Here is a 72,089-nt window from a genome sequence, read left to right as displayed (position 1 = left end):
GAATGTGGGCGCCCCCTTGGAGTACAGGAGGCTTTGAGGGAGTTACAATACAACCCCAAACATAGCTCCATGGCCCCACACAGGGGCTTCCTGTGGCTGCTCAGGGGACAGACTGTATGAAGATGACAGGCCCCCACCACTTCCCTTCCTCTGCCGCGCTGACAGCAGCAGCTCTTCCTGCTTTCCTTTCTGGAAGCTTGCAGCCAGGAAGCAGTGAAGGTCCAGTTTGGGGCACAGAATTCTGTGCTCTTGGAAGTGCTCTTGAGACCTCTCCTCTGAAGATTTCCAGGGTCTGTTTCCACCTGTACAAGAGGTACTTGAGGTCCCTGATTATGAACCCAAGAGTGAGACCTAGAGGGGCAGATAGCACAGCAGACCTCTCCTGTCTCCCTGCTGCTCCCCTCAGCAGTGTATTTCAGTGGATCCGCCTGTTCTGCTCCCTGCTCTGTCTCTGGTGAATCCTCTCACCCTTCCCCACGTCTGGCCTACACCCCAGTTCTTCCATGCCAAAAAAATTTTTTTTTTTAAATATAGAGGGGTGGAGAGGGAAACATTGTCCTGGAGAATATGTTGTTAAAGGAACATAAAATAAGAATGTGTCTGTGGAAATGGGTTTCAGCCCTAACCCCACCCTGCCCAGAACACCTAGGAGTGCCCAGGTCATAAGAACAAGGTTAGGAAAGTGGAGCAGCCACTTAGGACCCAGAATAATGCCCTAGCATCAAGCAAGAAGAGGGAAAGCAGAGTGGCAAGGCCCTCTGTTAAAGCCGGCATCAGGAGCAAGGGTCTATGGGAGAAGTGGAGACAACCACAAGCAGAGGACAGGAGGTGAAGGGATGCAGAGGAAAGAAGAACAGGATAGAAGGAAGGAGCCAACACTAGTTTATGAAAGGTAGAGAGAGGTGGAGACATCAAAGGAAGAACATAGCCAACAGCATCTAACTTAACCCTTTGTTGTACCACACACCTAGATACAATCCATTTCATTCCAAGAAGTAAGTGAGGTGGCCCTTATTCCAGGACACATTTGCTGGGCTCCCAGAATAAACGATGAACCAGCTCTGGGGTAACAGCTAGGTGGGAGGAGTCGGGGGTTAGCTAGAATAATGGCTGCTATCCGCAGGAAGACAGCTACTTATTTCTAACAGACTAAAGGAAAGACAAAGTTGGAATACAAATGAGTGAAAGAAGCAACTGAAATTACTTGATGCCACATGGGAGGAGGGTATGGGCATCACCAGAGGAGTGGCAGGCACTCTCTTCAGGGCTCCAGAGGTGCTATCCAGATGTCAGTGGGGTGGAACAACTGTCTTTCCATTTCAGACAGAGAGAAGTCAAGGAATTAGGCCCATTACCACTCCTTCATGCCCCTTTGGAAACATCATATTTGTGCTCTCAGGGGACCATGCTTGTTTGGGGCTAGAACTCAGAGAGAGGTATTAAAAATGTGCCCTCTCAGGGGGTATGACTGTTACTCCTGGCATGCCAATGCATAGCTGGGAGCAGGCCAGCCCTGAGACAGTCTCTGCCTTGTCGCAGTTGCTTCCTGTGAGTTCTGGCCATGCCTCCCTGTTCAGGACGGCAGCTGTGACCCTCATACTGATGTTCCTCACTTGCTCCTGTGGGCAAACTGGATAGTCTCCTTGCTTTCTGTGCATAGAAGAGGGGTGTTGTAGTTTGGGGACCCCCTTCACTCATGCACACAAGCTCTCTGGCTTGACCCATTTTCTTTTTACCTGGTATCTTTCACCTGCCACCTCCTCAGGCCCAGCAGCGTGTGGACAGCAGTATCGAGAGAAATAAAAGGAAGGCTGGGCGGCTGAATCAGAGGCTAAAGGAAAAGACCTGCTGCTTTCACTGTGGATAGCTTCATCATTTCTCAAAAATGTTTACTGTGCTTTAGTAAGAGATGCATGTTAGACAAGAGCTGGCAGCTAGTGGCCTTTTTCCCTTCAAATACCATTCCTGATGTTAGCAGAGGAACAGTTACACTGACCTTCCAGTTATCTGTTCAAATCCTTTCAAATATAGCAATGGGTCCTCCTTGTGTTTTTTAGAGACTGAAGGACCTGAATGCTTTCGAAAATCTATGAGAACAAGTGACACAAGTATAAGCCACTAGGCAACAGAACCCCAAAATTCTCTGCACACACAAAAGCATCCTTCTTTGTCTTACTAAAAAGAGAAGAACAAAATTTTTTTGGTGGTAGAACCTATATCCAGATCCTTGATTATTGGGGTAAGAATTGGGATATTAGGAGAAATAGAGATTATTCAACCTTTTAAAATTTCAACCATTTTATGTGAGGCCTTTTGATTGCGAGGCAGAATACTGTGGTAAAAAGAACATGGGCTTTGAAGCACAGCCAATCAATCCTGGCTCAGATATTACTCCTCTGAACCTCAGTTCCCTCATCTGTAAAATGTGGATAACAACAGCTATCCTGTAGAGTAGTTATAAGAGTTAAAAATTATGCAACTAGAAAGTGTCTGGCCACATTAAGTAGGTTTGATAAATGGAGTAACAATTATGTGTGCATGAGCTTATATACAGTATTAAGATCAAATATTGACAACAGCAGAGAGAAACCAATAGCCATTATAAAGAAGAAAATATAGGGGTCAGAAGAACAGAGTCCTTTAAAAATGTCAACAGGGATAACAGAATAGACTTGACTGGCCAAATCCTTAATACAAAGTATGTGTGTGTGTGTGTGAGTGTGTGTATCTACACTTTCACTCACTGAGTTATTGTAAACATTGTGATAACATGCTAAATCTTTTGAGGAATCAAACAAAGATGGATGTATGGTTTGAGTGAAGTGTCACAAAAATGGAAAAAGCCGAGCCTCCCTGGTGGCACAGCGGTTGAGCACTGGATTGTGAAGCTACCCGCAGTCTCTGCAGCACTGGTTCGATCCCCAGCTGCCAGCGAGGGTCCCACATGGCGCGCAGACCTCTCCTGCCATGCCCGTTGCTCCCCTCAGCAGTGTATTTCATTGGTCTGCCTGTTCTGCTCCCCGCTCTGGCTCTGGTGGATTCTTTAACCCTCCCGCGCTTCTGACTGTATCCAGTGCTTGTATAAATAAATAAGTAAATCTTTTTTTAAAAAATGGAAAAAGCCATTATCATCTCAAATATGACAGATGCTAAAATCTCATTAAGAGATGCTATTAAATTTCTTTCAGACCACCCAGTCAAAAGACAGACAAGCACGGAGACCATGTATCCAAAAAGATTAACCACAGACAGTGTTGTAGAAGGGCTTGGCAAAGGTAGTTCCAACCTTAAAATAACAGGTCAAAGGTAGGCGTTTCAGTCCACCCCAGACAGCAGTGGGGTTCGTGACAATCTGAGGCATGGGCTTAGGAAACCACTCTCAGCCAAACAAGGGGCAGCTGTGCTTTTAAGTAGTCAACCAGTGGTAATGACATATCTATGAGGACAGCCTAAAAGCTTGCAACACTCAGGAAAGGGGAAACAGATTGGGGAAGTGGTTAAATTATCAAAGTCTTCCAAAGTCACTTTGTTTTGAGGAAAACTAAAAGAAATTAAATGGAATGATAAAAGCGCTGAACCTCAGGCAGCCTAGTCACACGAGATACTACTGACCATTTTTGGTTTCTCTGGCATCTGAAAGTAACCATTCATTTACTGACTTAAAGGACATCTGTTGAGTGCCAACTCGGTGCCCCACACCATGCTTTGTGCTAAGGATGCATTGATGAATAAGACAGGCACAGTGCCTAATCTCAAAGACTTAACATTTGAATGGGACAGAGGAGTTAGAGCTAGGATCCTGCCTTGAAGAACTCTGATAGAAAAGATCAACTTAATTAAGAAATAGGGGATGAGGTGTGTTCATACGGTAATGGTGGCACTGGGACAGGCTTCAAAGGCTTCATGGCAGGCAGCAGAAGAGGGTTTGAGGTATATAGGGTGTGTGCCAAGCAGAGAAGAGGAGATGGGTAGAACTAGTGAGTGCATGTGTGCTAGTGAGTGCAAAACAAGGTGAAAGAAACATGGTTTATTTAAGAAATGGAGCAATTCTGAGCAATGGAAGAGAAAGGAGAACGAGGAGCTACAGAAGATAGGACTGTTTTACTTATGATCAGATAGTCAAACACTTCAAAGAGCTGGAATTTTATCCTTTAGACAATTAGGTGCTTTATCAAGGATTTTTTTTTTTTTTTCTGTTAACATTGGTTTACAACAGTGTTGTTTCAGAAGCTAGGGATCACACCTCCTCAGATGCATGTCCTCACATGACTACCAAGGGCACCCCTAGTCCTCCACCATAGTTCTGTTGTGCCCTCTTCCCCATTGTTTCTCTCCCCCACTTTAGAGCCTCAATTCCACCATCAGCTTTCAAGGGTTTGTTATTGGATTCATCTTGTCTGACCCTTTGTTTTGTTTCTCTGTATTCTGGTATGTCTTTTCCTACTAACTTATTTCTCTTGGCATTATCCCCTCCAGTTCTACCCATATTGTTACAAATGGAAAGAATTCCATTGTGTGTAGATGCCCCATCTTCCTAATCTTCTCCTCTGTCCTCGAGCACTTAGGTTTTTCCATAACTTGACTATATGACAAGAACGTGTTTTTTTTTTTTAAACGGAATATCCTCTTTTTTTTTTTTTTTTAAAAAAAGATTGATTTATTTATTTATGCAAGCACTGGGTACAGTCAGAAGCGCAAGAGGGTGAGAGAATTCACCAGAGCCAGAGCGGGGAGCAGAGCAGGCAGAAGGACCAAAGTAAACTGCTGAGGGGAGCAGCGGGAGGCAGGAGAGGTCTGTGCACCATGTGGGACCCTCCTCCGGTGGCCGGGGAGCAGCCGGGGATTGAACTGGCGCTGCAGAGGCTGCGGGCAGCTTCGCAACCCAGCGCTCAACTGCTGTGCCACCAGGGAGGCCCGCCAAGAACGTTTTTAAGGAGCATCAAGGGGTTAAGCACTGCACTATGAAGCAATCCACAGCCTTTGCAGCACGAGTTCGATCCCCGGCCGGCCAGGGAGAAACCCACATGGTGAGGCAGACCTCTCCTGTCTCACTCGCTGCTCCCCTCAGCAGTGTGTTTCAGTCTACCTGTTCTGTTGCCCACTCTGTCTCTGGTGGATCCTCTCAATGCCCCCGCACCCCACATCTCTGGCATGTATCCCAGCTCTGGTGTGCATAAATAAATAAATCTTAAAAAAAAACTAAATACATAATTCTCATATGACCCTACTATTTGCACTGTTGAGCATATATTTCTTTCTATACAAAACCACCATACAAATGTCCACAGCAGCCTTTTCTGTACTAGCAAAAAAAAAAAAATAAAATAAAAATGGAAACAACCAGAATGGCTCTCAGTGGGTGAAAAGTACACAAATTGTGGTCCATCCATGCTATTGAATTTTACTTGGTAATAAAAATGAACAAGTGAATGCTATATATCTCTTGGATGGATCCCAATGGCATTATGCGGAATGAAAAAACAATCTTGAAGGGTCACATGCTGTGTGGTTCCATTTATATAGCACTCCTTGACATTCAGTGACAAAATCCTAGAGACAGAAAACACATTAGCGGGACCAGTGGCTAGCGATGGTGGCATGGGGAGGAGGTACCGGGGTATCTCTCTAGGGACAACATGGGGATCTCTTTGTGGTGGTGGGATAGTTCTGCATCTTGATGATAGTAGTGTTTCTATCCATCAACACCTGTAGGGACACAGAACTAGACACACCTCTGGGACCAATGCCAACTTTCTGATTTTAATAGCAGATTCAGTAAAAACTGTAACCATTGTGGGTAACTGGGTGAAGGGTACACAGGACCGAGCTGAACTATTTTTGCCATTTCCTGGGAATATATAGTTACTTTATTGCAAGTTTTGTAAAAAGTGAAACCAAACTTTTCATCAACTTTTAAGCTCCTTCTAGTCATTTTCAGTTTACTCATTTTAGAGAGGATGGTAAGAATTTACCTCTTAAATATAAATCTCTCCTTGTGAGAATATGGAGCAGCAAGGTCAGCTGACCTTGTTAATTCAAGTTAACATCTAATTCACCCTCATTTGTACAGATTTCAATACTGCTCCTTAGGCCCCAAGATGTCCTAATTCTGTTCTTTATCTAACACCTTCATCTGGACCACTGGATGAGTAGGAGATAACACCCCTCCCCATTCCTCAGACAGTTTTAAGTTTATAGAGGAGTGCAGGTATGCCTGAATCACACAGTAATGGTGGTGAAAAGATGAGATATCAGCTGTCCCTAAGGGCCACTCCATGTGAGGAGTCAGATTTCCTCTCAGCGCTGGGATGACAGGCACAAAATGCCTCCCATTTTGTGTAGCTTCTCCCTCATGTCCCCAACTGGGAACACATTTTTATCACAACAGCATGAAGCAAGAGCAATGAAACAGGGAGAACAGGTTGGGCGAAGTGGAAAAAAAAAAGTAGAAATTGGGTTTAAAAATCAGATGTGTGAGACTTCCAAGAGCTACCATGTTTTTCACAGACAAGGACTGGAAGGTCTTAAAGGCCGAAGTTTCACCAGTAAGATTAAAAGTGTGAATTTGCAAACCAGCACCACAAAACAAAGATTCAAAATGTTCCTGCTCACCCCAAATGTCTTTGACAGCAAAGGCAGCCCCTACATCTGGAAAAACTCTCTTATATTTCCTTTGACTCAGCTAAACCTTCACTCCAGAATTTCTCTACAAAATTCTTCAGTACTGGCGTCAGATCCCTGGAGCATAGTACACTGCTGATATCCCTTCTAAAATACATAAATGATTATACTATGGTTGATCTTATCTACAATTCTGCAAATTTTAAGTAGCTCTGGAAAAGACCAGCTTTGCCTCTGATTGAACTACCAATTCAGCTTTCCTTTATCTATATAAATATCAGTATTTTTTCTCTTACTTTTTCTTAGAATCGGTCATAACATCTGCTTAAAGAGTAAAAGTCTTTAACATATATCCATCTGAATATCTGTGTGAGGTTGTTATTTTACCTTTCTCTGACAATTACCTTTCATAAATAGTTATCGTGTATGGAAGAAAATATATGTGCGACACAGAGTTACAAGTAGTACTCTATGTTTCGGCAGGAGTAATTGCTTGTGACTCAAGAAATCGTGTTTTCAAAGAGCAGGTGGTAGTAGTACTTTGCCTGCAGGGTTACTAGAATTTTAAGACTGAAAATTGAAAGGACATTTCATCAATCAAAAGATCTATTTATCCTAAGGGATTTTCAAACCAACTGATCCAAATATCACTAGCCACGACCCAGCACTCTGGGGTCACAGGAGAAGCCAGACTCAATCCCGTGAAATTCATGTGCAAACAATACCCAATTTGAAACCAGTCTCCCTATATCTTATCCTGGCAAGCCTTACAACCCTGACTACTCAGTTGAGGACAGACTCCTGGCAAGCACAGAGCATGAGGTATGATAATAACTGGGATAACTGGCTCAACAATTCAAAGCAATGTGTCATATAGCAGAATGTCATATGGCAGAACTGTAGCCCAGCCTGAACAATTCCCTACTCCCCCCCCCTCAGTAGGCCAAGGACATGGTATACATAGATCTAATTGCATCTTACTTTGGGGTCAAGCTAATCTTCATTAACATTTCTTTATCTATACATTCCCAGTTTTCCAGTGTTTAAATGGAAGGGTAATATAAAAGGCTCAGAAAATGTAATAGAAAAATACAAATTTATATAAAAAAAAGAAACCAAATAATCTGTTAGCATCCTTTGATAATTACCTCTTTATGTGTATATAATAAAAATGGAATCAAGCAGTTTTTAAAAAAAAAAAAAAAGAAAAAGGTATTTAGCAGAGCAATCACCAAGTCTCCAAATAGCATTACTTGTTCGAAGTGACATTCCTTGATGTATGGATTTTCTAGCCTGAGCTATTATAAGTGAGTCTACCACTATTACTTTCTATAGACACTACAATGGAAGCCACTAAATATTAATCAACTAGAATACAAAAATAGCTCTAGTTTTTGAAGACTCATGTCTCAGTAAATGATGATTCCTATTGTGTTCACTCAAGCTCCAATGCTGCTCTACTTCAAATTCTCTTGCCCTTCATCTTCCATTGTCAATTTTAGTCTCAGTCCTGCCCCTTGCCTGTATCTGTGTAGTCTCTCTCCTAGTCTCAGTTCTGTTTCTGGTCCCCCACAACACCCCCTAACCCTCACCCCACAGCTGCCCCTCATCTATTATCTCAAATCAAGTTACTTGTGAGATAAGAACTCTAGAAGCCAGAGCTGTAGGCAGTCAAGGCTTATGTGTGGGATATAAAGTCCTAATGAGATAGAAAAAGATATGTTGGTCAGCTGGCTGACAACTGCTGTGAACTCCTTAAAGAAAACACAGTGCCCACCTGGGAAAACAGGGTAGGGCATAGCACTCCTCTGGCAGAGCCATAACACAGTCTTGGCAATGTGATACGGTAGGTAGATCCTGTTGTATGAAAGTATCTACAGTTTTAAACCAGGAAGGATTTATTTATTCAATTTTATTTTTTATTGACATAACATTGCATTATAACATTGTATGTTTCAGGTGTGCATCATTAAAAAACAATAAATTACCACTAAAAGTCCAGGAAGGATTTAAATGTAGGTAGCATCTCACCCTTTGGTTGAGCAATAAAAAGGTGTGCAAATTTGCCATTTAAATGACACGCCCATTCATTTGGCAGAGAGGCAAACTCTTTCCTTGATTCTCCACCTTCACAAAGCCTTGTTTATGTGGGAAATAGGTTCAGTGTAGGATGGAGCCATGAATAAAATCAAATAACCAAATGCAAATCAAATGTAAATGTCATCATAATCTAGGGAAGAGAAAATGTCATCATAGCTCAGAGAAAACTTTTTTCCTTAGGCATTAATGCAAAAGGCAAACTTGAATGTTCATAATCATACCTATCTAGCCCACTCGCAGCTAAAATCTCTGAAACATCAAGGATTCTGTGTCGAGTCAATGTAAGAGAAGGAGGTGTTGCCTCTTACTGCATTATGCTAACCACAGCAAATCTACTATCTCATTGAATTTTCACAACTCTGAAGTGCTACTATTATTCCCATTTTGCAGCAGATGATACTGAGGCACAGAAGTTAAATTATGTATTTAAGGTCGCACAGCTGTTAAGTGGCAGAATTGGGATTTGAAATGTGACTATGAGCCTAACCACTGTCTCACAGCAAACTCTCCCACAGCAATAGGCCTTTTGAAGACAGAAAGAACTTTGACAACAAAGAGCAATTTTTCAGTCTCTAGAAGATTCTATTCAGAGAGAAGACAGAAATAGATGACTCTTCCCATCTGTAATTTGAACCATGAAATGTTCTTACTCTCATCTCACCTTAAGATTTCAAAGCTCCTTTTACTTAATTACCATTTTCTCTTTTTGTCATTTCAGGGTTTTTCATCCCTGATCTCAAGTTTCATACGCCCCGCTAACTCACCAGATATACTTTATAAAGACAGGTGACTAGGTGTAGGTCAGGTTAATGAGTGTGAGCTATGTTAGGGGGCGTCTCTAGAGATCTGGCTTGATGGAACAAACCTAACTTTTATTTAATCAGTCTCCCTTATAGAAAGGCCACAAAATATTGCAGGCTTGAGTCCTTAAGTACCGCTTGATAGTAACGACCATGTCAGAAGTCCCACAGCTAAGAGATACTACTTTCCTACCCAAGCCTCCTATTATTTGGGACAAGGGAAGAAGTGGGGATAGTCATAATGTTAACAAAACCTAAATATTTTTAAGTCAATTGTTTTTAAGAACATTCAAATATGCACAAAAATAGAGCAAAAAGTATAATGACACCTAGATTCACTGTTATCCAACTTTTGCCACACCTACATCCTCTTGTCTCATTTTGTGGAATTATTTTAAAGTAAATCTAAAATGTACTTATATTACATCCCTATATACTTCAGCACCTATAGGTGCATAGGTATTTTCTGATATTACTATAATGTCATCATCTTATCTAACAAAATGAGTAACTTAGTTTCTATTCCTATTTCCCTGATTGTTTCACTGCCACCTTTTTCAGACTATTTTTCCACATCAGTATCCTTACATTATATTTGGTGGTTGTCACCTCTATAGGTAAGTCTTAATCTAGAAATACCTCCTCATTTTTTAAATTCAAGCCAATTAACTTAAAGAAATTGAGTCCATTTTCCTGTAGAACTGACTGAACTTCCACTCTCTCATGGCATAATTTGTTTCCCTCATGTCTTTTCTTTTTACATAAACTTATCAACTACGCCAGAAAACACAGAAAATGATTTTAGAGATTGTTTCCTCATTTCCTCCAAGGATGGTACAGAACAAGTACCATTCTAGGTGAGTAAATTTATTCCATACAATAGATGGCCTAGGGTAGAGGACATAATTTTCTCCCAGAATCCAGATAAAAAAGGTTTCAAGTCTTGAGTATAGTCCGTTTCAACCTTTTTTTTTTTTTTTTTTTTTTTAACAAAAATACTTCAGAGAAGGCATATAGGTCTCCTCTGCATCACCCCGGAGGCACAATGACTGCTGCTCCCAATTGAGTGAGGTGAAGCTGGAGTAGTGGGCTCAGAAGATGACCATGTCTAATAGTTCCATCCATTCATGGTTTCTGGAAATGTCTGGACTTAAGGGGAGCACTAAAGGCAAGAACCAAGTAATGGTGTCTACCAAGGATGATCTCATCAAGGAGCCTGCACAGGATAATGACTCACAGTGGACAACACCACACTGTCTTAATCAAAAGGAATCAGTTGGCTTGTTCTTGGCATACCTCTCCTCTACCAGTGGTCACTACACAGAGAGCAAGATGGAGCATTCATTTCTACCTTGAGAAAACTTCAAAAATCAAAGTTGATTTATTCAAAATCTTCTGCCCAGCAGAACAGGCCTAGCAGGCCTGTAGAACATTTCACCCTCCTCTATCACACTCCTAAACTCACAAATCTTTTTTTTCAGAGAAGCATGCCCACTCCAAGGTGGGCTACAAAGCTAATTATGCTCACTACACTTGGAAATTAAAGGAAATATTTTGCTTCTAAAACTGGAATCCAAGTCAGTACACAGAAACCTGCTGCTACCTCTTTTATCACAATTTAAATGGTTAGAAGAAATGAAAGCAGCTGTTTATTTTAGCCTCTGCACCCAGTGGGTGGTCAATCAATTGAAGGTGGGTAGTTGTTGAGATTCTTATTCTTGCCCATCATAAAAGGATTAATTAGGTAAGGGTGAGGCCTGGACAATTAAGTAATACACTAGAACAATTCTTAAAAATCAAAGCAATCAGAGCAAGCTGTTCTGCCTAGGAAGATGTGCAGTACGCCAGGTTTTTGACTGTTGCAACTGCAGGGAACTAGTAATGTGGATCTTTAGCTACTGCCATAATCCTGGACTTGCCTCTATTAATGCATGTTCTGTCTCTTGGCATGGATTCTGTAAGTTGATCAAGTTCCCTCCGGGAAACAGCAAGCTGAGCTTTCCTGGGGCTGTGCTGCTCTGGCTGGACATACACCCATACTTCCCTACACCTCTGTTGTGCCCTCGTTTTTCCACTGTGACCTATGGAACTTGCATCTGCTCTGACAAGATCAGTGGTAGCCAGAGCAGAGGAGGATCAACTATTCCACCCTGTCTCACTGTCCACAGTGAAACCCATCACTAGTCCACAGTTTAGCATGAAAAGCAAGTGAAAGCTTGAGAGTGATGTTATAAGTTTGAAACACAATTAATAAATTCATAAAATAAGTTCCAGGGAAGATGGATGGTCGCTCGCTATAAACCCTCTTACTTTACAAAGGAGAAAACTGTACCCAGAGGATTGAAATTATTATTTGTCCCAAATCACACTTGGAATAAGGGAATGCAAAACAAAGTAAAATGAATTCTAAGGACCTTTTTGAGATCTAAAACATTAGGAAAAAGTACTAACCATGTAAAAGTATTTAGAATTTTTTTTAATTTTTTAAAAGATTATTTATTTATACAAGAACTGGGGTACAGGTCAGAAGCACGGGAGGGTGAGAGAATTCACCAGAGCCAGAGCGGGGAGCAGAACAAGCAGATGGAGCGAAGACACTGCTGAGGGGAGCAGCGGGCGAGGCAGGAAAGGTTTGCTGCGCCATGTGGGGTTCTCCCTGGCCGGCGAGGAATCGAACCGGCACTGCAGAGGCTGCGGACAGCTTTGCAGGGCGCTCAACCGCTGCACGAAGGGGGAGGCCCAAAAGTATTTAGAATTTTAAAAAGCAGGTCTGGGGCCTCCCTGGTGGTGCAGCGGTTGAGCGCTGGGTTGCGAAGCTGCCCGCAGCCTCTGCAGAGCCAGTTCAATCCCCGGCCACTGGCGAGGGTCCCACATGGTGCGCAGACCTCTCCTGCCGCCCGCTGCTCCCCTCAGCAGTGTACTTCGGTCCTTCTGCCTGCTCTGCTCCCTGCTGTGGCTCTGGTGAATTCTCTCACCCCCCCGCGCTTCTGACTGTACCCAGTGCTTGTATAAATAAATAAATCTTAAAAAAAAAAAAAAGCAGGTCTGTTCATTAATTTAACCAATATTTACTGGGAGTCTATTGTGTGTCAAGTCTTAAGCACTGGGGATAGAATTTGAACAAAAACAACAAAATCCCTATCCTCCCTGTACATCTAGTAGAGAGAGGAAAAAATAAACATTTAGTAAAACATATAGTGCATCATACAGCTATGAATAGCATGAAGAAAGGCAGAGTAGGAAAAGGCACTCCTTTGGGAGTGGGTAGGAAATTTGTATTTTAAAAAAGGATGGTCAGAGAAGACACGTTAATAAGAGATGCTTGGATAAAAACTTAAAGGAAGTGGGCCTCCCTGGTGGACTAAGGGCTTAAGTATAAGCATTATCAAGCTATCGCCAGCCGCTGCAGCATGAGTTCGATATTAACCCACATGGCGTGGCAAACCTCTCTGGTCTCCCCCGCTGCTGCCCTCAGCAGTGTATTTCAGTAGATCGCCTGTTCTTCTCCCTACTCTGTCTCTGGTGAATCCTTTCACCACCACCACCCCCCCACCACAGCTCTGGCCTACACCCCAGTTCTTGTATGCATAAATACATATTAAAAAAAAAATAAGACCTAAAGGAATTAAAGAAGTGAGCCAGACATTATCTGAAGGAGGTGTATCTCCAGGCAGAGCAAATAGCACATGAAAAGACCCTGAAGCAAGTGTCCCTGGAATGCCCAAGGTTAATGAGGCTGAGCAAGGCAGAATGAGCAAGAAGGAAAGTAGCAGGAGATAAGGCCTCAGAAGTAATTGGAACCAGAATTTATGGTGTTGTACTATGACATTGTAAGGAATCCAGCTTTTCCAAAATGAATAGCTGAAGGAGACTCTGAACAAGAGTACTTTAAGGGAAAAGTGCTCTCACTGCTGTGAAGAATGGGCTATAGGGGTTAAGTATAGAAACAAGAAAACCAACTCAGATATGATGCCCTGACTTAAGACAGGGTTGCAGTGGGGCAGGTATATTGCAAAATTGTATTTTGAATATACTTTCAGGGTAGAAACAACAGGGATTAAATGTGAGTTGTATAAGGAAGAGAGAAGGTTGACTACTTGGGTTTTAACCAGAACAACTTGAAAGATAAGTTACTTACTGAGCTGAGAAGACTGTAGAAGGAAGAATTTTTTGTTTGATGTGTGGTGTGTGTGTATATGCAGGTATGTGTAGGGTGGAGATGAGAAGGTTGGCTTTTGAATGTGTTAAGTTTGGCTGCCGCATTGAGAAAGGACACAATTACTGAGGAAGTGATTACAGCACTGTATGAGAGAGGATGTGCCTGGCAGTAGAAGTAATATGAACTGGAGATAAGAGTTTGAAGGTTGAGCTGACACAATTTGCTGATGATGTAATGAAGGATTAAAGAGAGAAAAAGAGGGAAATGAACGATTTCTCCCAGGTTCTTCTCTCAATAACAAAACCAGTGGAACTAACTGATACAGGAAGACTGGGAAGAACAAATTTGAGGGAAACCAATGATGTAGAAATGCTAAGTAAGGGGCCTCCCTAGTGGCGCAGGCGGTTGAGCATAGAGCTGTGAAGCTGTCCACAGCCTCTGCAGCGCGGGTTCGATCCCAGCTGGCTGGGGAGATGCCCACATGGCGCGGCAGACCTCTCCTGTCTCACCCGCTGTTCCCCTCAGTAGTTTATTTCAGTCAGTCTGCCTGTTCTGTTCCCTGCTGTCTCTGGTGAATCCTCTCACCCTCCTGTACATCTGGCCTGTACCCCTTTTCTTGTATGCATGAATAAATAAATCTTTAAAAAAAGAAATGTCAAGTAAAACAGGGTTATGTGAGTTTGGAGTTTCAGTGAACGGCCTAGACCAGATATATACAGTTAGGGGTTATCAGCATGTAGGCAATATTTAAAGCCATGAGACATTTTAAAAGAAGTCACCAAAAGGGTCAGTGTAGATAGCAAAGAATTCCATGAACTAAACCCTAGGAAACTCTAATATTAGAAGATTAGAGATAGGGAAAAATGCAGCAAAGAAAAATAACAAAGTTCAATTGAAGTTGGAAAAAAAACACTTTTGTTATGAACAGTTTTGTTATTTGTTATGACAAGTCACTTCAAAAAAATGCAGCGATCAATTGTTTAATTCTGTTGACAGGTCAAGTAAGATGAAGTCAGAGAATGACCACTGGATTTAGCAATGTGGAAAGTCACCAGTGACTTTGAAAAAGACCAGGTTCATTGCAGAGATAAAGGCAGATAGTCTTAGCAGAATGCATTCAAGAGAGAAGGCGAGAAGGGGCGCATCACACACAGACAGCTCAAGGAGTTTGTTATAAAGGAAAGCAGAGAATGTTGTTGGTGGCTGAAGGAGGATGCAGGGCATATAGCTTTATCTTTTTCATTTGTTTTTTTAATTGTTTTTTAAGATGCAGGAAATTACAGCAAGTTTATATACTGAAAGGAGTAGTCTGGTGGTTAGGGGAATATGAAGATACAGGGAAGAAATGCCAAGGCAATGTGTTTGAGTAGGTAGGAGGGAATAAGACTCAAGTCACAAGTCAGAGTAGGCCTAAAAGGGGAGAACAAATAGTTCATCCATATTAAGAGGGAATTAGCATGTACAGTTAGACAGATATGATGGTAAGGGTTTGGGAGAGTCCCTTTTTTCCCCCCATTTTAAAATTATTTTTTAAATTTTATATATTTTTTACATCATTTTTCATTTTTGCACAATGTATGCATTTTCATTTTGGTTATAGTCCCCATACAATTCCCATCCCCCCTTGTTTTGATCCTACTCCCTCCTCCCCTCCCCCCCATAGTGTGTCTGGTTTATAGTTGCTTGTTGATTTTTATTTTATTATAATTAGTCTTTTTCCTGGTCCCTTATTTAGTTTTCTAGATTCCTGCTATGAGTGAGACCATCTGGTATTTTTCTTTTTCTTTCTGGCTTATTTCGCTGAGCATGATCCCTTCCAGCTCCATCCACGTTGCTGCAAATTGCATGAATTTATCTTTTCCGATTGCCGAGTAATATTCCATGGTATATATGTACCACATCTTCTTGATCCAGTCATCTATTTTTGGGCATTTGGGTTGTTTCCATAGCTTAGCTATTGTAAATAGTGCTGCTATAAACATAGGGGTGCAGGTGCCCTTTTGAATTAATGTTTCTGTGTCCTTTGGGTAAATACCTAGGAGTGGAATTGCTGGATCATATGGAAGCTCCATCTTTAGCAGGTTAAGGAATCTCCACACAGCTCTCCATAGTGGTTGGGCCAGTTTGCACTCCCACCAGCAGTACAGTAAAGTTCCTTTTCCTCTGCATCCTCTCCAACATTTGTCCTTGCTAGTTTTTTTCATATGTGCCATTCTGGGAGGGTCCCTTTTGACTGCCTTTTTCAGTGATATAGGGAGCATCACCACCAAGAGTGAGTGAAAGGAAAAACCTACAGGAAGGTTGAGGAGAGTCAAGAAATGAAAGTTATCTGGAAAAGTGTTCATTCTTACTCAACTGTTTTTTTCTTGAAATGTCTGCCATCTAAATAGTGGGCACAAATCTAATCTTATCACCCTCTCTCTACCCAGAAATCAAAGTTTATCTCACTTAGGCTTGGTTCTTATCTCTAGACCTCTTCTTCCTTATAGTTTAGAAAATTTAGAAAATTTACAGAATTTTCCCAACCTTGATTTTAGACACTTGTAAATTCAGCAAACTCTTAGACTCCTGGCTTCTTTTCAGAGTACGTTCATTCAGTTCAAACAGGATTGAATTCAGTTCAAACACTACCATCATAAAAGGTCATGAGACTCAGGTTTCTTCCTTGTAGCTACTAGCGGTACCAGCATTCTCCTCCCCCTTCACCCTTCCACCCCCAAGTAAATTATTAGATACTGTCCACATATGACCAATTACAAGGCAAAAACATACTCATTCACAGGTGAGATTTATATTCATTGACAGAACCTGAAGGAAGAGGACTTGGAAGTTCCCTAATCCTATGCAAGATCTATCTAGTCCTCTCATCAGACAAGTCAATGTACCTACTTCAGAAAACCAAGCTAGGGCCTCCCTGGTGGTGCAAGGTGTTAAGTGTCAGCACTAAGAGACTATCCACAGCTACTGCAGCACGAGTTCAATCCCTGGCCAGGGAGCTAACCCACATGGCGCAGCAGACCTCTCCTGTCTCGCCTGTTGCTCCCCTCAGCAGTATATTTTAGTCAATCTGCCTGTTCTGTTTCCCACTCTGTGTCTGATGAATCCTCTCACCCCCCACACCTCTAGTCTTATACCCCAGTTCTTGTATGTATAAATAAATCTTAAAAAAAAAAGAAAACCAACCCCCCCCAAAAAAAAAGAAAAAAAAAAACAGAACAAAACAAAAAACTTGATTTATGAGACCAGAAAAATGAATAAAAACCAATACAACTTATCCTAGGAATGAAAGGTTGGTTTAACACATGACAATCAATTCATCTAATGCATCTTTTTTTTTATAATTTTTTTAATAGAGGCATGTTTTATTTATTTGTTTGTTTGTTTGTTTGTTTTGTTTATACATGCACTGGGTACAGTCAGAAGCGTGGGAGGGTGAGAGAATTCACCAGAGCCAGAGCGGGGAGCAGAGCAGGCAGAAGGACCGAAGTACACTGCTGAGGGGAGCAGCGGGCGGCAGGAGAGGTCTGCGCGCCATGTGGGACCCTCCTCCAGTGGCCGGGGAGCAGCTGGGGATCGAACCGGCGCCGCAGAGGCCGCGGGGAGCTTCGCAACCCAGCGCTCAACCGCTGCGCCACCGGGGAGGCCCTAATGCATCTTATTAATAGAAAAAAGGCCAAAAAACATGGTAATCTTAATAGATGCAGTAAAAGAACTTGTAAAATCCAGTATCCTTTCATGATAAAAGTACTCAATAATAGTAATAGAAGGGAATTTACTCAAACTGATAAAGGCCATCCAAGAAAAACTGAGTCAACATCATACCTAAGGGTGAAAGACTAAATGCTTTCCCCTCAATACCAGGTACAAGACAGAGATGTCTACTTCATCATTCCTATTCAGCATTGCACTAGATGTTCTACCCAGGACACTTAGGCAAGAAAAAGAAATGAAAGGCATCCATATTGGAAAGGAAGAAGTAAAACTATGTCTACTTGCAAATAATAAGGTCTTATATAGAAAAAAAAACCCTAAGGAATCCCCTAAAAAACTATGAGAAGTAAAAAATGAGTTCAGCAAGGTTGCAGGATACATGATCAATATACAAAAATTAATTGTATTTCTATACACCTCTGAGGAAAGCGATGAAAAAAATTCCATTTAAAATAGCACACAAAAAAAACCCAAAATATTTTGGAATAAATTTAACAAAAGGAGTACAAATTTTATGCTTAGAAAACTACAAAACATTGTTGGAAGAAATGAAAGACTGAAGTGAATGAAAAGACATTACTGTGAAGTAAATCAGAAAGAGAAAGACAATATTCTAGTTTCCTCACGTGAATGCAATCGTTTATTATTTCTTTCTGTGATTGGCTTATGTCACTTAACAATGTCTTTATCAGTCATCCATGTTACAGAGTGTGACAGGTAATCGTTCTCATTAAGGCTGAAATTATTCAGTATTCCATTGTATATAGACCATATTTTGTTTATCTGTTCATCTGATGGACATTGGTGTTGCTTCTGCCTCTTGGCTATTATGAATAATGCTGCAATGAACATTGCAATGAACATTGCAATGCTGCAATGTACCAACCTTCCTTCCTTCCTTCCTTCCTTCCTTCCTTCCTTCCTTCCTTCCTTCCTTCCTTCCTTCCTCCTTCCTTCCTTCCTTCCTTCCTTCCTTCCTTCCTTCCTTCCTTCCTTCCTTCCTTCCTTCCTTCCTTCCTTCCTTCCTTCCTTCCTTCCTTCCTTCCTTCCTTCCTTCCTTCCTTCCTTCCTTCCTTCCTTCCTTTTTTCCCTCCCTCCCTCCCTCCCTCCCTCCCTCCCTTCCTTCCTTCCTTCCTTCTTTGAGGTTCTTCTTTCAATTCTTTTGGGTATATATCCAGATAGGATTGCTGGGTGATGGGTACTTCTCTTTATATTAACAAAGTGTTCCATTTGATAGTGGTGCTGGCTGCATAATCCTAGAATATACTAAAAACCACTGAATTATATATTTTAAATGGATGAATTGTATGCAATAAGCTGTATCTCAATAAAGCTGTTATAAAAACACAACTCTTAAAGACTGAATCAAGGCTACAGTTACCTTAAGGATTTTGAATGCACAGGATAATTAAACTTGTTAAATGACCAGACAATTTTGTCATTCAGGTCATTTTGACTCTTATTTTCAATGAACTGGCTAGATGTTTAGGCATTCCTTGAGAAAACCTAAGGGTTTCTTCAACATTGAACATTAGAGGAAGTAGGAAAAAAAAACTTTCTATACCTGTCTTTAATTCATAACACTAACTTCATATTTTGTGTCAGGAAATACTAAGAAATAGCAAGTTCATACTAATTATAGCAAATTTTATTTCATCTATTCTTTAGATGTACCATTCACCAGGTTTTTATTTTTTAAAAAGATTTAATTATTTATTTATACAAGAACTGGGGGACAGGCCAGATGTGCGGAGGGTGAGAGGATTCACCAGAGACAGAGTGGAGAACAGAACAGGCAGACTGATGATACACACTGCTGAGGGGAGCAGTGGGCACGACAGGAGGTCTGCTGTGACATGTGGGACCCTCACTGGCCGGCCAGGATTGAACCAGTGCTGCAGGCTGCAGATAGCTTCACAGCGCGGCGCTCAACCGCCTGCACCACCAGGGGAGGCCCTCACCAGGTTTTTAAAAGAGAAAAAAGGTAGGTGTTTATTTAGAATTCAGATTCACTTTTGAAATGTCACGATTATTTCACATAGAAGATGCTCAAAAGACGAAAATTTACCCTTATTTGCAATAAAAAGTCACAAAATTAAAAAGTTCTATGTCCAATGTCACTGACCATGGAAAGGGCAATAAATATGCATCAAATTCAGATTCTTCTCCTCTCTCATTGTTACAAACAACTAGAAAACACAATAGAGACGACACCGACAGTTGGAAATTCATTTTGCTTCACCATTTTCTTTTCAGCTTCATCCAGACATTTTCAATATTGTCAAGACTCAAAGATACAGCTTTAGAAAGATGAGATAATCTAAAAGATTTCTCATGATCTTTTTTTTATCAGAGCAGGGTTAAGTAAGACAAAATTTACTGAACTGATCATTTTTAAAACAACAGGTTGCATATCATTTACAGCAAAGAGATAAGCTTGTAAATCCGCTTTCCATGCTGGTCCCATGGCGTGGCTGCAACAGTGGTTACCATCTCATTACAGATAAAGTTTTTATATGGGACCGACGTTTCCAGATTACATTTTAAACACTTCAACAGCTTTCCTGAATAGTCTCTCAGGGTTGATTTTAAGGAAAGGCTGAAATACTAGCAATTGATTTCAGATACTTATTACAGATTTTCCAAAGTCCGTCTGCGTGCTGAAGCAAAATTATGAATGGCTACTCGAAGAGCTGAGCTCCCCTCAGGAAAATCACAGGAATTGATGACTGAATGTAGAGCCCGAGTATACGCTGCAAATAAAGGTTTGCACAGTGATGAAGTCAGATTCTAAACAACTCTCCTACTCTCTTTCCTATCAGTACTGCTTTTCAATTAATCACACATTGTATAAATATTTATTGAGTACTTTACTACCTGCTGAGTACTCTGTGAGAACAAAAAAGATAATGGAAAGAATGGACACAAAAATGACTAAATTGCAGTGTAATACTTCCAGACTAGATGCATATACAAAATGTCATCAAAGAATGAAGTTCAGAATGAATGTAAAGGGAAAGGTTACAAAGATTTCCAGAAGTGGTAACATTTCAGATGGTCATGAAGGATAAAGTAAGGAAAAAGTAGATATTCTAGGCAGAGAAATTAGTGTGTAAGGTGTAAAATGTATTTTAAAAATGGTGATGTATACTGGGAATAGCAAGTTTGATAAGGCTGAGCATCACCCACAGGAAAAACATGCCAATTATGTCATGCCTTTGGTACTGTAATGGGGAGGTCTGAGGTTTCAGAATAGGATGGTCACATGGTCAAATTTGTGTTTTTAAAATTTGTAACTCACAGTACTTATAAGAAATTCATATTCCACAAAGGGGGCACTAGGAATACAAATATTGGTAGCATTTTCGGTGTGTATATGAAGCCTACATTATCCTTACCCTACATAAATCAATATATTTAAGGACACAGAAACATTAGTGTCAAGGAAAGACCTCTGTTTTCTCAGGTAGTCACTCCTGATAAAGATAGGTTTATGCTGGACCTCGTTTTCCTCATTGTCCCCTGGTAAAACTGGCAGTCTAATGTGGACATAGAGGGGAGCAATTAAAGTATTAGGATAACAGGGAATTCAACTGAACAGAGGCCTAACTGAGGTGACCATAAAAGACAAGCTCTCATATATATTTATCATGTATATATAATTATCATTTATGCTCTTCCATCATGCCTCAGAGTTGTTTGGTAAAGGGGTCATAACAGTCTTTGACATATAGTAAGCATTCAATAAGTGCTAAACTACCAATATCACTTTTTTTTTTAATTGCCACAAACATTCCTCTATGACACTTACCTCTGTGGTTTTTATAGAACATACAATTGTTGGCACAGGTGTCAGGATGAGCATCCCAAAATTCAGGACCACAGCAGCACAGTGGAGGTAAAGTAATATTATACAGTTGCATTTTCTCCTGTACCTGGGCCCTTAAAGCTTCTACATACCTAAAAAAATATAGCATTGATCCTGATCAGAAAAGTACACCAGGTAAAGTGAACCAGGAAGAGAATGAGCTGTAACTGTTAAAACTATTTCATATCTCTGCGCCCCGACTCTTCTTTGTACTGGGGGAAATGGAGTACTATTCCTGAGAGGTATCAGGCAATCAAGCAAGTTGGTGAAATTCTGCACTCCCAAGTAAGGAAAGGTATGAGAAGGCACAGTCAACTCTCTTAAGGAAAATGAGAACACCGACTTCCTATCAAGTCTCCTTGCAGAACTGCATGCAGAACTTTTCAAAGTACCTTAGGTATTCCTTTTCTTTCTGCTGTTTCTCTCTGGCTTCTTTCATTTCCTCAAGTTGTAGCTGGGCTAATATCTCACTCATCTTCTCCCCTGACTGTGGTTCTTCTTGAGAGTTCATCTGTAGTATCCTTTGCTCTTCAGCATAACGTTGCTGCTCTTTCTTTTTCTTAATTCTGAGAATAAAATTATAACATGTTAAGAATTTCATAAATTACTTATACCTTGTTTCAGATCAACTAATTCAAGAAATTCCCAGAAATAAGGAAATCAGTTTAATATGCCTTAAAATAGCCTCAAAAATTTCTGATGACTGATTTTTTTTTTTATCCCACACCTCATGCACATACATAGAATATCATATGGAAACTACCAATGGATACTATTAAGAGTTTTTCTGTAAGGATCCTAATACAAACGCTTTCTCTAGCTAAAACTACAAATAGATAGGACTTATATGCTTTTGAATAAAACAAAGTAACAGAGACCAGATTTGCCCTCCTACTTTAAACAACCAAATAAGTAAATAAATCAACCATACAAAATATAAAAACACTGGTTTTCAAGACACTGAACATCAGGCAACAAAAGACAGCGAGTGATCCTTGACAGATGGTAAACAAATGACACGAAGCCTGTAACTGCCCAAGCCGTGGAGCTGAGGTGGAGGCCCGCGGACTCCCTGAGAAAGCGTTAATAGCAGCTTAGCACTTATTGAGTACTTATTATATGTCAAAGACATATGTTATATATTATAACCCCTTTACCAAATAATTCTCAGGCATGGTGGGAAGAACATAAATGATAACTATATATACATGATAAATATATAATAAATATCAGAGTTTGCCTTTTATAATCGTCTCACTTAGGCCTCCATTGATTTGAATGGAGCTGTTCAGTTTACCAAAGTCCAGGAAACAAGGGCAACTAGAGTTCATAGATCAGAATAGCAGAGGAGAGCGCAGTGAGAGAGAGGGAGAACCCTATAGATTTACAGAGGGTTTCCTTCTAATACCCAGCAGAGTGCTGTGCCTGTATGTGAGGAAATGACCGAAGGCTAGGGTCAGAACCATGCTAAAGGGTAACAGTGAACAGCGCCCTGTGCTCACACAGAGGTGAGAACAGTATCTGTTCCCACTAGCCAGACTTTAAAAACTTGTAATTCACAGGGCATGGGTAATTTTCAGGGAGGTCTTATCTCAGTAGTAGAGAATAATAATTAATTCCAGAAAGAGCACTGCTCCAGATACACCTAACAAACAATAAAAGTAAGCTCCCCAGTAACAAAAAAATCTAAAAACAAAGCTCAGGAAAATATATAGGGATATAAAGATATTCAGCAACTAACAAGGTAAAATTCACAAAGTTGAACATCTAATCAAAGATTATTAGGCATGCAAAGAGGCAGGAAAATACAATTCATAATGAAGAGAATATCTAGGTCACAATGAACCTAGAATTGATAGTCAATAGAAGAACACAGAAGGCCATTGAAAGTTATTACAACTATACTCTATATATTCAAAAAGTTAAGATATAAAAGACTGAAGAAAGGCAGGGCCCAAGATGATAGAATAGAGAATACTTATACTCAATCTCCTCGCATGATGACTACAAATCTACACCTAAAAATGGACTAATCTACACAGAAACAGATCTGAAACCCAAATGAACAGAGCTGCCAGAACAAAGGATTAAAAGGCTGTACCCAGAAAGGAAGACACAGAGACACTCTTGCCAAGGAAGAAATCCCATTACAAAGAGGCATAAACAGGAAGATATCACTAAGGTGCAAAACTTTTGTAAGTGGTGGTTTAAGTGATTTAAGGTAGGAATACAAATCTGTCTCCAATCAAGCCACATCTCTGCAGCCAAACAGGGCCCCCTGAAACACAGATGACTAGGGAGCAGACATGGTTACTGGCCATGCTCTCTGACAGCCCAAGGCCTGCAACACCCCACTCCTTATGGGCCCCACCCCCTACTGCAACATACACTAGCCAGGGTGGTGCCAGCATCACCACAACCCCCATGTGCTGCAGCAGAGGCACACCAGAAGCCCCAAGCCCATGCACCTAATACTATGGGGGTGGCAGTCAGTTGCCCTCTACATCTCAGCACTGTCAGCAGTTCGGCAGCATCCCCTGGCTGGGATGCAAACTAGGCCTGCCGTGCTACAAAGTCCACTGTGCCAGCAAGACCAATTATGCCTGTAAGGTCTGCAGTGAGGCTTCAGTTAAGTACTCTCAGTCACATTCCCAATATTATCTACAACCACAAGGCTCATCTTTCTACCAGAGACACGCCCACAAGGCCCCTACCACCAGGTCCCATACAGCTACCGCCTCTTGAGACTACAGACTGCTGCTGACCTAGTGAACACCAACATGGTAGGCAGCCTTGACAAACCAGTTCACGCCCAGAAACATCTCTGGGCAGCCACACGTTAAGGTTGGACCCAGAGCATTACCCAATGAGAACATATTAATTCCAAAGTTGAGGACAAACCCAAAGTACCACTGCCTGGCAAGACTGACAGCCCTAGACTGCCCAGGCACAGCAGGTAGGTGGATCATAAACTAGGAGAAAATATTTGCAGAAAGTATACCTGATAAAGGAATGGTATCTAAAATACACAAAAAACTTTTAAGCAACAATAAGAAAATAAACCTGATTCTTAAATGGATCATACACCCAAATAGACACCTTAGCAAAGAAGATATATACATATAGCAAGTAAGTATATGTAAAGATCATAATGTCATCAGGGAAATGCAAATTAACATAATAACTAGATACTACTATACTCCTAGAGGGGCCAAAATCTAGAATGCTGACATTATCAAATGCTGACAAGAATGTGGAGCAACAGGAACTCTCATTCACTGCTAGTAGAAATGCAAAATGTTACATTGACTTTACTGAACATATTCTAACTATATGATCCAGAAATCACACTATTTGGTAGTTAATCAAAGTTGAAAACTATGCCCACACAAACCCAATCCAAGGAGTAGATTTATTCATAACTGGCAACTCCTGGGAACAACCAAGATGTCCTTTAGTAGGTAAATTGGCTATGGTATATCCAGACAATGGAATTATCATTCAGTGCGTAAAAGAAATGAATTATTAAGTTATGAAAAGACACCGACAAAACTTAAATGCATGTCATTAAGTGAAAGTCAATATGAAAAGACTATATACTATATAATTCCTACTATATGATATTCTGGGAATAGCAAAACAGTCAAGACAATACAAAGATCAGGCATTGCCAGGAGTTGGAGGGGAAAAGATGATTAGGCAGAACACAGAGGATTTTTAGGGCAGTGAAACTATTCTGTACTATACCATAGTGATGGATACATGTCATTTATACTGGCTATAGCCAGTGTAATCAGACAAGAAAGAGAAAAGACATCCAGATTTAAAGAAATAAAACTGTCTTTGTTTGATGATGTCATAATCACTACCTAAAAATATCCAACAGAATTCTGAATAAAGTTACAGGGTACAAGATCCATGTCCAAAAATTAACTGTGCATTTCCATATACTGGTTACATAAACATCAGAAATTGAAATTTTAAAAAACGCCATTTACAATAGCATCAAATACATGAAATACATATAGGTGATGAAAGATTAGAAAGACTTATACACTGAAAACTATAACTGATAAAAATTAAAGACAATTTAAATAAATGGAGAGATTATAACTTTTTCATGGGTCGGGGCTCAGTATCAGTAAGATGTCTATTCTCCCCCAAATTATCTACAGATTCAACACAATCCCAATCAACATCCAAGAAGACTTTTTTGTAGAAATTGACAAGCTAATTTTATATGACCTAAAACAGCCAAGACAACTCTGGTGGGGGGTGGGAAGGGTAATTGGACAGCTAACCTATCTGATTGTAAGCATTATTATAAAACTACACTAATCAGAATCTCATGGTATTAACATAAAGATACATAAATAGGACAGAAGAGAAAGTCAAGAAATAAATCCACACACGTGGACAACTCATTTTTAATAATATTTTTATGTATAATTTGTATACCATAAAATTCACCATCATCACAATACAATTTGAGAACATTTTAACACCTCCAAAAGAAACCTGTACTTACTAATATTCACTCTCCACTACCTCTCCCCCAGTCCTTGACAAACACTAATCTATCTATAGATGCACATTTGCCTGTTCTAGACTTTTCATAGATATGGGATCATACAGTATGTGGCCCTTTGGGACTTTCATTTAGTATAATGTTTTTAAAGTCTACTCATGTTGTAGCATGTATCAGTATTTCATTCCCTTTTATTACCAATATTCCACTGTATAATATAATTCCATATAAAAATTTGTATGTGAATATTCACAATAGCTATTTTGGTAATAGCTGAAAACTGGAAACAACCCAAATGTCTATCAACATACAAATGGATAAACAGACTGTTGTACAGTCATGCACAGCTTAACAACAGGGATACATTTTGAGAATGTGTGGTTAGATGATTCTGTTGGTGTGGGAATGTAACATAAATAAATGGAGAGATATAACACTAACCTAGGTGGTAGGGCCTACTACACACCTAGGCTATGTGGTAATAGCCTGTTTTTATTGGGACCGCCATTGTATGTGGTCCATCACTGACCTAGCCATTGGCTGAAATGTTGTTAGGCAACACATGACTGTATATCCATAACTGTAATAGTACTCAATAACAAAAAAGATGAACTATTAATACATACAACATCAGAGGTGAATCTTAAAATAATTATACTGAGTTAAACGAGAAGAGCACAAAAGTACATGTTGCATGATTCCAGAAAATGTAATATATAGTGACATAAAGCAGATGAATAGTAGCCTAGAATGGGGGGTTAGGAGGGACAGCAAGGGGTAGGAAAGAGGGGCTACTAAGGACATGAGGAAGCAATAAGTTCACTAGATTGACTACAGTAATGGTTTCATACATATATGTCAAAATATCTGTCTGTACTTTAAATGTGTGCAGTGTATTGAACATTAATTATACTTTTTATATTATATTTTTATATTTTATACTTTTTAAATTATATTTTTTAAAAACCCATCTAAAAGTAGAGAAAATAAGCAGCTTATTGGGAAAATCATCAGAAAACCTAAGAAGCTCTTGTTAAGAAATATGACTGATTCAAGCCTAGAACTTGTAAATATATGCTGATAACATCAGTTGCTAAAAATTACTTTGAAACAAATGAGCAATTGTTTTCTGAGTAAGTGGTATGAGGCCAACTCATACGCACACCTCTTCAATACAGTATGACTGCTGAAAACCCTGGGTTTCTATTCATTTGTGGCAGGCTATTGACTCCAGGGAATTACAGCCTTCCTTTTAGTTTAACACAGGTATATGTTAAAAACCAGGAAGTCATCCTACAAAGGCTGAAAGATCAAGCACTGGAAAAGTACAAGGGACACAGTAGTTGTATTATAAGCAGAACTGAGGCCATGCAGATTCTGACAGCTAATCACAGGCCACTTCTAGCAGAGTGACAAGGCTACTTTAAACAAGGGTTTTCTTACAACTATTCTCCCACACTTGGTGTTCTTTCCTGAACTATAACTGTAAGTCCAAATTGAGTATTCCTCAAAGAATATACAACATAAACATAGCTTTTATGGTGTGATTCAAACTCAATGCAATATAAAGTTGTAATAAGGTAGAGGTGAGAAAATCTCAGTACTGCAGTTTGGGCAGAGAAATATGTTTTTATCACAGTGAAGATCAAGGTTTAAAGGCATACAAGGCAGTCTAATAGGTATGTGAGAAAGGTAATGTGGAAAAAGGTCACAACAGGTGCATATACATATCACAATTGACTTTTTTTTTAAAAAAAGATTTATTTATTTATTTTTTATTTATACAAGCACTGGGTACAGTCAGAAGCACGGGAGGGTGAGAGATTTCACCAGAGCCAGAGCGGGGAACAAAACAAGGAAGTACACTGCTGAGGGGAGCAGCGGGCGGCAGGAGAGGTCAGCGCGCCATGTGGGACCCTCGCCCGGTGGCCAGGGATCGAACCAGCACTGCAGAGGCTGCGGGCAGCTTCGCAACCCAGCGCTCAACCACTGCGCCACAGGGGAGGCCCTACAATTGACTTTAAAACATATGTCACCATGCCATTACATATCACAATGCAATGTGTAAAAATAAACAAGAGAGTGAAAAGAGTACAAAAATTAAAAGATGAGCCTAAGATCACAGCTACTCTGGCTAGGGATCTACATACAGACATCTTATCCCAAAGAGAACCAGTAAAGAAAAGTAAATCTTTTGAGGACATTTCTATTTGCTTAATTCAGTAATTCCTTACCTTGTGAAAAAGGAAAACTGAAAAGATTTCTCTGTAGATAATGAATCAAACAGATTTAAATGGATTCAAGTGAATGACAACAGAAAAGCTTAGTTAATAATATAATTCTCTATGTCAATTATTATCTAGTACCAGTAAACTAAGAGCTAAGGAAACAGCATTGTTTTCAAAATGTTGACACCTTAAGTTTTGGTAATAGGATAATTACTAAAAATAATGGACTCAGCCACTCCCTTTTGCCCCTAGTCATTACTCACCTTAAAGTTAATGTCTGTCTCTATTTCCCAATCTCCTCATCCACTCCAATGTGACTTTAGGACCCATCAATCACACCACCCAAAGAGCTCTATAAGATCAATAGTGGCCAACAGGTCATTCTATCCATCTAGAACATATATTCTCAATGAAAGCAATACTGTACTCAAGAGGGCAAAAACCAATTCAAAGGGCAAAAAAATAATAGATATTAAAATAGTTTTTGGCACTTCAAAGCGTCTTAGCACGTAAACAAAAATACAATATTTCAGCCTCCCTGGTGGCACAAGGGGTTAAGCACAGCACGATGAAGCAATCCACAGCCTCTTCAGCACAAGTTCCATGCCTGGCTGGCCAGGGAGCAACTCACATGGCAAAGCAGACCTCTCCTGTCTCGCCCGCTGCTCCCCTCAGCAGTGTATTTCAGTCGGTCTGCCTGTTCTGTTCCCCACTCTGTTTCTGGTGAATCCTCTCACCCCCTGCATCTCTGGCCTGTACTCCAGCTCTTGTATGGATAAATAAATAAATCTTTTTAAAAAAATACAGTATTTCTAGGCATTCTCCACTTCTTACACTATACCTTTTGTACGTCCTCTGCGCCATTTACCACCCACCACCACCTGTAATTCACAAAGCTATAGTTTTGGCATAGATTATGCCCCTGAGGTTCAAATGTCTTTAACAACCTGTCAATTTGACATCTCCGTGTCTCAAAAGTATTTTTCTGGGATAAGAATCCATAGCTTTGGTCAGATTCTCACATTAAGAACCATTGCCAAACAGTAGTTTCAAAAAGGATCATAAAAGCAACTAACAAATCTAACTAAAAAGGCTGATATAAACCATCATTCTACATCATTCTACATCATTCTATATCATTCTTCTCTGAAGTCTTCTAAATCCTCTTATGCAAATATAACTTCCAGTTAACACACAACAGAAACTAAAGTAGGTCAGAAATCAACAAGTCAATATATTATTTTTTTCCCCAGAGCCCTGACATGAATACAATTACAGTTGTTTACTGGTGATGCCAAAAGGTATTCTGAAACCAGTGTCAGACTTTCAGTAAAAGAGAAGAAAGAATTATAACATTACCAACTGGTTTATAATGGGCGTTTGCACAACTAAACAGACAGACAATAATAATTGATATTTTGAAGATAATTCTGAAAATAAAGTTATCACAGGCACACTGCATTAAAAATGCAATTAAAAATTACAATTCCAGCAACAATTCAAAAACTCTTGTTATTGATTATACATGTGATAAGGCCACACCATTAATCCTTTACAAAGTTAAACTAAAATAGAAACCAAGAACCAAAAATGAGGACTACCTTGTTTGGCTCTATGAATTCTTTCTTCTTAAGCAATCACAGAAATTTGCCAACATCAATACTTTCAAATAAAAGTAATTCTGCTTCTAAGATTAAGAAACAGATTTATTTCAGGACTGAAAAAGGTACCTGTAAGAAAAACCTTCTCAAGCAAGTGGACGAAACCTTCTTTGGCAGAAGAGGATTAAGGTCTAATCTAGCATAGTCTAAATCTTTGCCTACTGATCTTGTGTTTCTATCAACCTTTCTCTGTGTCTCCCCACTTCCTAATTCTATTAATATTCTTCCTTAGTGATTTCTGAAATCATTCCTAAAAGTAACTAAAGTAGGTCAGAAATCAACAAGTCAATATATTGTTTTTTTTCCCCAGAGCCCTGACGTGAATACAATTATAGTTGTTTACTATTTCCTAGTGGACTCTCTATTTGGATTTCCTTTATGCACGTCAACACAATATACCCCAAAATTAATTTACCCTCTCCACTTCTACTTCCTTCTTGGCAAATCTGCTTTACAGTATCCCATTTAACTACTGCCCCGAGCCATGAACTTGGGACTTATCCTTGAGTTCTCCTCTGACAAAATCTGACCAATTCTATGTCATGATTTTCTTAAAACTGCCTCCCTGTTACTACTATTCTAGTTCTGTCTTAAATGAGGCCATTTTAGAGATTTCAAAGAGATTAAGTGCCAGAGTCAAATAAATCTGGGGTTGAATACCAGTGCTGCCCCTTGCTAAGTGTGATCTTAATGTTAGGCAAATTACTTAATTCTTGGGCTCATTTTCTCATCTGTCAAATGAAAGAACAATAAATAAAATTTACCTCACAAGGTTATTAAAATAAGTAAATGAGCTAATGCCATATTCAACACTGCCTGGCACACCAGTAGCTACCACTACCCTGCAGAAACACATATTGATTCAATGACATGATAAGGTATTAACGCACAGTAAGTGTTTAATACACGATAATCTTTTTTAACAAATTGGTTTCACTTCTTTTCTTCTAAAGTATTACCTCAACAATTGCCTGACATAGTTTTAGCCATTTTATCGTTTCCTCACAATGCTTCCAAATAGCAGCTGTTTTCAGAATAAACCAAAGCTTTTCCTTACGACATACAAAGTTCTTGATGATCTTAACTTTCCTACCTCTTTTTTTTTTAAGATTTATTTATTTATGCATACAAGAACTGGGGTACAGGCCAGAGATGCGGGGGGTGAGAGGATTCACCAGAGACAGAGTAGGGAACAGAAAAATTATTGTTTTGGGTTTTTTTGTGTGTGTATAGAAACATGAAAATATTTATTCTCAAAAGACAACATTGATCTTGGCAGTTGGTATTTTCAAGATGTTGAGCCTGTTGGAATCATGCAAATTCCAATCCTAATATACAAAATTTTAGTAAAACAAGGGCTGCAGAACAGGCAGACTGACCGAAGTACACTGCTGAGGGGAGCAGCGGGCAAGTCAGGAGAGGTCTGCTGTGCCATGTGGGTTGCTCCCTGGTTGGGGATCGAACTCATGCTGCAAAGGTTGTGGAAAGCTTCATAGGTTGCATCTTAACCCCTTACACTACCAGGGAGGCCCAACTTTCCTACTTCTTAAGCTTATCTCTTGCATCCCTTTTGCTCTAATCACATTTACTGAGAAGTGTCATATTCTCTCATGAGCCACTGCTTTTACAGTGCTCTTCCTTTTGCCTAGAGTTCCTATTTACTCTTTTTTTTTCCTAATCCATTCCCATTTGATCTCATATACTATCATGTCTAATCCTTCAAACTCAGTCCAGGAAGTCTTACCTATCCTGCTTCATCATACCCTCAACACCGAGTTCAAAACTGCTTTTGTGCTCTCATACATTCTTGTCCTTTCTTTCTTCCAATATTAATATATTACTTGAGAACCTTACATTTATATTCTGAGAGAAATTACTTTGCAACATTGCTTTCTTATAATGTCCTTGTCAATTTGGCATCCAGGTTACAGTGGCCTCTAGAAATATTCGGATAATATTCCATTTTCCATTCACTAGAATATATTTTAGTCAAACTTTATTTTTCCCTAAAATATCTGACAACTAATGTTTATGCAGCACATATTATATGATAGATTCTGTATTTAGCACATTTACATCTTACCTCATTTATCCTCACAGAAACTTTATGAGGTATATAGCATTATTATCGCCATTTTATATAGAAGAAAGGGAGGCTTATGGAGGTTAACTTTCCCAAAGTCACAGAGCTGGTAGATAAGAGTGGAGACTTAAATACACATTTCACCAGGTTCTGTCTACGTGCTATATTGTCTTGTAAAACTTAATATGTGCCACTATAATTATGTATTCATTCATCTACCTCCCCATTAGTGAAACCTCCCTAGTAAGATTCATGAAGAGCGGGATCATGTCTTCAAATTTTTCATCCCCTCCTAAATCTGGTATCATGTACCAATCCCTAGTTGCTCAATAAATGGCTGTTACATGACTGAATGGAAACATATCATTAGATTCTTATAACAACTACGTGATGTAAAGCAGTTATTATCAATTCCTGTTTACAAAGCAGATGTATATTTTAGAATGCTGCTAAAGAGGTTTATCTTTAAATTGAATCAAATAATCTGTATAAAGAGAAGGCATAGTGAATTTAGTTTCTTCAATAAGAAAAAAGCAAAAGATAGTTTTTAATTATTTGCAAACTATCAACAAAATTTAATTTTCTGACACCATCTGTAAGGCAGAGACTCCATATTTTTTCTGGAGTCAAGAATATTAATCCAAGGAGAAAAAGATTATGCAGTAAGAAAACAGCAATAAAATAAAAGCCTTAAGCAGAAAAGCTTTCAAAGAAGGTCAGCAGTATAGTTAAAGAAGAATACCCCACTGACTATGCCATGTGGCAGGCATGTCATAAGAAGATTTAGGTTAGACATAAAAATACCCACAGCAAGGATAACTGGGTTTCAGTTAAATGAATGAAACTAAAACTTCATTCTGTCTTTGACCTGATGAGTCTGTAAAATGCTTATCTATGGGCATGACAGAACTAAAAGAATTTTTTTTTATGCAGATCAGATCATAATTATGGCTGAATGGGTACATTATAGTAAGATAAATCTGATCTAGATATAAGAATGAACTTGCTGAGAGCCAACATCTTTAGATTCTGAAACTGTTATCCAGGGAGATTAATAATTACAGTCCTAAAGAACATTTAGAAAAGATTTTTGAAATATTTAAATAGAATCCTGTCTATAGGCTACACTAGATAACTTCACGAGGGCTTTTCGAAGCATCCTCTACCACAATCCAAAACACACCACACCCTTTGTTACTACAAAAATTACTTTTTGGACAATAGTACTGTAACATACTGGGGGAGAGGGGAATTAGGAAGGAGAGGGAGAGAACAGCATGTAAGAATATATACAAAGGAACTATTATATACCTCACAGGAAAAACACTCTCACCTGTGGTTTACAACATGAAAATCTCAGAAATCCTTTTGCAAAGTAAATAGGTATTTCATTCAGTACCAAGGGGCCCTTTTCCTTATGATGCAGATATTGCTCCCCAAATCAAATATACTAATGATAAAAAATAAATTTAAAAAAATTAAGAGTTGCCAAAATAATAGAAACAATTACTTCTATTATCCAAAGGCAATTCCTAAGCATTTGGAATGCTTCATTTTATTCAATTTTTTCCACAAATACTGTTGCAATAACCTTTCCTCCCATTGGTTCCAAGGCATGGGATGTTTAAGAAGCTGCCCTGGGGCAGGAGACAGAGGTTGCGGAAGAAGCACTAAGGACAGGAACCTCAAAGGCCATTGGACTAAAATTTTACTTGGGGATTTGGGGCATTTATGTTCATGAGAGAAATTAGTCTGTAATGTTGTTTTTTTGTAATGTCCTTTGTCAGGCTGGTATTAAAGTGATACTGGTCTCTACAATTATTTGGGAAGTATTCTTCTTTAAGTGATATGGAATTACTAAGATTTCTATTTCTTCTTGGATTCATTTTTTTAAGGCATTGATTCACTTCATCAAACTGATTAATTTTTTCAATTTAAAGTTATTCATAATAGCCCCCTTTTAATCATTTAATGTCTGTAGGCTCAGTAGTAGTGACTCCTTTTTCATTCATAATATTGGGAGGTTGTATTTTCCTCTTTTCTTTTCCTTACTGATTAGTAAAAGTGGTATGTCCTTGTTGAAACTAAATTTTCAAAGAGCCAATTTTTGACTTTTTAATTTTCTCCACCATACACTCATGTTCTACTTCAAAAGATTTCTGCTCTTTATGACTTCTTTCCTGTGGTTTGCTTTGCTGTTTATTCTGTCTCTTAAGAAGAAAACTCAAAATAGTGATTTTTAGCCAATTTACTTTTTCTCGCAAATGCAGCTAAGGCTCTAACATTCCTTCTAAACACTACATTAGCTGCCTTTGACAGGTTTTGATATGATTTATCTTCATTATTTTTCTCTTCAAAATATTTCTCAATTTTCATAGCAACTTTAACTCAGAATTCTTTAGGAATATATTGCTTGATGATCTCTAGCTTAATATCAACATAGAGAACATACTCTGAGAATAAAGCAAGATGTGATCAATTTTGGTAAATGTGCCATAGGTACTTCAAAAAGAATGTCTTTCATTGCTTTTCAATGTTTTAATGAATATATTTCTACCTTTCTTGAGGAAATATCTAGCAATAAAGTGACTGGGCCATAGAGTAGGTGTATTTTTAACTATATAAAATTCTAAACAGTTTTTCAAAGTGGTTGTGCTCTTTTCCACTTTTCCTACCAATACATGAGCTACAGCTAATCTATATCCTTGTCAATGTCTGGTACTGTTAAGTTATTCTTTTACATTTTTTTTTTAATCGATTCTGGAGAGTTTGAAATGGTGTCCCATTGGGTATCAGCTGAGTTCCTATTTTAAGATTATGTTTCAATTCTAGGTGATATATTTGATTCTATTTTATAGATTACAGTTATCTGGTGAAATCTGCCATATTTGCATTTATTTTATCCTTCTTTTACTCTATTTCTTAATATAAAACAATATCAATCAATTGTTTTAAAGTCCTCTGCTAATACCATTATCTGTGGCACCTTCTCCTTCTGTTGGCTCTTCTTTCTCTTGGGTTTTAGTCATTTGGTCCTATTTTTTAACATGTCTAGAAAATTTTGATTGAATGCTGAATATGACTTTTAGAAATTTTAGAGTCTCCAAATGATGTTATCTAACCAAAAAATGTTCAATCTTTCTTCTGCTAGGCAGAGAAAAGGTTTACTACCTGAAACTATTAAAGCTGTTTTACAATTTGGGTAAAGCTTATTCTGCAGTTGGTTAGGCCATCTTCTTAGTACATAGCTCTCTGGGGCTTCCAACTAAACACCTGATAGATCATTTGGGTCCTTGCTCCCTTACTTCACCCCAGTATGCTCTGAATTCTGCATCTCCTCAGTACCATAAGACTATAGAAAATTTCTGTTTCCCAGATGTTGCCAACTTAGCCCTTCAGCCTTCTTTTGTGTATAAATTTTGATTCTGGCAAATGTCTTGAGGAGAAAATTGACCAAGTGTTTGAGACCCCTCAAATCTTCAATTTTGTTAATTCAGTTCCTGACACTAACAAAAGCTTTGCTTGTTTCTTTGTCCCTCAGAAGTTCTTGGTCCAAATTCACACTGAAACATTTATTAAAAATTCCTAAAGAAATCCTTAGTTCCCATTGCTCACAGGATTCTAGTTCCTTATTACCAGAAGTATAAAAGTCAGTCCTCCTTTAATAGTCAATAGGTTTCTCAGACTCAATGTTCAGAGCTAAACTCACTAGTTTCTGGTCAAGTCTGTTATTTGGATATTCCCTATTTGTATTAATATATACCATCACTCATTCAGTTATCTAAAAAAGAAAATTAGAAACTACTGTTGACTATTCAACACCAAACCAAATTGGTTATCAAATCCTATGGATTCTGCTTCTTAAGTTTTATTAAATATATGACTTTCTGTTCCCAAGGTCTTACCATCCTATTCAACTGTTATATTATAATAACTTCTTAATTGACTCTACTTTAGTTTTCTGTTCTCTACAGAATTTTTTTTTTTTTTTCACTCTGCTGCCAGGGCGATCTTTCTAAATACCGATCAGATCATAAGGTTCTTCCTTAAACTCTTTGAACAGTTTTGTTATAGCCCCATTTGCCACTTCACTTCCATTAGGTCAGCCATCCCAAATTTTCACATTGTTTCCCAGACAGATCTTATACTTTCACACTAAGTTCTTTAACCATCTGGCAAATTCCAATTCATCTTTCAAGACCAGTATTAACTCATCTCTATTGTCTTTATTAACCTCTACACTATCCCTTTTTCATTTTTCATGTAGCATTATCAATATTATTTCTATATCTCTTTCTCCTTTTATCTGGCTCCCATTAGTATTTATCCTACTCACCATCATCATCAATACCATCATCACCACCAATTATCATTGTGGCAGTAATTATTATTATGATCTTATTAAATGCCAGAATCAGTATTAAATATTTTATATGTATTTCTCCACTTAATTCCATCAATAGCCTAGAACAAGAGTGTCATAATTCTCATTTTTTAATTAAGAATACTGAATTTCATCAGTTCAGTAAAGTGGCAGGATACAAAATCAACATGCAAAAGTCAGTAGCCTTCCTATACACAAACAATAAATCTGAAGAAGAAGAAATCAAAAAAACCATCCCTTTTATTATTGAAACGAAAAAAAATCAAATATTTGGGAATAAATCTAACAAAAGAGGTAAAGGACCTATACAAAGAAAACTATAAAACACTGTTAAAAGAAATAGAAGAAGACACAAAGAAATGGAAAGACATCCCCTGCTCATGGATTAGAAGAATAAACATTATTAATATGGCCATCCTACCAAAAGCAACATACAGATTCAATGCTATTCCAATCAAAATTTCAATGTCATTCTTCAAAGAAATAGAACAATTATTGATGAAATTCATATGGAATCACAAAAAAAACCCGAATAGCCAAAGCTCTCCTGAAAAAAAAAAGAAGGGAATGGAGGCATCACACTCCCAGACTTCAAACTATACTACAAAGCCATAATCATCAAAACTGCATGGTATAGGAACAAGAACAGACATACAGACCAATGGAATTGAATAGAAAATCCAGAAATAGGGCCTCCCCGGTGGCGCAGCAGTTGAGCGCTGGGTTGCGAAGCTGCCCGCAGCCTCTGCGGTGTGGGTTCAATCCCCAGCTGCTCCCCGGCCACCAGAGGAGGGTCCCACATGGCACGCAGACCTCTCCTGCAGCCCACTGCTCCCCTCAGCAGTGTACTTTGGTCCTTCTGCCTGTTCTGCTCCCTGCTCTGGCTCTCGTGAATTCTCTCACCCACCCGCGCTTCTGACTGTGCCCAGTGCATGTATAAACAAACAAACAAACAAATAAATAAATAAAACATGCCTCTATTAAAAAAAAATCCAGAAATAAACTCACAGATTTATGGTCAACTAATCTTTGACAAAGGAGCAAAGACTATACATTGGAGCAAAGAAAGTTTGTTCAATAAATGGTGCTGGGAAAACCGGGTCGCTACATGCAAAAGAATGAAGCTTGACCACTACCTCACACCATACACAAAAATCAACTCAAAATGGATTAAAGAACTAGACATAAGACCTGAAACCATAAAATATATAAAAGGAAATATAGGCGAAACACTACGTGATTTGCACATCAAAGACATCTTTACAGACACATCACCCAAAGCAATGATAGTGAAGGCAAAGATAAACAGCTGGGACTACATCAAATTAAAGAGCTTCTGCACAGCAAAAGAGACAATAACAAAAACAAAGAGAAACCCCACCAACTGGGAGAACATTTTTGCACCCAACACTAATGATAAAGGACTGATCACAAAAATCTGCAAAGAGCTGATGAGACTCAACAACAACAAAGAAAATAATCCAGTCAAAAAATGGGCAGAAGAGCTAAAATGAAACTTCTCTGAAGAGGAAATGCAAATGGCCAACAGGCATATGAAAAAATGTTCAACATCACTTGTCATCAGGGAAATGCAAATCAAAACTACCATGAGATACCATCTTACACCAGTGAGAATGGCACATATTAAAAAAACTAGCAACAACAAATGTTGGCGAGGGTGTGGAGAAAAAGGAACTCTTCTGCACTGTTGGTGGGAGTGCAAACTGGTCCAACCACTATGGAGAGCTGTGTGGAGATTTCTGGACCTACTAAACATAGAGCTTCCATATGATCCAGCAATTCCACTCCTAGGTATCTACCCAAAGGACACAGAAACATCAATTCCAAAGAACACCTGCACCCCTATGTTTATAGCAGCACTATTTACAATAGCTAAGCTTTGGAAACAGCCCAAATGCCCAAAAATAGATGACTGGATCAAGAAGATGTGGTACATATATACCATGGAATATTACTCAGCATTCAAAAAAGATAAACACATGCAATTTGCAGCAACATGGATGGCGCTGGAAGGGATCATGCTCAGCGAAATAAGCCAAAAAGAAAAAGAAAAATACAGGATGGTCTCACTCATAGCAGGAATCTAGAAAACTTAAATAAGGGACCAGGAAAATGAATAACTATAAGAAAGTGAAAATCAAAATCAACAAAAAACTATGAAACAGAGACACTTTTTGGGGGGTGGGGGGGTGGGAAGGGAGGGATTGGGGTCAGAATGGGGGGGTTGCAATTGTATGGGGAATATAAAAATAAAATTTATTATTAAAAAATTAAAAAATAAAATAAAATTAAAAAAAAAAAGAATACTGAATTTCAGAGGTGAAGAAACATATCCCAAAAATGGCAAATTCAAATCTAAGTCTAATTCTAAACCTGTACTATGAACCACTATATTGCCATATATTCACATTTTACATTCTCAGCATAGAGTATAGTATTTGGTATGTGGAAGGCGCTCAATAAATGTTTGTTTGATTATAAAAAGTATCAAGCAAGATAATATATGAAAGCCCTTATAAATTATAAAATTCTGCGTGTATATTATTTCCTTCTACCCTGATTCAGTTCCTGTTAATTTTTTTTCCTTCACCATTCTTCCCCACTTCCCCAATAAATATACATTTACCCATCTAGGAACATCTGAAATATAATAATTTCTCTAAATTTCCAGATGGAATTAGTAACCCTTCTCTCAAGGATTCTTTATCTACTTCTTCTCTTGTACTAATGATATTATTTATTTGTATACAGTTGTTACCTCATCTACCTTAGATTATGAGTTTGTCAGAAAGGGAACCATATTGTATTTTTCTTTGTATCTTGGAAGTTGTGCCTAGCACAGTGCCAGGATATGAAAGATGCCAAATTAATGTTTGCCGAATAAATGCAGAATCACTCCTAGAACTGCGTAAGAAGGGAGGTTCTTTGGAATCCACATCCTCCCACCTCCCAGCTTTGAATTGAATATAATTAACAAATAATATTGTGCAACTTTAAGGTATACAGTGAGATGATCTAATATACACATATATCATAAAATGACTGCCAGAATAAGATAACACAACCATCACCTCACATTGTTATCTTGTGTTGTGTGTATGAGTATGTTTGATGAGAACATTTAAGAATTACTCTTGGCAAATTTCAAGCATAAATACAGAATTGTGGACTACAGTCACCAAGCTGAATATTATTAGATTCCCAGAAACTACTCTGTTATAACTAAAAGCTTGAAAATGAGAAAATTTCTCACTTTCTCTATCCTCCAGGTTCTGGCAACCACTAATCTATTCTGTTTCTATAAATTTGACTTTTTAAGATTTCACATATAAATGATATCATAAAGTTCTCAGTTTGTCTTACTGCACTTAGTATAATGCACTCAAGGTTCATTCACATTGTCACAAAAAGCACAATTCACAATAGAAGTAATTGATATGTTGGACTTCATTCAAATTCAAAACCTCTGCTCTGCAAAAGGCATTGTCAAGAGAATGAGAATTAAAGCTATGGAGTAAGAGAAAATGATCTGCAAAAGACACACCTGTTGATAAAGGACTATTTCTAAAATATTAAGAACTCTTAAAACTCAAAAAGAACTCTTAAAACTCAAAAATCAGAAAACAACTCAATTGAAAAAATGGACCAAAGATCTAGACATCTCATCAAAGAAGATACACAGATGGCAAATAACCACAGGAAAAGATGCTCCACATCATCTTTAACATTAGGGAACTGCAAATTAAAACAACAGTGAGGTACTACTAACACGCATATTAGAATGATCCAAAACACTGACAACATTAAATGCTGGTGAGGGTGTGGAGCAACAGGAACTCTCACTCACTGCTGGTAGAATGCAAAAATAATAGAGCACTTTGGAAGATGATTTTGCAGTTGTTACAAAACTAAATATATTTTTACCAGTTGACTCAGTAAATGTTATTTACCCAAAGGAACTGAAAACTTAAGTCCACACAAACCTGCACATGGATGTATGCAACAGTTTTATTCATAACTGCCAAATCTTGGAGGCAACCAAGATGTCCTTGTAGGTGAATTGATAAAGTGTGATACATCCATGCAATGAAATTATTATTAAGCACTAAAAAGAAATGAACTATCAAGCTATGAAAAAAAAGGCAGTGAAGGAACCTTAAATGCATATTACTAAGTGAAAAAAGCCAATATGAAAGGCTACACTGTATGATTCCTACTATATGACATTGAAAATGGTATAACTGGAGACAGTGAAAAGTTTAACGGTTTCTCATTAATTCCAAAGAGCACCTGCACCCCTATGTTTATAGCAGCACTATTTACAATAGCTAAGCTTTGGAAACAACCCAAATGCCCAAAAATAGATGACTGGATCAAGAAGATGTGGTACATATACACCATGGAATATTACTCAGCATTCAAAAAAGATAAACTCATGCAATTTGCAGCAACATGGATGGCGCTGGAAGGGATCATGCTCAGCGAAATAAGCCAGAAAGAAAAAGAAAAATACCGGATGGTCTCACTCATAACAGGAATCTAGAAAACCTAAATATGGACCAGGAAAAAGAGTAACTATAAGAAAGAAAAAAATCAAAATCAACAAACAACTATGAACCAGAGACACTCTTTGTGGGGGGGGGGGAAGGAGGGACTGGGGTCAAAATTAGGGTTGCAATTGTATGGGGAATACAAAAATAAAAAAAAAAAAAAGAAGAAAAAAAGTTTAATGGTTTCTGGGGTAGGGAGGAGAGAGGTGGAGTACAAAGAATTTTTAAGACAATAAAACTATTCTGTACACTATAATGGTGGGTATATTTGTCCCAACCCATAAATACACAACACCAAGAATGAACCCTAATGTAAACTATGAACTTTGGGTGATAATAATGTGTCAATATAGGTTTATCAGTTGCAACAAATGTACTACTGTAGTGTGAATGTTAATAGTTGTGGAGGTAGTCCATTTGTAGGGCTAGGAACAAACAGGAATTCTCTGTACTTTCTGTTCAATTTTACTGTGAACTTAGATCTGTTCTTAAAAAAATAAGTCTCTTTGAAAAAAAAGTTCTTTGCTTGCTTTTAATAAGTTTACCAATGTCAAAAAGTTTTTTCCACTATGGTTCAGGAGGTAAAACGGCCTCATTATTTCTAGAAATCATCTTAATTGATAATTAAGGTTCACAATGAGGATCAAAGAACTTACTTTTCAATTTTCTTCTTAAGTTCTTTTTGTCTTTGTCGTTCTTTTACTTGTTCTCTTTCAATATCCATGAAAAGTCGCCTATACCACAGGTATTGCTTTTGACGCTAACGGAAAGAGGTTAAAATTGTTACTAGGAAGGAAAATACTCTGCGTCATAGACAAAAAAAGTGATATGACACATAAGTCACATGGAACTAAGTACTTAATTTCCTTCTATTTTTTGATGACTCAGGATAATATGACATACAGCAAATGCTTTATATCTTCAAGCACACAGCTATTAGATATTGCAGACAAAGCAGAGAAAGAAGTCCTAAGTTAGTTTACCCTTAGATAATCCCTTACAGTACTTGAGGAATTGATTATATTTGATGTGATAAGATATACACTATATTTACTCTGTTCCCAAGCAGCAACTGCTCGGGGAAGAATGCGAGAGCTACTTTATAAAAGACCAAGAGCCACCTTAATTTTTAAAACCATACCACAAAAGCATATTCTAAGTCTAGCAAAATATGGGGGGATGAGGGAGAGGGCTGAGGAACACCAGCGTTATCATACTCCTAAAGGGAAAAAATAAGTAAAAGCAAGTGCTTCTACCTTGTGTGTGATCTGCTTATATCTTATGTATACACACTCTCTTTAAAGGACACACACTATTCAAAGAGCGCTAATATACACAAATTTTTTTGTGCAGTGAGTGCTTGTGCCCTTTTAGTAGACTCAGTTTTCAATCCTGAGGATAAATCACAATCATCAGTGGTATTTTTCAAAACACAAATGCTCCAACCCTACTTTTTTTCAGAACTGATTCAGGATATCCAGTTTGGATTCAGGTATTTGCATTTTGAAAAAAGCTGCACATCTGATTCTGGTGCACGGCCAATATTAACAACTGTAGGTTTAAACTAAATTTACATTGAAAAGAAAGGAAAAAAAAGGCAGGCATAAATTAAAAGTCTTCCTTTGTGGGACATATATACACAACCTGAGAAATTCACTAGGATCAGATCACTGATTTCTTCGGAAGGTACCCTGAATCCTAGAATACTGGGAAAGAAGTTCAACAAATTATGAAGACACAAGCAACTTCCTTGCCTTTATCTATGAAATCTGTAGTATTAGTTCTTGTGTGAGGACACAACAAAATTTCCAATTTCACACGTACTATTATAATAGAAAGTGATGTTCAAAAGTATCACTATATACCTCTTTCCTGTCTTCCTCTTGATTTACTCCAGACTGAAGTGCCAGTGTTTTCTGGAATTTAGTGTTCAATCTTGATTGATATTCATCACAAACCTGTCAGAAAAGTCCAGTCACACAAAGTGATAAAAACTGCCAAAAGCTAGCCATGTGCAGACCTTTGACATAGAGTTGTAAACCAATGCTATCTCAATGAAATTTTTTTAACTAAATAAGGACTTAGGAATAAATTTAACAGAGGATTTCCTCTTTGGGGAAGTTTCTTTTTAGCTCTACTGCCCTTTTTTTTTTTTTACTGGATTATTTTCTTTGTTTTTGTTGAGTCTCATTAGCTCTTTGTAGATTTTTGTGATCAGTCCTTTACCATTAGTGTTGTGTGCAAAAATTTTCTCCCTATCAGTGGGGTTTCTCTTTGTTTTGGTTATTGTCTCTTTTGCTGTACAGAAGCTCTTTAATTTGATGTAGTCCCAAGTGTTTATCTTTGCCTTCACTATCACTGCTTTGGGTGATGTGTCTTTAAAGATGTTACTGAGGTATATGTCACGTAGTATTTCGCCTACAGTTCCTTTTATGTTTTTTATGGCTTCAGGTCTTATGTCTAGTTCTTTAATACCAGATGGTCTCACTCATAGTAAGAATTTAGAAAACTTAAAATAAGGGACCAGGAAAAAGACTAATTATAATAAAGTAAAAATCAAAATCAACAAAATCAACTATAAACCAGAGATACAGTACAGCAGTTGGGGAGAGAGGAAGTAGGATCAAAACAAGGGGAGCGGGAATTGTATGGTGACTATAACCAAGATGAAAATGCGTACATTGTGCAAAAATGAAAAATGATGTAAAATATATATAAAATAAAATTTAAAAAAAGAATACAAGGTGCTGTTAACTGAAAAAAAAATTTAACAGAGGAAAAATAAATTTTATACTCTGAAACTTACAAACATTGGTCAAAGAAAGAAAGAAGATCTAAACAAATGAAAAGACGGTCTCAAGTTCATGGATGGAAAGACTTAATATTGTTAAAATTGCAGTACTCCCCCAAATTGGTCAATCGATTTAATGCAATCACCATCAAAATTTCAGTTGACTACTTTGTAGAAGTTGACATGATCTTAATTCAATACACCAAATTTAGGCAACATAATTTTAACATGTTCTAGCCCAAAGTCTGAATAGTTTATTTCTTGGTAATCTTGCCTTATGCTCTACCAGCTTACTCATGGAGATTTAGTTGTGGTCATTGGGTAGAAAAGCCTCCTGACCCTGCCTCCTCAGAAACCAATCATTTCTTCCCCTCTCACACCATAAAAGACAATAACCACCAAAAATTAAACCTTTTATAAAAGAACAAGCACATAAAACATAGTTTTTCCAATAGGCAACAAGTGGTTCCAATAATATTCTAGGTTTTAAGGCTCTCTAGTGAGAGTCTTAAAGTAATCTTAGGTCAGGTAGATTTTTATACACCTATCCTGAAATAAAACAAGAATCTGCTTTTTGGTCAGCCTTACTGCTCCCAGCTCAGTAGGTACCTATAATCTTGTTGAAACCTGTTGCTCATACTGTACAGTCTGGGCTACCTTTCTTCTGCTGGAAACCTCTCGCTGGTGCTTAGATGGAAGAGGCTGACGGCCATCCAGACACAGATCTTCTCTCCATCTTTCAACTTTTCCAACAGGTGGCTGCTGTCTGAGGCGCAAGTTCTAAATATACACAAGCACTCACAGTCTGATACATTATGGCATAAAAGTAGACATTATACTTCTTGCCACTATTATGGTTCTTAACTGTATTTAGAAAGCAATCATAAATTTCTTCAACTATAAAAGAACAATAATAGTATCTATCTCCCAGAGTTATTGTGAGAATCAAGAGATAACAGTTACAAAGTTCTAGAAAGTTCTGTAATTCTTTGCCTATGGTAAGTGCTTAGCAAATGTAAATACTTATTCAAAATAGTATCAATAACATTATTGATAGTAATAATATGGGATAACACTATCATCATCACTGTTGTTAAAACAGCTCTGGTAAGTCCAGCTCAAACTCTAATTTACTTCTTACTGCTTACACTTCACTATACTCTACCTGCTCTCTGGCGGAGCATGGATCCTGCATTGCATGTAAAACATATTCATGGCACTCTGGAAATAACTCCTTTCTCCAGCTCTCATTTGTCACATTACAAGCGGCAGAACCAAAGCTTCTGTGCTAAAAGACAACATAAACACTGAGTATCAATTGTCCCCACAGGAGCATCACAGCAAAGCAATAGTAAACGCTTCACTGAAAAGACCTGAAGTAATTTCCATAGATCAGATGGTCTGATAAATCACGGAGAAGATATCATTATATCATGACTCTTTAATATTAACCTAAATATTAAATCCCTGAAGAAGTTACTACATTACCCTGTCAATCTGGAGCTAAAGCTAAGCAATTTACTCTCTGCTCCTAACTCCTCACTATATTCTGTTCTATTTATTCTCTGATGGAGGCTAGGTCTTGAATATTGGATGAAACAAACTGATGGCACTCCCAAAGCAATGCCTCTTTCAATCGACCATTTCTCAAAAGATGAGGGTTGCTTGATATACTTATTCTAAAGAAACAACCGAATACAAAACTGCCTTCACAAAATGATAATTAGAGAAAACCTCAAAATAAAGATACTAGGAGAAGATGATATAACACAGTTAGGGATGTACATATTTATGTATAAAGTTCCCAAACATACATCAAAGTGTAAAAAGAATAGTATAACTTATCTCAAGATATCTATCATGCAGCTTCAACAATCAGCAACATATTCCATTTATCTCTTCTACTTTTTCCTGGAGTATTTTAAGGCAAATCTCACATTATTCTGATACTTTTTTTTCTTTACACTGGGCAATTCTTCACTTAACAATACATTTTAGGGAAGAAAAGGCAACAAGACAGTATTTTTATACAGTTGCCAATATTTTCCCAACGTAAAACTAGGAAAGCTGTGTTATTTCCACAAGCACTCCTGCTGAAGGTCCCTGTTAACTTCAGGGACAAACACAGAAGGTGGTGAAGTCCAGGAAGTTTTGAGGCAGCAAACAGCTTGTTTTGTCCTTCATCATAATTGTTTTGTAAACTGGATCCCTGATGTTGGTATACCAGTTCAGTTAACCAAGAGAAGAATCCCTTCAGTGTTAATAGGACTGAATGTATAAAGCCTAAAATATGCTTGAGGATTTAAGTTTTAGAAAAATAATTTACTATTAACCCACCAATATTATATAAAAATCTGTCTTTTCTTTAGCCCAAGTGATAGCAGTATGTTTTCTCATCTGAAATCCTTATATCTGGTACATTTTTAAATAACTGAAAACATGATACTCTTAGCCAAACTCTAGAAGCCTAGTTCCATGTATGTTACATACAAGTCGGCTTGACAAGGGCCAACCCAAATCTTTAGTAATTTTATTTTTGTTAACTCTTTGAGAAAGGAGACAATCCTCCCACTGTATTCTGCTTTACCTCATCTCTAAGGGAGGCTTGGTCCAGGATTTTAGGTTTAACATAGTAATGATACTCCAGAGGCACTTCCTCTCTTGGTCTCTCTTCTTTCATAAAATACCAGGGTTGCTCAAGAAACACATTCTGAAGGAACAAAGAAAACGGAAAACAAATTGTCTAATGTGGGCAATATGAGAATCACAGCAATGTAGGCTTCAGTGAGGATGTCAGGGAAAATGATTCCAGGTAAGGATATTTTGATATACTTTGATCTGAATGAGGGTATTACCCTCTTAGCCCAACTCTGTAGAACTTCTTATTCTCAAATCATGTACATGCTAATCTGACAAATTCCCCCAAATTTAAGTAATTTAGGATCTGCAACTCCTCCCTATATTGTTCAGATAGGGACAATATGCTTGTGGTAATATTGAGGGGATTTGGCAAAAAGTTGTAGCATAATCTTAGTAAATTAAAATAATCTGATTCTACAGTAAGAATATAAACATGATTTATTAGTCCTCAGAACAACAGAACTTATTTGACTGATATAGTTCAGTAGACCAATGTCTTTTACACCTGATACGATACTTCAAATTACCAGTTGTTGAGAATGTATAAAACCCAGTTACTTTACTTCCTGTTTATTTCTCTTTTATTCTGTTCTGCCTGATCGCTGATGCAGGCCTCATCCTGGAGTGTAGGAGGCAGACACTGATAACCTGACAGGAAAAAGTCCTCTTTCCCTTTCTCATCTGTCATTTGAGGAGCCAGGAATATGGCTCCTCAAAAAGCACTTTCTAATGGAGGGAAAAATAACAAATTGCCCAGTAAACATGACGCAAAAAGATTTAAAGCTTTACAAGAACCTTACAATATTTTTTTAAACTCAGGTGAAATATAAAATAAATGACAAAAAAAAAAAAAAGAAAACTATACTTTTTAAAATCAGTTCTGAAATCTAGCTGAGAATAATCTTTACTAGCTCCAAACTAAATCCTAAGCAATTCAGTTCCTGCTGGTCTCTCTCTTTCTGTCCTACCTTGTCCCTGATGAAGGAATGATCTCTGTGCCTATGCAGAAAATCCTGGTGGATATCCAGAGGAAATACCTCCCTCTTTCCCCTACCTATCACAATTAATGCTGGCTGCTTCCAATATGCTTTCTAAAAAAGAACAAACAGAAAATATCAATTGCTCAATTAAGAAAAACAGGTTAAGCACTAATACTTTAGGCTATAGGGGGAACTGTGTAGTTACATGAGATCAGAGTATAACTGCACATTTTATGGAATAAAACAAAACCCTATACTTTATCCCATAAAGGTCCAGTCACAACCCTAAGTAATTTACTTGTTGTTGATCCCTTTCTACCTCCTTTTGGTCTAACTGATTTCTTTGGGAAGGCTGTCCTTGGAATCGGGGTAGAAGATACTGCTGGACTCTGGTAGGCTAATCCTTTATCTATATTTCAACTACTAAAGTAAACAATGGCTGCCAAAAATATTTTTCCTAATGAAGGAGATTTAAACAAAAAAAAGGTAAATAATCCAGATAGGGATTATTACTAATCATAATTTAATATTTAATGAAAACCCTGGAAATCTGAGAAATCAATAATGAAACTATTTTATCCAACTATGGCTCTCCAAATCAACTGCCTCACTGTCCCTACAAATTCCACTCCATAGGTTAAGTAGCTTATTTATTCTTGCAAAATCTCCTTTGCACTCTATTTACCTGATCTTCAGGTAGAAAATCCTGGTCCTGCCATGGGATTAGAAAATTTTCATCACTGGAGAGAACATGCTGGTCTTTGGGTACAAAATCCTCAACTTCCGGCATAATTCTGCCATCTTCTAGTTCACTAGCTTGGGCTTCTGGCATAATACCACGAGTATCTGTTTTAACAGCTTCATTAACAGGTTCAATGGTCTGGGTTTTGGGCACAACTGCTTGATCTTCCAGTTCAATAGCCTGGGTATCTGGCTTAACACTCTGGACTCCTATTAAGTCACCCTCAGTTTCTACTAGATCACCTTTGGCTTCTGGAAAATCGTTCTGGGTTTGTGGGAGAATATCCTCAGGGTACTGTAATTGTTTTAGCTTTTCTTCTTCCATCACAGCAAATAATGGGCTTTTGAACTGCACTTTCTAAAAATGAACATAAACATCAAATACAGAATGTCAGGTAGTAGCCATACTCTAGGTTTCTGTGAGAATCCTAAAATAATCTTAAAAAGGATATGGTAAGTCAAACAAACAACTAGAATAAAATGTAAAAGTATAGTCTTTGGCCAATTTAACAGAACCTAAATCTGCAATCCCAAACCAATACAACATTGCTAGCATCCCTAGTCCAAATCATAATTAGTTTAATTTCTATTATACTACCTGTTTCATTCTGTCTTACCTGAACTCTGCTAGAAGGTATGTTGTCTTCAGGAAGGTGATCCTTCTGATATTTCCAAAACAAATTCTCTCTCTCTTTCTCCTTTATCATAGCCGATGAATATTCTTCAGAATTAGGCTCCTAAAGAATAAGCAAACAATAAAACAACAAATTCATCTATTACAGGAATAAACAATGTGGACTGCAATAAAATCCTAGGCTTCTGTAAACTAATATAATTTTAGTAGGTCAGTATAGTCAAATATAAAAAAATAGGCATTATAAAAGTAATTTATGACTGTACAAATAAAATTACAAAAGAAAGAAGAAATCCCATGTTCATGGATCTCAGAGGACAATATTGTTAAGATGGCAATAAATCCTCACATTTACAGTAAATTGCCCTTCTACAAGAATGCCAAGATAATACAATGAAATGAGAATAATCTTTTCAACAAATGGTGTTGAAATAAGTGGCTATCCAATAAAACTATGCAAAAGAATTGTTAGACCACTTCCTTACACCATATATAAAAGTTAACATGATCACAGACCTAAATATAAGCTAAAATTATAAAATTCTTAGAACATACAGGAAGAAATCTTCATGACCTTAGATTAACCAAATGCTTATTAGATACTATACCAAAAGCCAAAGACAAAGAAAAACTGGACTACACCAAAATTTAATATTTTGTGCTACAAATGATGGCATTAAGAAAGTGAAATGACAACCCACAGAATGGGAGAAAAATATTTGTAAGTCATATATCTGATGTGACTTGTATTCATAATATTCTTTCAACTCATAATTAAAAAGACAATCCAATTTAAAAAATGGACACAGTATCTGAATAGACATTTTCTCCACAAGAGATATATAAATGAGCAATATGAACATAAAAAGATATTCAAGATCATTAATCATCAAGAAAATGCAAATCAAAAGTATACTGAATCACCACACCCACTATAATCAAAAAGATGGGCAAGTGTTGGAAAAGTTTATATTACTATGGAAATAGTAATAGCTTAGCAGTACCTGAAAATATTAAACATTGAATTACCATGTGACCCCAAAATTCCACTACTAGAGAATAAATGCCCACACAAAGATGGGTATACAACTGCTAATAGCACAATTATTTATAAAACTCAAGAAATGTAAACAACCCAGATGCTATCAACTACTGCATGCATATACCAAATGTGCAGTAACCAAACAATGGAATATTATTCAGTAATAAAAAGGAATGAAGTACTGATACATGAATTCAGCAAAGATGAACTTTAAAAACATTATACAAAATCAAAGAAGCCAGTCACAAAAGACTGTGTAACACATGATTCCATTTATAGCAAATGACCAGAATAAGCAACTCTATGGACAAAAAGTAGATTTGGCATTGCACAGTACTGGGATAGAGACAAGAAGGGAACAGGGAGTGAAAGCTAATTTGGAAGTAACTGGGTTTCTTTTGGGGTGAGGAAAATGCTCTAAATTAGATTGTGGTGGCAGATGCACAATCCTGTGAATATACTAAAAAACACTGATTTGTATATTTTGAATGGGTAAATTGTGTGATATGGGAATTAAGTCTCAATAAAAATTTTTTTAAAATGGACATTATAATCTTAACCTATCCTTCATTAGCTGTGGATATTTCTAATAATCCATTATTTTTCCTTCTACTTTTCAGATTTTTCTACATTATTTTCCATAAATATCTGGTTATGTATAGTAATTAAAGGGCAATTCTTCTCCCCTTCTTATATTTATCATGATGGATCTTGGTTTCCAAATGTCTTTTGGAAAAAAGAGAAAAATCAATACAAATAGTGGTCTATAAAAAGTAGTATGTTTATGCTGAGTTTTTGTGAAAAATCTATAGTAATCATAGTGGGTAGAATAAAGAAAAACAGGGAGTTCTACCTCAAAATGTTAAAACAAATTACTCAGATGTCAAACACATGAACTGAAATAAGCTGGTAGAAAAATTTATTAACTTTACAAATGATAATTTGTCCCAATTCTAGCCAGTAACAATTTAGAAGGTTTATGATTTTGTGTTGGTGACCTGACAGTGGGCTAGTATATCTTCTATTTCTAGCTCCAAATCTGAAACAAAAATAACAATTTTACACATTCTAATGTCAATCAGAGAAAGTCTAATGTCTAACAAGTAAGTCTAACGAGGAAATAAAAACAGAGTTAACTGGATTATATAGACTACTCTCCCCTCTGAAGCAGATTCCCACTTCACATAACTGAGCAGGTAGAAAACTCTCAGATCTGAGACAACAACTACATATTTGACATAAATAAGAGAAATGTCACTAATTTCTTAGCTCTTTCTCAATTATATGGAGTAGATTGTGACGCTTTACCTGAAAAACACAAATGCACAGTTCGGAAGCAAGCAGTCAGTCGGAATTCATCACTATCATCATCATAATAAGTTACACTTAAATGGCACCTCTGACGTAAATAAAACTGGTTTACATAAGGTATGTTATCTTAGACTTAATCCGCCCTGCTACTGGATAATTATTTCAGTCAGATCTGTGAAAAGTGCTCTTTCTGGAAAAACATCAACTGAAAAGTTTGAACACAGGCTCCACACAACATAAAATATTAGCCTCTGATAACCCATTTTTTGTCTAGCTTTTGGAATGTGTCCAATCACCTCATTCTAATGGCCTAAACTATAGTACCACCAAATCTATGATAGTTATAAAAATTGTCAAGAAATCATACTGCTGAGAAGACTTTAGGTACAAAAGAAACTCTGTGTTAAGTCACAGCAAGGCAATACTATAAAAAAGATAATCATACTAATCACATCTAGGATGGAATGCCATGTATAGGCACAAATTCATGCCCATTTGTTTTTTATATTTAATTATAAGTCTCTTAATTGTAACTTAAGAAGGAGACATTAGAATTACCAACTGTAAACACGAGACAAATGTTTTTGATGGCTTATTGAGATACCTGAGGTAAAAAAGACAAAATTCAATTCATAGATATACTTAATATTCCAATTAGGAAGTGACTCTGGTAAAGAATTAAATAATACAGTTAATGATAGCAAAAAAAAAAAACCAACAAAGTAAAAAAGGCCAATGATCCATTTGACTAGATGTTGCCTATCAAAACTTGAAATTAATACTAAAATTAAGTAAATACCAGAAAATGCATGGGTTTAGCAATGATATTTGTGAACTCTGATGATTAACAGGTAGCAAATAAACAGGTAGCAAAACAAAGACATTTTACAAGTATAGCTTTAAATATCCTATTAAGTCTAGCTCCACATTTACATTCCAATAATTCACTCTAATTTTACATTTTCTTTTTTTTTTAAAGATTTATTTATTTATGCATACAAGAGCTGGGGGTACAGGCCAGAGGTGTGGAGGGTGAGAGGATTCACCAGAGACAGAGTGGGGAACAGAACAGGCAGAGTGACTGAAATACACTGCTAAAGGGAGCAGTGGGTGAGTCAGGAGAGGTTGCTCCCTGGCCGGCCCAGGGATCGAACTCGTGCTGCAGAGGCTGAGGACAGCTTTACAGTGCGGTGCCTAATCCCTTGCGCCACCAGGGAGGCACTCTAATTTCACATTTTCAATCAGAAGTATTTCCTTATTTCAAAAAAAATTGGTATTAATATTTTTCTGATTAGAAAGTAAAAAATAAGCATGATGGAAATTTTTTTAAGTAAAAACCAAAATAAGAAATTACAAAGCTGGGCCTCCCTGGTGGCACAAGGGGTTAAGTACTGTACTATGAAGCAATCCGAAGCCTCTGCAGCATGAGTTTGATCCCCGGCCCGCCAGGGGGCAGCCCACATGACACAGCAGACCTCTCCTGTCTCGCCCCGCTGCTCCCCTCAGCAGTGTATTTCAATTAGTCTGCCTGTTCTGTTCCCCGCTCTGTCTCTGGTGGATCCTCTCACCCCCCACATTTCTGGCCTGTGCCCCAGCTCTTGTATGCATAAATAAATAAATCTTAAAAAAAAAAAGAAAAGAAATTGCAGAGCACCTGTAATAACACTACCCATAAATAATTAGTATTAACCTCTTGGTCCATTTCTTTCCAAGCTTTTATCTATGCAAACAACTTTCTCCATGTTTTTTGCATTCTTTTTTTCCATAGCACTTATTTGAAATTGTGATATTTGTTTACTTATTATATGCTTATTATAGTACAATAACTCCTTGAGGGATATTTTTCTTTTCACCACTGTAAGACCTGTTTCCAGACCAATGACTAGCGATTATAGGCATTCCATAGATGTTTGTTCAATTAATTTTTTAATTGAAATTCTACTGTATGTAATTTTGTATACTGCTTTTTTCACTTAACTTTATATCACAGACTTTCCTTGTCTTCAGAGGATGATTATTTTATAGTTCTAAGTAATGTTGAGATGTAAGTAAACCTTTATCTGTATTTTTTAAAAGAATTTATTAGAAATTAATTTACCTCTTGAGTGGAAACGCTTTTCCTTCTACTATCTGGAGACTCTGATGCATTTTTTTTACTCACTGTTTTAAAGGATGCCAGTCGGTGACGTGCTTGTTTCATGGACTGCCTAAGCTGCCAGGGAGAGGGAAAAAAACAAACAAAAAAAGGCTAAAGTCTTAATACCAAACTCACTTAAGTGTTCCAACAGGAAAACAGGTCCCTATTATTAAAAAATGCCAGACCTAAGACAAGAGGATTACTTGCAAAGGAGATTTTGATCTGCTGATAGTGTTTTTACAACATTTTTTTCATTATTCTAAAAGAGTGAATTTCATAACTTGCCATAAGTACTGTTTTATAATAATACATACTTTATATTAAGTATAAACACAAAAATATCAGAATCTAAAAATCTAAACTAATACACTTGGATATTACTGAGCAGGTGCATTTCTTACAGTCTATCCATCTTCTTAATAAGAAGTTACTTGCTTGCATGCCTAATCACTTTCAATATTCCTTCACTAATATTCTTAGTCTCTCTAAAAACCTTCTATTATTTACACAAATCCCTTCTCCAATCCTAACATTTGAAGATTACAACTATTTAAAGTCTTTTCTCAAAGTTCCCTCCTTCTAAAACATCTTCTTAAGTTAACTTGGAACATAAACTCAAATATCATAATAGAACCAATTTGTTCAAATAATGAATATTAATATTAAATTTGTTGACTTTTTCATTCACATATAAATATATATATGTCCACTCCTTATCTCCACCTAGAAACTTTAGTAAACACCTCTTTTAATTTCTTTGAAATTAAAAATTTTAAATACATTTTTTAATAAAAACACCTCTTAATTTATTTTTCAAAGATGCAGTCTATTACATATTTCACAAATCTGCACAGATTGTGCCTCCAAAAATTTTTTTTGATTTATTTTCTTCAGTTCTTTTTAATTTGTTCACGTACTTTTTTTAGACAATTAGGAATCTAAAAGATTGATTGAAATATAACTTTTAAGTAAAACAGTACAGTAATACTATGTAGGTCATGGGAAAAGAGTATAGATGAGACCTAACATTTATAGAAATTTACCCACTCTACAGCCATGGAAGCCTAATATCAATTTTGAAAGTATAATAATACCATAAAAATCTACCCAAAGTTGAATTCTATTCAAGTACAAAGAAGTTTATTAGTAAATGATTACATACTGATTTTCAAATGTATTAGACTTTTCAATGGCCACAAAAATATTATACAATTAAAACTTCAACACACATGAGCCACTTATTATAGCCCATGAACACCAATGCAATGATCAGTTGCATTAACTTTCTTTTATCACTAACTAGGCATACCAAGCTATATGCTGGCCATTAACCTAGACTTAACACAAATAAGCAAGCTGGGCAAATAAAAGATTTCTTATCTTACATAATGGACTAGGAAGTATTCAGAAGAAAAAGCCAGAGGCAGGAACTGAACCTAAACGGTTCCAAATGAAGAAAGAGACTAAAAGAGCCTTAAGTATATGAACATTTCAGAGCTATGATGAAGAGAATACCAGATAGTAATAGAAAAATAAGTAAATAAATGATAAGCACACAGGTAGAGACGTGGAGGCCATTTCTCCCAGTTGGCTGGAACTGTCCCAGCTTTAGCACTGAAATTCTCATGCTGGGAACCCCTCAATCTTGGACAAATGAGAAAGGCTGGTCACCCTATGAGAACAACTGAATCAATCAAATTAATGATTAAATACTTGTATGAAAATCAAAGATTCCATGCTGTTAGGATCACTGGAGCTACCTCAAATGCAGAAAAAGTCTTCAGTCATAGACTCCTTTAGAGAATTTGGATTTCTGATTTTGCTTTTACACCCCAAATAAAATATATTTCATTTACTCTGTAAAAAACATTGCACTTGCTTGAGTTAGCCTGAATTCTTACAGTCCAAAAAGCCTAATTAATTTTTTCAATGATAAATTACAGAAAATTTAGCATGTTATTTCATATTACTTAATACTTTACTTAACAAAATTAACAGTTTTCCAGCTTTAAAAAGCTGGAAATCCTGTATTATAGAAAATAAAAGTTAAAAGTAGAATAAGACAAAATTCAGTGCAAAACAAATCAAAAGTTGGAATATACCATGCTATATTTAATAGTCAATAGAGAAATAAAAAGTCACTATATGGTGAAAAAAAAATGATGATCAATTGTTCTTTAAGTCCCCACCAAAATGAAGTTAACAAGAGATACTAGAGAAACTCAGTACTGGAGGTAAATATTAGTCCTAGGCTAGTTCCCGCAGAGAAGGCTCATTCTATCTTATGTGATCACTTGAAATTTCTTCCAGCTTTAGTTTAGGTTCTAACTTTAGGTGTCAAATCTTATCTGATCTTAGAACAAGTAGGTAATACCAAGTATATTATCAGTGGAGGATGAGATGGAGTGCAAAATCACATTCAGCACAGTAATATGTTCAGTTTTGAAGGTCATATTTGAAAAGAGCATTGAAAAACTAAATGGCATTGAGAAGAAATCAACCAAGACTAATCTGAGAGTCTGTACTCTGGAAATCATACTATTATATAAAAAATTGTAACAGGGTGGTCCCCAGGAAAGGGGGAGGTTCCAGGTTCCCTGCCCCACCCAAGGGAGGGTGGAGCTGAGCAGGAAGAGGGGAAGCTGCAGAAGAGACTGAGGAAGGAAGGAGCAGGATGGAGCCAGAAGACCTGGAGGAGGTGCATGGAGCCTAGAGACACGTGAAAAAACTGCGCTTGTCTTTTGGTCATGGACTGGGTGACACAGATGTGGGTGAGACCCGTGGGGAGGTGACCATGGCAGCTTTTATCTGGATGTTGATTTTGCTCTTTTCCTTCCGGGCTTGTCCAGTTGTTTGTGACCCTTTTCTGTGGGTCCCCACTGGAAGATGCTTTAGACTTGTGGCAGGCTTTGGGGCCTTGCTCTGGGCCAATCCCATATGAATGGACTTTTACCCACGAGGGGACGGGTAACTTTGGGTGCTTCATTTAGAAACTAGACTCTTTGCCTTACCTGTATTGTTTCCTAGTTTTATTAAAGATCCTTCCCATTAGTCTCATGTGTTTTGTGTTGATGCGGTGGATGGCCGAACCCATTTAGAATAGGCAGGTTTGCGGGGTTTGGGCTGCCCCTCTCCCTGTCCTATAACAAAATGACTGAAAGAAAGTAGAAACCCAAAAAGAGGAAATTGATAGATACAACCAAATACTTGAAGTATTCTTAAATGTTCATGCTATTTTAGTCTCTGTTAATGGAAGTGCAAAACTAGGACCAATGGGTAAAAGTTACGTGAAGATTTTGACTAAATATGTTGAAAAATAGTTCTACGAATTTCAAAGCTTCTAAAGATTAAAGGAACAGTCTGAAAAAGTAAAGAGCTGCCCAAAGGGAAGTGTTGTGGCAGAAACTAGATGGCCCTAGGTACAAATCAGAGACGTAATAAAAATAATTCCTTAGACAAAGGTTAGACTCAGTAGTATCTCTTCTAAATAAACTTAAACATATAGAGAAATTGACAGAATGCTATAATGAACCTCCACATACACATCTACCAGCTTTAAATATATCAATATTCTGGCCAATCATGTTCTGTAACCCCACCCCCAGCCCCAACTTTACCTCACCCTTGTATTATTTTGAAATGTATCCCAGATATCAAATTACTTCATCCTTAAATATTTCGATATGTCAGATGAACTTCCAACTTCAAGAATCTATGTTTCTATTGCTTTGACCCCCCAAAAACTGAAAAGTCCACTAACATCCAGAAAGAAAATTATGTTCACTATTCACTCAATTAGTTCTAGATAAATCAAGAAAGTTGGTGCTTGACTAGTTTCTCTGCCTAGTTCTTAGTGACATCTAGTGGATAAAAACTGCAAAGAAACAGTAAGATTAAAAAGCAACTATTGTCATGACATTGTATGGACAAAAGTGCGTAGGTTGAAAGTAGTTGAAGTCACCAAACATTCTTCAGTAGTTTATCTTCTTTTAAGGAAAAAAAAAGATTATAAAAACTTTTTAAATTTTGTAACATTTAAGGTTTTTCATAAGCTGATTTCCTCCTTCCCACACTCACTTTATTATTCTCCGCTATTAAACTATTAGAAAAGTTCCATCACCTAATCCCAAGTATTCCAAACTCACTACATATTCTATGCTTTTATCTGCTCTCCTAACTCAAAATTCTCTTGAATTTACCAATTCAATTGTGCTTACCAACTCAAAATACATAGCTCAATTCCACCTATTCAGAAATTCTTTCCCAACTATTTCCTTGAAATTTAAAAATTTTGCAGTCCAAGTACAGCAAATATCTCCATTTTAGATTGGGGGTCTATTAGCTTTTGAGGGTTTCTATTTAGAAATATAAATCCATTGAAAGTTCTAATTCACATTCATTAGTATCCCTACAATGTTTAACTAACAGTGTAGATTCAAGTATCTGTGATTCAAGTGTTATGCGGATCAAATAAAGTACTCACTACAGTGGGACTTAAGAGCCACAGTAGGAAAGAACTGTGTCAACCAATGTTCCATCCTTTGTACTTTATATAGTACCTGGCTCAATATTTTCTAAACAAATCATTCATAATCTTAAAAGAGCAAACAAAAATGATTATAAATACAGCTAGTACAAACCAAACAAGAAAAATCATAGCCTTTGACAAAGAAAAAAAAATTTTAAGCATTTCAACAGAACATGTTTCTAAAACTTCTCCTATTATTAATAATGGCACAGATTTGCTTCATACTTATGACCAAGCATGTTAGCTTAGGCATTATATAATTTTCATTTTCACATTGTGATCATTTTCCCTCTTCTCACTATGCCTAGCAATACATTTTTAATTGATAAGGTGAAGAATTATTCCCATAGCAGGGTTGAAGAATATGATATCAATTGGACAAAAGCTCAGGTATACTAAGGAGGGAGCTGATTGAATGATGTTAAGTGATTTGAGTGGGTTAATCTACTCATGATGATCAATTTTTTAAATATCAGAATGAATACTTTAAAAAGTTACATTAAAATGGGCCTCCCCGGTGGCGCAGCGGTTGAGCGCTGGGTTGCGAAGCTGCCTGCAGCCTCTGCAGCGCTGGTTCGATCCCCGGCTGCTCCCCGGCCACCGGAGGAGGGTCCCACATGGTGCACAGACCTCTCCTGACGCCCGCTGCTCCCCTCAGCAGTGTACTTCGGTCCTCCTGCCTGCTCTGCTCCCCGCTCTAGCTCTGGTGAATTCTCTCAACCTCCCGCGCTTCTGACTGTACCCACTGCTCGTATGTATAAATAAATAAATAAATCTTTAAAAATAAATAAATAAAAAGTTACACTAAAAAACACTGGATACATTGAGTGTTTACCCTAGTGTAGGGTAAAGAAAATATCAGGCTTTTCTGCCCTTCCGCCATCAGGATAGATGATGGATCCTTGTCCTGAATGCATGCCTGATGGTGGGCACCTGGAATAGGGTGTGGGCATAGGTAGATGGGATTCAGCTGAGCTAAGACTGTGCTTTTAAGGGCGGCGTCACGGGGGGACGCCAGCAGCACCAGCACCAGCACCAGCAGCAGCCGCAGCCGAAGCCGAGAAGCAGCAGAACGAACGCTAGAGAGCCCAGATAGAGTGAGGACTTGCTGGGGGCTGGGAGGCCTGCCAGCCTCCCAGCCCCCAGCCAGCACCCCTGCCTGCCATATGCCTGGTGAACCCCAAATAAAAAACCTGCAAAACTACTGAGGACTCTGACTCCTCCTTTACCCGATCTGCATGGGATCAGAAAACCTGCCTTGTGCCCTGTCCTGCCCCTTACACCTAGTATTACTTCATCCATAGATCTATTTATTAAGGTCATATAGGGTAAGGAAAAAGTATCAGGCTTTTCTGCCCTCCTGCCATTAGGATAGATGAGGGAACCCTGTGGTCCTGAATGCATGCCTGATGGCGGGCACCTGAAGTGGGTACACCTGGGCTGAGAGACTGAGTTTATAAGGGCGGCGTCATGGGAACACCAGCAGAAGCCAAGAACAAACGGAAGCTGAGAGAAGAAGAAGAGAAGCAGAGAGAACACCAGAGAGAGCCCAATAAAGTGAAGATTTGCTGGGGCTGGGAGGAGCGCCAGCCTCCCAGCCCCCCAGCATCCCTGCCTGCCATATGCCTGGCAAATCTAAATAAAAGACCTGCAAAAGCCACTGAGGACTCTGACTCCTCCTTTACCCGGTCTGCTGGATCATAGAAAACCTGCCTAGTGTCCCTTCCTGCCTTACAATTGGTGTAAGTCGGCAAGATGATCCATGCAGACGGGTATTGGAGCCCTCCGAAGACCTGGAGGGACTGAGGAGTAGCAGACTGTGTTTGCCTGTGACGACACTGGAGGCATCATGGCGGCACAGGAGATGGACAAGGTCCAGGAGCTACGGGATAAGACCATGCCTGGAGGAGGAGATGCCCAAGAGGACCAGCCAATGACCCCCGAGGCAGCAAGAATCGTCGGGGAAGAGAGGACCACGATTCGGAGCTTGCCAGTGCTGATGGCAGAGAGAGGCCTAATGGACTTGGACTAAAGGGCTTGGACTGATGGACTTGGACTGACGATACCGCCAGAAGACAGAGGAACCTTAGCAGGTTGATATGTTTTGGGACCTGGGGGTGGAACAGTTTCATTTGTAAACCCCAGGAGATGGGAATCTGGGGGTGGCCAGTGGGCCTTGATGGCCAAAAGCAGCCTGTGTATACCCAGCAGCTAGGCAGAGGAGAAAAGCCAACTGAGAAGGCAAAAGCTGGTAGTGATGCTAAGTTTGGGAAGCCCTGAGTGGCTGTTAAGCACTAAGTAAGCTGAGGAAGGCCAGTGAGTCTCATAAAATCACCTGTGGGAGATGCCCTGCTCGTTCTCTAGTGAGGGTGAGGAGCTGAGGAACCCGTCCTTGGGGGACAGGTGGGGAACGTGGCTTGGGGTGGAGCCCAAGCCGAAGAGGGGACCCGAGAGAGGCCACATGTAGAGTTTGGAACCCCGACCCAAGTGCTTGTGCAGGGGTCGGCCTGGTGCAGGGGTCTGCGTGTCGCACTGGTAGCTGTGAAAGCCGAGTGTTGGAGCGACCACAGACAGAAACCCTGAGGGTTGGCAATTACCCCCAACAGTAGAATAGAATCGCCAATCCCAGAGTGAGTGCATCCTGGGGATGGATGCGGTGTGTGGCTTGTAGCCGAGACTACAGCCAGAGAAGGCCAGGAAGCCTGACGGCTCCTGGCGTGTTACGTAGATGCCGTGAGTGGTTCCCCTCCCTCGTACGAGCAGTGCGTTCGGCAGCAGATTTGGTGGCTCATCTGCTGGTGCCAATAATTGTCTTTTGCCACTAGGTTGGTGCCCTGCCTGGAATTATTTGTGTTCTGTTGTATTTTATGTATTTTGTTGTTCTACTGTGATGCACATTATTTGTTTTTGTGGGCCACTGCTGCAGTGTTCTATTGCCAAGAAAAACGCATGTGACTTGTGTAGATTGTATGGCAGAAAACCCTGAGGGGGTGGACTATAGGGTAAGGAAAAAGTATCAGGCTTTTCTGCCCTCCCGCCATTAGGTTAGATGAGGGAACCCTGTGGTCCTGAATGCATGCCTGATGGCAGGCACCTGAAGTGGTACACCTGGGCTGGGAGACTAAGTTTATAAGGGCGGCATCGTAGGGACAAGAACGGAAGCCGAGAGAAGAAGAGAAGCAGAGAGAACGCCAGAGAGAGCCCACATAGTGAAGATTTGCTGGGGGCTTGGAGGACTGCCAGCCTCCCGTCCCCCCAGGACCCCTGCCTGCCATATGCCTGGTAACTCTAAATAAAAGACCTGCAAAAGCCACTGAGGACTCTGACTCCTCCTTTACCCGGTCTGCTGGATCAGAAAACCTGCTCAATGGCATGTCCTGCCTCTACAGGTCATCAGATTAAAGGACAGAAAAAAAAGACACAAACAGTGAATGAAATGCCCCATATATCTACTGAACCTCTCTGTAATATAGTTTAGGAATCACTTCTATCCATATGCTACAAACTGATAGTGACTTATCTATAATACAATTTCAGTGTAACTGGAAAAATTTATGTTCTTTGACTTATATAAAACTCTTTCTAATAAGTTTTGAACTCTTAACACATTAGCATCTTTCTTTAGATCATTCTGAAGTGTCTTACAAAAATAAGTATAAACTTAAAATATAAAAAGTAAAATTTATCCCACTGTTAAAAATACCCCACTTTGGGCCTCCCTGGTGGCGCAGCAGTTGAGCACTGGGTTTCGAAGCTGCCCGCAGCCTCTGCAGCGCCGGTTTGATACCTGCTCCCCAGCCACCGGAGGAGGGTCCCACATGGCCCGCAGACCTCTCCTGCCGCTCCCCTCAGCAGTGTACTTTGGTCCTTCTGCCTGCTCTGCTCCCTGCTCTGGCTCTGGTGAATTCTCTCACCCTCCCGCGCTTCTGACTGTACGCAGTGCTTGTATAAATAAATAAATAAATCTTTAAAAAAAAAAAAAACCCACTTTACAAAAGAAATAAAAAGGAAATAATAAGTGAATTAGTTGGATATAATACCTCTTAATCTCTACTACTACATGTCCTAGATATGTCATATTTTTAGTGGATAAGAAAAAAAAAATCTTAAGACATAAAATGAATATGTACTTACAGGCTGGGCTTGTTGAAATAACTCATTCTGATTCTCTCTGTCTTCTATTCCATCCCAAAGCCTCTGGGAAGACAGTAAGCTAACATTTCCAATAGCAGCATTCAATTTTTTTGGAAAAACACTTGTTCTTTTAGGAGTTAAGTGTATTGGATCTGAAGACTTCATGACCCTGGAATCTTCTTTTTCTGCCTGCATACAGGAAGAAAAAGTGAGCTTCTAGTGAGAGTCCACTCCAATCCAATGCAATCAAGTAATGCCTCTAAGCAGCCTAAATTGGATCTGGGTTGGGGGAGAAACAGGGAAGCTTCACCTAGGGCAGGAACTAGCATTTACCAGGTACCTACCATGTGTTAATAATTTACGTTATCTATTTCTCACCACAATCCTGAGAGAAGTATCATATCCCCATTTTAAAGATGAAGAAAATAGAGTCCAGAAAATTTAAGTAATTAGTCCAAGATCACATAAGCTAGTAAATGGCAAAGCCAGAATTCACATCCAAGTCTGAGTCCCAAACTCTCACATTGTTTTTAACTATTTAGTGAAGGCAAAAAGGTGAATCAAAACAACACAATAATAAAACAGTTTCTCTAAATAAAAATCTACACTCAGTAGTAAAGCAGATTATACAAAGCATGTAATCAAAGGAAGTGATTCTGTTACTGCCTAATAACCTATCTCAACACACTTTCCAGTCAATCTTTACTCAGGTTCATTTTTTTAACTTACAGCTTCAGAAGACCTCTGAAGTTGTTGCTTTTTTCTCAGTCTAATTTGTCGATTTACTCGGTGTTTGACTTGTCTCTGAAAATGCTTCAAAGCTTCTTGTTTTTTCCTTAGCTGTTCCTTTAGTTCTTCTTCAATCTTATATGCTAAAGTCTTTAAAGATGAAAAATAGAAAATAAATTTAAATGTCAGCAGCTCTGCCCACTAGGGCTCTGTTATAAATACAAAGCAGGGCCTCCCTGGTGGCACAAGGGGTTAAGACACAACCTATGAAGCTATCCAGAGCCTCTGCAGCATGAGTTCGATCCCCAGCCAGGGAGCTGCCCACATGGCGCAGCAGACCTCTCCTGTCTCGCCCACTGCTCCCTTCAGCAGTGTATTTCAGTCAGTCTGCCTATTCTGCTTCCCATTCTATCTCTGATGAATCCTCCCACCCCTCACACCTATGTCCTGTACCCCAGGTCTTGTATCCATAAATAAATAAATCTTTAAAAAAATACAAAGCAGTCAGGATACAATGTCAAAAAAATAATAATTTAATTCAATAATCAAATAAATACAATGAATTATAAAATAATGCTATAGCCATATATGCTGATAAAAGTGCACTGTCTTGATGCTAATTTAACTAATGGGGGGTTCTGAATCTATGGCACTTTTATGCCAAGTGAGTAAGTCTCACAGAAAAAGACAAATACTATATGATCTCACTTCTATGTGGAATCTAACAAACACACATACTGAAGTGATAGAGAACAGATTGGTGGTTACCATAGATAGGCAGTAGGGGGCGGGCAAAATGGATGAAAGGTGTCAAAAGGTACAAACTTCCAGTTATAAAATAAATAAGTCATGGGATACAATGGACAGCTTGGTGGCTATAATTAATAATACTGTGGTATATGTTTGAAAGTTGCAAAGAAAGTAAATCTTAAAAGTTCCCATCATAAGAAAAAAATATTTTATGTATGATGATAGATATTATTGTGGTAACCATTTCACAATATGTACAAATATCAAATCATTATACATTTAAAATTAATAAAATGTTATATGTCAATTATATCTCATTTAAAAAAATTTCAAAGGAGAGGGACAGGAACAAAGTAGCCGGAAGCAAAATGGAATATGGTGGTGGGCTATGGGTGGTTTGGTGGTGGGTGCTGTGTGGCAACACCTGAAAAGGGGGAACCTATATTTCTGCAACACAAATGTTATAAACCAATGTTGCCCCAACAAAACCTAATAAAAATCTTTTAAAATAGCCTATAAAAATAAATTTTAAAAAGTACAAGCCCCTCATGAATCTCAGTTGTTTCAATCCTGCACTTGTGCTCTAAAGAATCCTTACAATAAATCATGCATAATTTTTAAAAGAAAAGAAATAAAGCCTAATGCAGAAGCAGCATCTGCCAATGTTATCCGTAACAGGGCCTCCAAGACGGACATACTTCATGACTCCGAAGAGCAACTCTCCTAATCGAAAGTTTCCTGCCAGAAGCTTCCTGACACCTCTCATCTCTTCCTTTATCCTACAGGAGAGGGCAAATAATTCAAATCCTCGTTTTACAGAAAATGCAACTTAAGCTCCCAAGGGGTAAGAGGTCCCAGAGCTCAGGGGGTAGGAATGGGAGACTTTGAAAAGCATACAATCCCAGGCTTAGCCCTATCCACTCAGTCTTCTGTGGGGCGGTGGGGAAGCACATGAAAGTGCATTTTTAACAATCTTGCCCAAGTACTTGTAACAAAACAAGCCAGGCCTAGCCCAGGGACAAGGGGGAGTAAGAAGAGGGAAGTGGCGTGAAGGGAGGAAGAGGTGTCAATAACTTAAAACCAAAACACCTGTATACCACAAATCTTACTGATTCTTCTGAGATATTTCTTGCATTTATCCCTTTTCATCCCCACTTCAGCCACCCCTTTCCAGACTTTCCCACTCCATTTCCTACCGCTAAGCAAGTCCTGATGCTACACTTAGTCACATTATTAAATTGTTATGATTATGTCCTTATTTGTCTCCCAGTAGCCAATCTCTTCCTAAACTTCAAAAACCTAGAAGCAATTAATCTAATCAAAACACTGCTTGGTCATGAAATTCATATGTAAATGCTAACTAATGAATGAAATTAATCCTGTCTCAAAATTTCCTACTACCTCTATTTTCCGCAATCCTGTCAACCTCTCTAAACTTTTCACTAAACCTTCCACTCCAGTCAATGAAGTCTCAGCCACCCTTAGGATCCTGAACATACCTTTCTTATATCCTACTCTCTCCAATCTCCTTAATTGGAGAATCATCCCCTTCTTTTCATTGATTATCCAAACTCTTCATTAAACATTCCTTAGTCACATCAACCCAAGGCTGTACCTTTCTTCTTTGCAAGTATCGTAGTCTTAGAATTTAATCCTATACTACACCCAGACTGTTAAAATCCTTCCTGAATATAGCTAAAGTAGGAATAAATGAATAAATATATACATAACACAAAGCTAAGTAAAATGAATGAATAAAATAAATGAATGACATTTATTTTAAAATGTGTGTCATTTCTTCTCTGAGATCAAAGATCACTAAGGGAACAAACTTCACACTTTTCACCTGACATGCAGCACCCTGTCTAGACATTCAAGAAGACCTTCACACATTTTGTGTATTCTGTATTAACCAAATGCCTATATTTATTAAGAACTAAGGCAAAAGTGGGGATGTAGAGTAGTAGAAATGTAAACAACTTACTCTAAATATCACGTGGTAAGTGCTACAACGAAATGTGAACATGACTAAGAAGCACAGTTCAGTAAAATATCAAACATCTTACAAAATTGTTCTCACTAGCTAATTACTAAGTATGAAAGTCACCATGTAAACAGGCACACTTGTAGATGTTGTAAATTTCCCTTCATTTGCAGTGTCCTCTCTACCATCTGTATCTAGTCTTTCTGTTCTTTAAGGACTGACGATATTTCCTCATTCATTCATTGATTCATTCATTCATGAACTATTTCCACAAGACCTACTATATGTCAGGACAGGAATGAATAAAACATAAAGGTCCTTGTTCTCATGGAATTTATAGTGAAACTTTGAGAATTCCAATCAGAATGAATCTCTTCCTCTTTATTTTTTTTTATTGCATCTGAATCTTACTAAATCTCCTTATCAGAAATTCTAAACAATCTGTTAACGTCACATGAAGTGTAGCCAACAGTCATCCCTACCTTGTGGGGTCTAGAATGTACATACAGTGCCTACCTAGGTCGTGTGAATGCCAGCATCAAGAATTTGTGATGTAACCTGAAATATATATCCGTGTGTGTGTAATTACTATTTTATTAAAGCAGATAAAGGAAGCTGCAAGTTATGGAAAATATATATTTGTTCTAATTATCTGAATACAAAATATATTTATAACAGAGTACAAACAACATTTCCAGACTATTCATCTTTATCTAAGCACCAGGGATTATAGAAGACTAGTCAAAAAAAAAAAAAAAAAAGCTGGGGGAAGAAACCCCACCATATTTGGATTAAACTGACTCACATATGCTGGGATTTCCGAACTATGTGGCGAGGCAGGTTCCACCCATGCCCCAACTGGTACTACAGCCTGGTTCCTTTCAGCCAGCACTGCCAGCACGTCCTTGCTCTTCAGGGGGTTTAAAGCCAGGGGCACCCTTGTATTTCGAGGCTTCCTGAGAGGGGCCATACTCCCTGGCATCTGCGATTCCTGGTTAGAAGAAAGGAAAAACTCAAAATCTTCAACCGACCGCATTCAAAGCCCAGTCTCCTAACACTTGAGCCGTTGTCTGAAACGGAGATGCCCTGGAGGAGGCAAAAGCCTGACAGGAAGTGGAGGAACAAGGATTTGGGGGAAAGAGGAAAGAAGGAAAGAGAAGCGGGAAAAAAATTAAAAGGGAAGGAAAGGTTTAGATTGTCTGCGGGAATAAAGGAGGATGAGGGGAGAGAAAAAAGATCTGATTGAAAACGAAGATCGTGCCCAGGGGTGGCACAACGCAGGAAAGGGAGGAATGCCCGGAGCAGCCAGAGGGAAAAGGGCCTGCAGGTAGGAACCTGGGTCTGAGGCAGAGTCCAAATAATCGGTATCCGGATATGGGGGGAAGCGCTAAATGGCGGGGAGTCCCGGACCAGATAAAAGCCCGCTTCTGAGGCACTGGGGTCGCACTCCTGCTGAGGTAGCACCGGCGGGGTAAAGAATGGCAGCTCGCTAGGGACTCAAACTCCTGGGACACCAAGGTAACCGCCTCCAATAAACCGCCACTTTTGGGTGGGCAGCCCTACTCCGCCTCGCCCCGCCTCCCCCGGACCCCCCCCCTACCCCGCCCCAAGTCTTATGTCCACCTCTTCCGCTTTCCCCGTTTGCATCACGTCCGGGGGCAGGGGCTTGTGAGGGGCGGGACTTAGGGCCCCGGTGTTCCGTCACTTCCGCTTCCTGTCTGGACACGGGTGGGCGAGATGGCGGCTGGGAGGGGCTGGTACGGAGGGGTCCTGGCGCCTGTGACTTTGGCAGGCGGGCGGCGCGGCGATACTCCTGCCGCTGAACAGCTTCCCAAATCCGCCAGGGAAAGGACCCTTTCCGCTGAAGAGCTGACATGATGGGGCGGGCCTGGGTCCCAGTCGAGAGAAACATGGGGAAAGGATGGTAGAAGAAGGAGGACTTGACCGGGCTTCCTCGAGGCGCAAGCTTAGTTGAAGCCTGATGAGGTCGACCTAAGAGAGCGGGGAGGAACTGGGGACAGCGATTTTAGACAAATCTTTCGATAAGATTTGTTTTAAAGGGACACAAATGGGTAGCTGACAGGAGAGAGACTCATAGGAGGGTGTTTTTAAGATCATCGCCCATATTTTTTGTTGATGGGGATTACCCAGTAGACAGGGAGGAAGCTGGCTGTACGGGAGAGAGACAGCGTTTTTGCCCCTCTGTCCTTCAGAGAATGGGATCTAGTGATCAGTGAAGGGATTGGCTTGAGATAGCAAGAGACTACTGGCTCACGATGATAATAGCAGAGAAGTAGACAACTGGTATCCGAGTAATACAGTGGTGGGAGCTTGTAGAAGTTCTCTTCTGATTGCTGTTTTATTTTATTTTATTTTGTAGAATAGTACAATTAGCCTAGAAGATAACCTCTAATGGTCCCTACCTCCTGGTGTTCACACCTTTTCACACTGTACCAGGGGTGAGTCTGGGTGATCAATGGAATATGGCAGAAGTAAGGTTAAAAAAGAAATATGTCCTTGTTCTCACTTTCACTCAGAACACTTGCTCTAGGGGAAGTCATAGCAACCCTATAAAATGGTCCACATGCCCAGGAACTGAATCCTTCTGCCAGCTGCCCTGTGAATGCTTTTCAAAGACGATCTTCCAGCCCCAATCAAGTCTCCAGAGACTAGTCTCAGCAACAACTTGACTGCAGCCTCCTACCAGACCCTGAACCAGACCACTCAGCCAGCCAGAAGTTGTGTGAGATAATGTTTGTTGTTTTGAGATGCTAAGTTTTGGTGTAAGCAAGCGATGACTAGTACAATAGGGAGGTCACCAATAAATAAAGTGGAAGAAATGTTGGAGGTTTGAAGAAGGAAGCTAAAGTACAAATGAGAGGGCACAGGGAGGTTGATTTGTGCATGTAGAGGCACGCTCACCCAGCATTGAGAAGTGTTATTAGGTAGCTCTTTGCTCTCTAACCCCTACCTCAAGTTATGTGCTTCCCACTACAGCCAGGCCAGTGTTTTCATCTGAATCTTTATGTCCAGAGAGATCACATTTTACTCCCTGCTCCTACTTTCTGACCTTTTCACAGGACTCATCATCTATATGGCCAGTTAGTTTTTCAACAAGGCAATTATTTGCTTAGAAATGTCAATTTTCTGAAACTGAAGAATGGGTGGTGCTGGTATTAGAGTCTTGAGGTCCTGCTGCAAAGACCTCCCCCTTAGAACTGGATAATTCCTTTTATGTGCCTGGGGGATCCCCAGCCATCTCTGCACAAAGCCCTGAGTCACTAGCCCTTGGCAGCTGTCCACTTGGCACAGAACTGGTTTTTAGATGAACACCGGGGGTCATTTGCTGTTTGGTCACCACGATGTTATTTGTGGCTGACTGATCCACACCTCTAACAAGTTAGAAAACTTGGTCACCTGTTAGTCCTAAGGGACTGTTTCAGAATCTGCTTCCTGGAGAACCCACCTATGACAGCCTGAGTGCTGTTAAGCTTCAGAGATGAGGCACAGACACTCCTCAGATCCTCTGAGTGTTGAAATCCATAGACTCATCATTCCTTTCTCTCAGATACTCATGGCATTTCAAGGAAAGGGTCTAATCACAATTTAAAGTTCCTCCTATTTTCTCTTGATACTTTTGAGCCTCTGGAGTCAGCTACTCTCAAGGCTACCCCACCTCTGGACTTTCAAAAAAAGTGTGTCAATAAGGTTCTTTATTATTAGCGCCAATTTGCATTAGGTTTTATATTCTCGATAACAAAGAACACTGAGATGAGCCAAATAGAGGGAGTCAGTCAGTAATAATAGAGCAGGATAGTAGCAGGATAGTAGCAGGATAGTAATAATAGTCAGGATAATAGAGCAGATAAGCATAATGATCAGGGCTTCCTGTAAAACTTGGTTCTGGAGCTGTCTCAATGCTTGGACTGTCCATTTCCAGATGCCTGTTGTCAATGTGTCTCTCTTCTGATGGTTAACTTCACCAAACGTCTGTTCCTTGAAGTCAAAAAATATTGACTAAGATAGGAAACTGCCCTTACATAAAGCTGGTTTGGACCCAAATGATTTTATCTATAAATTGTGACCTATATTAATTTACCATACTTTTGACTTTTCTAGAAATTACTCCTAAAATATAAAAACTGCAGTTATGAGAGTTACTTTTAAAAAAATACATTGCAGGCACTAAAAGCAATTTCACAAAAGGAATTTCAAAAATGTTTTATAGAATAAGTGGCAAGATACTCAAGATAGCTAGGTTAAGAAAACCAATCCATTAATTCATGTGTGCTCTGCTATGATCATTATAATTACCCACTATTAATAGTCACATTTTTTAATATCCCAAATCTCTAGAGACTGCATATTATAGAACCGAGAATAGACCTATTAGAAACAAATTTAGATTTAAATTCTGACTGCAAATTACTGTCTGTGGTCAAATCACATAATCTGACTCTTGTTTTTCATCTGTAAACTAGCGGAATCATTGACCTTTCAGAGAATGAGTGGGTTTGTGTGTGTGTGTGTGTGTGTGCATGCATGAAAATTAAAGTGATACAGATGAAATGCATGACATATAATAGATTTTCAATAACTGCTTGCTGAATTTTCTTTTTTCAAAGGCAAGATGAAAGTCATCTCTTCTACATTTAGGAGATTTTGGTTTGTCTGCCCAGCATCCCTGCTCTTGGTCTGGCAATACACCACCCCACCTCTGACTGTGGGGTTAGGCACATGGCGCACCAGCCTGTGATAGTATTCTGTTCTCCTGCCTGTAGGGACTGAGCCAAAGCAGTGCAAGTGGCCTATGATAAGCCAGCCTCAGGCCTTCACCAAGATTTTTAACTAGCTTCATCAAAAGTGTCCTCCCTAGATGACAAGTCACCCTGTCCATTATGTTAACCACTAACAATGTCATTGGAGCCATCTTTGAAGAAACCTTCTTTCTCCCGATGTTGAATCTTATGTATCACAAATCCATCTTCTTAGGGGGAATCCCTGTATTATCTTGCTTTATTTTTTGTGAGTTTACTGCCTGCTTTAACCTTCTCACATCTTGTCTTAGAGTCCTACTGTAGTCTATCAACTTTTCAATTCTGGGCCCAGTGGAAGGCAGCCCCTTTTAGCACTGTACTATATGAACGCTAAACTAAAGCACAAGCAAACTCTGGGCCATTCTGGCTACATAATGTAAGGTTTTTGAACAGGTTGTTTAACCTCTCTGAGCTTCATGTCCCTCCTTGAAAAAAAAATTCTTACCAGGCCTCCCTGGTGGTACGAGGGTTAAGAAGCAACCTATGAAGCAATCTGCAATATCTGCAGCAAGAGTTCAATCCCAGCCAGCCAGCGAGCAACCCACATGGTGCAGCAGACCTCTCCTGACTCGCCCGCTGCTCCCCTCAGCAGTGCTTTTCACTCAGTCTGCCTGTTCTGTTCCCCACTCTGTCTGTGGTGAATCCTCTCACCCCCCACACCTCTGGTCTGTGCCCCAGCTCTTGTATGCATAAATAAATAAATCTTTAAAAAAAATTCTTACCACACAGAGTTGGTGGAAGATTAAATATCTTTAAAGATCATTTGTAAGGGTCAATGCAAATGTACTATCAGTTGTACCTATTTATAGATTTAGATATAGCCTTCCCAACTATGTTTAAGCACCTACAACAGGAATGTGTCTTCTATGACTTGAATGAGCTACCCAATGTGCCTCCCACATACCACTCCTCTAGTTAAAGTCTGGAACATGGAGTGCTTTTCACACAGTAGGCAATTATTACATGCTGACTAACTAATTTCCATTTCTGTGCCTCCCGCTTTGAGAGAAGGGTAAGAGAGGGAGGAGGGAGTGAATCCTTCCCCGGGACATGGTTGGTGGGAGGCCACCATCTGAGGACCTCAGAGAAGAGAAACAATGGACCCTTTCACGAGCTGGGGGTAATTTGTGGCTTCCCCGTGATTGTTCAACCTGTTTTGGTTTGAGCACGGAAGCTTTACAAGAATAGAACTCCAGAGATGTTCTCTAGAATGTCCTCGATACATCTTAAATAGGTCAGCAAATGCTGGTTCTTTCCAACACTTTGGAGCCAATTAATTTCTCCTCTTTGTTCTTCTAGAGAATTGCTGAATAGGGCACGTTCAGCAACCATGGACACGAGCCTGAAGTTCCTCTCAGTTTCTGAGGGGGCGGGAATTCTATTCAGAAATCAAATATTTACTCTCAGCATAAAAGGCTTTGATGTGTTTTCAGTTTTCCAGTAAGAAAACGGGAGCCCCTATTACCAAAATTAACACAGGACCCCATGCCATCCCAGGGTCGCATATTTCTCCCAACAAACCCCACACCTCTGGATACACCTTATTTCTACTGAATGGTGTTCCTCTGCATGACTCCTCTCAGGACAAAAATCTGCAGGCAGCAAAATCAACGTTCAGGGTGAAGGTCTTGAAGGTGCCTTCGACCCGGATCTCCACTTTCTATTTGAGGTTTCTCAGATGTGAGCCAGAATAGGGCTACCTAGGAGAAATTTAAAAAGGAAAGGGAAAGAAAAAAAGTCCTTGGGGAGGGCTATCCCTTGCTGTGTAAACCCACAAAAAGCATGTTTTGTTCCAAAAAGAGTTAGCTAATCTATCTCTTGTTCAGTGGTTGCTGGAGTAGCTCGGCCCTGCCTCCTCCCCATACAAAGCCTCATACAAATTCCTTGTTTCCCGGGCAATGCTTTGTAGCTCTACAAATTTTCTGGCTGGTGCTAGCCTCCTGAGCCCTCTCTCTCCACTCTGGCAAATTGAACTGATGGTAGGGACCACTCCAACACCATTCACACCTAGGTTTATGGAACAAAAAGTTAAAACTTAAGCAACAGTGAGAGGACACAGCATGGGCAGAGAGGGCCACCTTATATCCTGAAGCTTAGAGAGTAGGTGCTAGGGCTAAAAGTTCAGGTCAGGACAGAGTCTCAGCACAGGAAGTGGAT

General features: G+C 38.7%; 1 protein-coding gene across 4 annotated transcripts; it reads right to left on the bottom strand.

The window, feature by feature from the left end:
• Positions 1–18,522: 18,522 nt before the first annotated feature.
• Positions 18,523–66,778, bottom strand: CCDC15 (coiled-coil domain containing 15). Of its 4 annotated transcripts, none has more exons than XM_037505540.2 (16): positions 66,739–66,778; positions 65,921–66,106; positions 62,382–62,531; positions 61,653–61,841; positions 52,952–53,065; positions 48,484–48,603; positions 47,811–48,224; positions 47,114–47,236; positions 46,093–46,215; positions 44,671–44,793; positions 44,163–44,285; positions 42,580–42,672; positions 41,371–41,474; positions 21,652–21,825; positions 21,203–21,351; positions 18,523–20,144 (listed from the first exon to the last, which is right to left on the bottom strand). In XM_037505540.2, the coding sequence occupies exons 1-16, from the start codon at positions 66,760–66,762 to the stop codon at positions 20,023–20,025; spliced, it is 2,331 nt and encodes a 776-aa protein (XP_037361437.2). In that variant the 5' UTR covers positions 66,763–66,778; the 3' UTR covers positions 18,523–20,022. The 4 variants fall into 4 exon arrangements, with proteins under 4 accessions (XP_037361437.2, XP_037361438.2, XP_037361440.2 ...); XM_037505541.2 differs by lacking the exon at positions 66,739–66,778 and adding an exon at positions 66,451–66,686; XM_037505543.2 differs by lacking the exon at positions 44,163–44,285.
• Positions 66,779–72,089: the final 5,311 nt, after the last annotated feature.

The sequence above is a fragment of the Talpa occidentalis genome, unplaced genomic scaffold, assembly GCF_014898055.3.
Source record: "Talpa occidentalis isolate TD23 unplaced genomic scaffold, MPIMG_talOcc4v2.1 talOcc4.12, whole genome shotgun sequence".
Classification (NCBI taxonomy): Eukaryota; Metazoa; Chordata; class Mammalia; order Eulipotyphla; family Talpidae; genus Talpa; species Talpa occidentalis.
Note: the sequence above shows the minus strand (reverse complement) of the source record. Positions and strands in the feature narration are given on the sequence as shown.

Bases quoted from the DNA above. Each gene is read 5' to 3' on its own strand.
- CCDC15 (XM_037505540.2), bottom strand. From the start codon at position 66,762: ATGCAAACGGGGAAAGCGGAAGAG. The intron at 53,066-61,652 runs GTAAGTACATAT...TCTCCCTGGCAG, and splicing joins TATTTCAACAAGCCCAGCCT to CTTAGGCAGTCCATGAAACA. The intron at 48,225-48,483 runs GTAAGACAGAAT...GTTCATTTTTAG, and splicing joins TACCTTCTAGCAGAGTTCAG to AAAGTGCAGTTCAAAAGCCC.